The following is a 72,089-nucleotide window of genomic DNA, read 5'->3' on the forward strand; positions in this document are numbered from 1 at the left end:
TTGAGGTGTGCTGTAGGTGAGTGGTCCATGTTATGTTTGACACTTTAACAGTTTGGTTAATGCATCTCCCACTTAATCAGCTGCTAACTGCCATGTTACAAGTGGTGTTTGACAAATGACTGATTGGCTGGTACTTGATCTCTATCCATTTCTACAGAGCTTAGTACGTCTATCATTGACTCACTGTCTCATTGCAGATATGGGGAGAAGAATTGCCCTTTCACAATTGCAAGTTTCTGTGGTAAAGAAGACTGTAATGTACCTAGGAGGATTAGCACTGCTGTCGACAAAGCTACTTCTGACTATCATTCTGGGACATCTGATGAAGAGACCACCATAAAGGAACCCAGGACTATTCCTACAGTGAGCAATCCCAACAGCATTTATCAGGTACTCTATGCAGTCCGAACAGGTAACTTCTGCTTAATAGCATGTACTAATGCAAACCCTGCATAAGATTGAATAGACTTTTGTAGGGAACTGCCTACCTCCATATATGTGAAGTACACTGAGGCAAGTTTTTTGGTAATTGGGCTGCCCTTAGGCACAATATCATGTCGCTATTCAAGCTCTCCCTCCTGGTCCTTAGTCTGAAGCCTCCTGGCAGATGGCAATTGAGCAAGTAACCCCAACATCATGCACTCAAAATTCTGCCCACAGCCCCCATTTAGCAATGGTGCTTCCTGAAAAAAGGATCAAAGCAGGGGGGAGTGTCTGCTTGCTGTAGTGCCACTAAGCACATGTCACTTATGTCTAGTGGGAAATCTGCCACTGGAGGTACACAGCGTACTTGTAGGCTTTTCCAACCCTCGCCTCTTGTTCACTAGATTCAGACTTGTGTAGAACTAGCTGATTTTTTTTTAACCTTCTTCTTGATCAGGTCCATCCACCACAACTAGAGTTCTGCATCCTGTCCTTCTCAGGGCAGTTCTAGCATTTGCAGTAGCAAAAATTAGAACAATGATTATTCTATATCATTGTGGCCCATATCCTATCTTACTGCATAATAGCTGCTGCTTATCTTGACACTTGCAAAACTGCAACTGTAAAAAAAAATTACTCGATCGCTGTGTGGACAGCAGTTCTACTTGCACAGGACTCTGTTTAAAGTGGTTACCTGTACTAGCACTGAAACTAAACCCTCCCCCCCCCCCCCCCCCTCTCTTTTAATCTTTTTTTTTTTTCAGTGTTCAGACTACATTCAAACACTTCATTCTTGGCCCCAGTTCCCCCGCAGAAAGAACTACCCAAATGAAGGGCATCAGCCTTCAGGTTACTATCCTAAAGCCTCCAAATCCTACAGACAACCTATGACGTCTGGTCCTCGTGTTGACCGTTATCACTGGGTGAACACAAGACGCTGACCCAAGCGTCTAGCATTTTTTAGAAAAATCCACTGCCTCTTTTTTAAGCTTGTTTTTAGGAGAACACTTATTTATATTTTTATGTGTGTTTGTAACTGCAATGATGCACTGATTGGTTTTTATTTAAGGAAAAAAAAAAAGAATAAATTACATTTTTACACTGCATTGACCATTTATTGGGACACGACTGTCTTGAAATGGCTAAACCCTTAACCAATGTGTTAAAGGGTAATTACTCTGATCAACAATGGAAATCCCACATCTACGTTCCTGCCACTCTACCTGAATTGTAGGCATATTCCCTCTGCATCTGAAGTACATCAGGAAATCTGGTGCCCACAAGTAATATATAATTTAACTGATGGCAATTTGAAGGAGGTGGTAGACATGGCTGTCTGCTGTGTGGTTCTAGCTGCGGCATGGGCCGACACTAATCTGAATAAATGGATGGTATGGTCTAGACAGCCCTGCTGTAATTTATGACCAAAGTTGTGTTGCATAATTGGCTTTATATCTGTAAATGTAAGAATAAGAAGGGGAACTACTGATAATGACACCCTCCTCCCACAGCGTTCTATTAGATTCTCAGGTTTTATGGGGCTCAAACTATTCAGAGTACAAACCAGTGTTGTAGAAAGTGACACTGAACACTAGTGTACCATACAATCTGCTGTGAAAAGCATTAATTGCAAGAGGTGTTCTTGATTACATAAATATAATCATGTGCCTAAAGCAGCAGGTACTGATGTCGCAGACACTACAGGAACATAAGACTGGTATACACAACACACAATGGTCTGGCTTCATGTTTTACTCATGGCCTCCCATGGGTATATCTGATTTAAAGCAGCATTGTAACTGACCTCTGTCACTGTATAATGGCTCATTGTTTGCAAAGGCCTATAGTAATACAGTCTCCTACTCATGAAAGTCCAGTTTTAGCAAAGTGAAATGGTGCATCTAGGAGCTACTATAATAATCTGCCTGAAAGAAGGGGCTCATAAAACATGGGATTTAATCATTGACAACACCAGGTTTATGGTGCCATTGATTTTTCTTTAAAACGTCTTTAATTGTCTGATTTTTGTAGTTTTGCACCTCCCTGCTTTGGCTAATCTACTGTACATAAAAATTGGAATGCACCACTGGTTTGTTTGGGGTGTAGTATGAGTGGCTTGGGGCCAACATACTGGCGCCAGGATCCCGACCGCTGGCATACTGACAGCTGCGCGAGTGCTTATGAGCCCCTTGCAGGCTTGGTGGTGCGCCACGCTATTTATTTTCCCTCCAGGGGGGTCGTGGACCCCCCCCAAGAGGGAGAATGTGTCTGCATGCTGGTGGTCAGGGTTCCGGCTGGTGGCATACTGGGACTTAGGGGTCTATTTACTAAGCCTTGGATGGAGATAAAGTACCAGCCCATCAGCTCCTGTCATGTCACAGCCTGGGTTTGAAAAATGACAGTTAGGAGCTGGTTGGCTGGTATTTTATCTGCATCTACTTTATCTCCATCCAAGGCTTAGTAAATAGGCCTCTTAATTAGTACCTCAGTCAATTTGACTTAACATCTGTGCTCAGCCAAATATAATATTAAACTTGGACTGTTGGGGTGCCTTGGACTACGTTTGGGAACCTCTGGTCTACGTCATGAATGTCGACCATGTGATGGATATTCTTTACCCTGCCCAAAACAAACAGCACAAGGGCAGTAGCCTGAACTCTTGCAAGGACAGAACCTTCCACGTACCCCTTTACTGCCATCGGTCCCCCTGGACCACAAAGAACTCAGTTGGGTTCCAGGCTGACTAGATATGTGTACACTCAAACATCAAAAATAAATGTTTTATGTTTAAAAAAAATTTAAATACACAGTTCACTGTAATTTGACTGTAAAGAGAAAATAATTTTAATTTGATTTATGGCGTACATTAAAATTGCTGTCATGTCAAATTCCTAAGTGTAAGAAACACCCTATAGTCAGCAGCAGATCATAACAAGCATTTCTGTAGATTCAAGGTGTTTTATCTTTTTGTACCACTCCTAGTAGAGTATCACTGAATGGGACCCATGTAGCGTTACCTCATCATCGTGTATGTGTATACCTCAGGTATCTGTATTCAGCACCAGACGGAACACACACAAAGATTTTATGTATCACGCAAATGTCCACAGACATTTATAATATTGGTACTTTTGTTTATTCAGCAACCCCATAGACATTCATTCGGTATGGCTTATTTTCTGATGTGACAACATTGTATTTCCTAACCATTATAAGGTGAACCCTCATCATTTTACCTAAACTTAATTTGGTACTGGAGAATTGTGACTCCACAAATAAAGTAATTGAATTTAGGTCAAGCTAGTGCATTTCTACACAACACTGGTGTATATACAAGTGCATAACCCCCCTTCCCCTTTTCATTTGATTATTGTAGTGGGGCATTGGGTAACCCCACAGGTTTGTGCAGCTATTCATCCAGGCCCCCAAATAGTGAAGCACAAAGACTCCCCTGATTTATTTCTTCACTATTTATTAAATAATGCTAGGTCATAAATGATGATCTATTGTGACATGTAATGATGTATTTAATGATAAATAATTGCAATAGAGGGTGATTGGGGGGAAGTGAGGAATTCCATTACAGGGGGGGTTAACTACACAGCAGTGAGGAAATTAATTACGTGGGAAAGGGAGCGTAGGGAATTAAATTGAGGGTGGTGCTGAGTTTGTAATTCACCAATTAGCTGGGACATGTGTGCTCTACAAGACGGCATGAAAGACAAAATACATGCAGTAAAAAAAGAGGTATGTGTGGCATTACAAGGGAGAAGGTGCATGGAAGCGGAGCAGTGTTTCATATGTGCCACACCCATAGGCGTGCGCAGCTAATTTTATTAGGGGGTGCACCGCCAGACGGGCATGTCTAGCACTGCCTTTTGGGTGTATCTAACACCCCCCAGGAACATGTCAAGCACTATATTACATTCTCTCAGTAAAATCACATGGCTTAATCTAATTTCTCCCTAGTTCCTAATAATACTGTACAAGTAGATATAATACACACCAGTGAAATAAAATTAAACATTATGCTGTGACCACCAGCCGGTACTGACCGTCTGCTACGGCATAACCCTGAGTTCTATTGCTTATGCTTCCCCAACCTATGCATGACCCAGTGGCGGAACTAGGGAGTGGTGAGCCTAATTGCATATGCAATCCTCCTCACCCCACACACACCCCACCGCTTGCCTCCCCCCCTCTTCCAGTACCTACACCCTGATTTTGAGCAGGCCACTCTGAAAAGTACGGGAGATTTAAGGGGCCAGACATTTAAGTTTTAACATAACATAAGTTTAAAATTTACACATGTGCCCTCATAGCCACATTTGCCTCTGCCATTAGACCCCTCTGTAGGACACGAGCATTTGTCACATACATCCCCATGCTCTCCAGCTACTGACAGTAGTGCCCCTTATTCACGTTATGCCACACAGAATGAGTCAAAATGCATATTCTGCCTCACAGTATGAGCCAAAATTCACGTTATGTCACACAGTATGAGCCACATTCATGTTACATCATGTTCCGCCACACAGCATGTGCATAAGGTAACTTATTACAAATTCACCACTGGTGGTATAGGTATGACAGCAAGGACAAAAATATACTTTCAATGCTGATGTCACATCCATATTGTATTATTATCTTTGCACATTTTTCATGCGATCTCCAATACTGCATGTTTGATCACTGCAAAGAAAATTTATAGATTTGGCCATATGACTGTGGCTATGTCGATTCCAAACCCCCCCCCCCCCCTCCCACACACCTGTCACTTACGCTGACGTATGATGCTGCGCCGGTCCTCCTGCCGGGCACACAGTCCAGGATAAAAAGCTCCACCTGCTGCAACCTCTCCCAGAGACCCATTCTTCCCCAGCGAACCCCTCCCCAGCAACCCAGTCACCTGCTGGTGTGATGAATGATGCCGCCGGCACATATGACCTGGCTGGCTGCAGCAGAACTGTCTGCTCTGCTGCCTGCAGACACCTGCCCTGCACCCCCCACCCTTTTCCCTCCTTCCCCCTTGGGCAGCTGGTAGAGGCGACTGGCTGATGCTGTAGATATAGATGGAATTTTTTCAGTTACCAGCCCTGGTCCCTGCCCTCCCCCAGAGGAATGCTGCCTGTGGTGTGGCGGCACATGAAGACTGAGTCTGTGAGTGCTGCGGTAGGAAAGCGCAGGTGGGTGAGAGGAAAGCGTGGACAGACATCATCACGTCACATCGCAAGATAACTTCAGCCCCCCCCTGTGAGGCCGCCGACCAGTAAAGGGTACTCACTCAGCATCAGGGGCGGATTGGGATGGCAAACCAGCCTGGGAAATGTCTAGATGCATCCCTAATGGGGGCGGTGTCTTTTGAATGGGTGTAGTCTGTTGAGGGGGTGGGATAGTAACCTCGTCATAGAGCATGATCCTAAAACTTGGCCTTCCTTCCATCTTTTGCTGCAGTTGCGCTTGAAACACTTATGTTGCTGCTGCTACAAAGCCCTTCCCTGGTGTACATCCGTGGGAATGTGCAAGGGTGAAAACCCCCACTGTCATTGTCTATAGATGCAGAAATCATACTTTATGGGTTATTAGACGCAACTATCGGTTGCACCACTGACATTTGCATCAGCCCTATGCTAGAAAAGGTAAAAACTGGCATATCAGGGATAAACAAAATGGAGTTGTAGCACTTTCTCCTAACAGGCTTGTTTGCACATGATATGCCAGTTTTTACCTTTTCTGATGTACGTGTCACTTATACTAAGTAAACCATTAAGCTTTTAACATACTACTACAGTACTGTACCCGTGCCCACTATTTCGTTTGTTTTTGTGCCCCCCTCCCTACACTAAATGTCTCCCCAGTACACACAGTGCCCCACATATTACAGTCCAGTACACACAGCCCCCTCCCTCATATTACCCCCCAGTTAACAAAGCCACCCACATGTTACAGTTCAACATACACAGCCCCTCATTACCCTCTTGTCTTCACAGTGCTCCAATATTACCCCCCCAAGTATACACAGTGCCCTCATATTAAAATCCAGTATACACAGTTCTACCATATTATCCACCAGTAAACACAGCCCCTCCCCCATATTAAAATCCAGTGTATAGCTAGCACTCCATGGTACCTGCCTTTCTTGGATTTTCTTATAGAGAGCAGCTGCAGAGAGGAAGTCACGACAGCGTGGAGAAGGGGGGCAGGCAATCCAGTGACAGGCAACCGGCGAGGAGCAGAAAGAAGAGGGCTGGGCTGATACATGCAGCCCACTCTGAGCACCGTGATAGGCTGGCTGGTTCCTGGGGAGGGGCTAGCCACTGTGAATGTGAAGGTGCCGTAGCTGCAGTGCCGGCTGAGTAGCATCATCATCAGTTTCCTAGCGGCACAGCTGTTGACAGATCAGCTGTACCGTTGGTTATTCCGCCCGGCAATTAGCTTCTGAGCATGTACCGAAGCTGTGAATGCTGCCCGATAGGAGCTAAGCTCCGTTCGCGGCAGCACGTGTCTGAGTGGTGAGCCCGCGCGGCGGTGAGAGTGGGGGATGGCTGAACACTGCCCAGCTTGGCCGACCCTGCTCAGCATATAGTATTATCAGCAGGCGGCGGGTGCCGGGCGCAGCGGTGAGGGGAGGCACAGGAATTAGCTGCAAGCTGCCGCTGGGCTCCGATCACTGCTCAGCGATCACTGTGCTGCAGGCAGCAAGCATGGCATGTGGGGGGTGCCGGACATTAGAGGGTGCCTGTGCGCACCAGGCACCCCCCGTGCGCACGCCTATGGCCACACCCTTTCCATGACAGGTTGCACCACACTTCCATAATCAAGTATTTGGAAATTCCTGTAGGAGTCCTGCATGTTTCCTTGCCTGTTCTGTATTTTTTAAATGTTTTCATGTTTTATTGGTGTTTGTAATAAATTTAGATTATACACAGGTCTTTTTTTTTTTTTTTTACTTTTTCCTATTAGGTAGTAAGTAGCTCAGTGCTGTCCCAATCACAAAGGCCATGGCAGCCATGGTACATATTGGGCCTGATTCAGATGTTGCTGTCACTGCTGCTTACTGTACGTTGAAGCAGCAGTGATAGCACTTATTTAGTAATGCAGCAGGATGCGTCACACCTCTACTACATTACTGATCCCAACTGTGTTCTAGGATGCAATATCAGATCTTCCCGGGCACCATCAGGCGGCTTGTGGCTCCCATGGAGAGCCCAGGAAATCTCTGTGCAACAACTGAGATCCCTCTAAAAGATAACATACCTCCGCATCCCCAGATGACATCAGACTGTCAATCACTGGACCCATTCCCACATGTGGGCGCACCTCCACATCTGAATCAGGTCCCTTGTTATTAATGATTGTAAATGGTGCATGTTGGGGCTCTCTGTTGAGATATAAAATGGTGTGCTAACTGGCTAAACTAAGTAACAGAGCAGTGCACAAACACCCAGCAGTTATTTCTATTTAAAATGTGTTGCAAATCAGTAGTGTATTAAGGGGGGTACTCACGGAGCGATCGCTGCTTAAAGTCTAAGCAATCTGACTAGATTGCTTAGATTTTAAGCAGTGATCTCTCCGTGTGTACCCCCACAGCGATAGCGATGCGCAGCCCCGTGTATCGCTATCGCTAGATTGGCCTGCATGCAGGCTCAATTTAGCAGGTCACTCATTTCACCCGCTGGGTGAAATGAGCACCCCCGCCCCCGTCTCCCCCTGCACGCTCAGCACACATCGCGCTCTGCTGAGCGGTTCGCTCAGCACATATCTCTCCCCAAATAGGGCAGTGAATACGGCCCTTTTAGAGTAATAATAAAAACATCTATGCAAACAAGGCTGCAGCCAGTGCTCCCCAAAAATACAACCCATTGGGACAGATTAATTAAACCTGGAGAAGTGATAAAACAGTGAGAAGTGCAAGATGATGAAGCACCAGCCAATCAGCTCCAATATGTAAATTGACAGGAGCTGACTGGCTGGTGCGTTATCACCTTGCACTTATCACTGCTTTATCGCTTCTCCAGGCTTAATACATCTGCCCCATTATGAAAAAAAAAACTGGTGCAAGGTGAAATTGCCCTTGGGTCCTCCCACCAACCTTTGTTTGTATATTAAAAAATACATGCAAAGTTTAAAAAACCAAGCTCTTCAGCGACAGGGACTGCCAAACAAGCTGAAGTGCTTGGTTTGTTTGTGCCCCCTCAAAACAAATTACCAATGAACTTAAGGCTGCTAAAAGTGTTGTTAATCCTCTCTACAATTGGGAGATGTCATTACTTCTTCAGTGTATCACACTTAATTAGCTCATCAACCACTAGAAATGACCATTAAAATCTCTGTACTTTGATGTAATTAGTGGAAATTGTCTGCTTGTGAAATTCACTTTTATGAACATCAGCTTTTCTACATTTTTAGGAAGTAGCCTCCTAAGCTGATTGCTCACAAAGTTACTGACTGTGCTAAGCACTCTTTGCAAATACATAGTAGAGGGTGGGCAGCTTAAGTAAAGCAAAGCTACTTTGTACAAGGTGTTCCAAATTGCCTTTTTTCCCTCCTAGTATTCATAGGGACTGTCTGACATGCTAACTTGTACACCGTACAATCTATTGATGGTTACTGTATTAGATTGAATCATGATAGAGGTCTCACTCATTTTGGGCAATTCTTTTAGGCCTGACTAGATGTCATAGAGTTATTTCACACTGGTGCACTGAGTGGATTCATCCTCATCACAAGTGGGTCTCTTGGAAAAGGTTAGTTTTTTTCCTTGCAGCAGCCGCTGCACTAATACTGGGTTCCTGCTCCTGCTCTTTTATCAACTGATCCTTATCGACTCACAGTGCTTCTAGTAATGAATGGTGGCACGGCACCTACTGAATGTTTTTTTTTTTAATCACATTTCCTGAACCTGAACACAGACAAGTTTTAGTAATTTATTTTCTTTATTTTATTACAAGACAAAGCGACGCACTGTGCTTCTAGTAATGGTTGTACAGCACCTACTGAACTTTATTTTTTTTAACAAAGTGCCTGGCACTGAACACACACCAGTTTTATTATTGACATTTTTTTACAATATAATGCTCCTAAGGGCATTTTTTAAATGATACAGGGCAAGCACAGTGCTCCTATTTTTTTTTAAATGACAGTGCACACACAGTGCCCCTTTAAGAGCACAATGTTCCTAATGCCATTTTTAAATGACACACTGGGGGAAATGTACTATGCCTTGAAAAGTGATAAAGTGGAGAGAGATTAAGTATCAGCCAATTAGCACCTACCTGTAACTGTCATGTTACATGCTGTGATTAAAAAATGACAGGATCTGATTGGTTAGCAGTTTATCTCTCTCCACTTTATCCCTCTGCAAGGTTTAATACATCTACCCCACATTGCCCACATAGTGATCCTTTAAGAAGAATAGGAAGAACACAATGCTCCTAGTGGTGTATTTTAAATGACACAGTGCCCCTGCTTTTATTGGCTTTAAGTTACACAAACACACAAGAACAACATAGTACACTCCTCTGGCTGGCGTTTAGTGCTGCAGCCCACAGTCCAAAATGACACAGTACCATAATTTAGTACTCCTTCCTTCTAAGTTCCAACACAGTGCCCACACACCCTCTCCCTCGGATCTCCTGTGTGAAATGGTGCCTGAACACGAGGAGGGACTTTTACATGCAATCCAAAACATGCAAGATCCGGCTTCAGGTAGATGATGTTTTTCCTCTTTTTGAGATCTAAACCCGGTGGAAAGAACTGAGCACTGGCTCTTTATGCTTTGGAACTTCTTAGTTCGAGTGGGTTCGATTTCCAGGAAACCGAACCTGCTCATCTCTAATTAAATATATGCTAGCTGCCTCCCCACATACAAATTCATTTGTGTGTTCAATTGCCTGAAAATGTTCATACCTTGAGTCGGGTAGCACTGAGGCACTAGGTGGTTTGAGGCACTAGGTAGTTTGAGGCACAAGGCATTTGGTTATCTGGTTTCCTTATGGTGATGGATAATAGCCTGGTGCTACAAAGTTTATTTCCATCATCTTAGTTGTGAGTGACATGCCTTCTCTTATTTACTAATTGATGTTATTTATTAGCTTTGATCAATTGTTGGCTTCTCTACTTTGTTTTCTATCCAGTGCCCACCAATTTCATCGGAATTTGACCTTACCCGCTTAGTGCGGCAGAGGTCATCTTAGAAACTTTCTTCTCTGATGTTGAACTGAATTTGACCCAAAAAGAAATCCCCAATAGATTGCCTGTTTCTGCTGCGGGGTACACTGGGCTCCACAAGGATAGACATAGGGGGTGTAGAGTAGGATCTTGATCCGAGGCACCAACAGGCTGAAAAGCTTTGAATGCATAGCACCGCCTCCTCTATAACCCCACCTCCCTGCACAGGAGCTCAGTTTTGTAGTTGGTGCCGCAGATAGCAGGCACATAACAGAGGGGCTGCTCTGTGCAGCACTGAGAAGAGCTTTTTAGAAGAAAAGTGAAGACTTCAAGGGCAGCAGCGGTGTTATGTCTTTTGACATTCACTGCTGCAGCTCCATCTCTCTCCAGCGGCGCTGTACACTCCCGCGCCCTGGTTGCCAGGTAACTACAGCAGGAGGCTCCGGTTTTCTTCCATGGTCAGGCACACACGACGGGGGCTCTCCGGGATCACGTGGCCGTGCTTCGGGAGGTGGTGAGTGTGTCCCGCTTGCGGGACCCGTACTCTATCGCGATCCGGCGCGGTCAGTGGGAGGCAAGCCGCGTGCACTGGCAGTGGACACTGTGGCAGTACAGGCGATCCCACTGGATCACCAGGGCATGGGTCCAGGTCAGGTTTTCTCTTAAAACCATTTTAACAGTAGCCCACAGTACCTGGTGGTTTTGCCAGCAGGGGGATAAGGCTTAGACCTGGAGCCCCTCCCCCAGCCCCAGGGCACCATTTCCCGCAAATGTTCCCGCCCTGGAGCTGCATATTTGTTTCTTCCTCACTCCCTGTCAGTGTCTAGGCGTTATTTCTCTCAGCTACACTGTTCCTGGGACTGCTTGGGCAAATCATCCTGTGTACAGCCGCCTGGTTGTCAGCGCTGTGACTTTACATGACAATTAAGTATTCTACCTGCCTTTTAGACAGTGTTAGTTAAGAAAGAGTGCATTTAGGGTTTTCTAGTACAATTACCCTGTGATATACATCCAGTTCTTACTGTGCAGTGTTATATCTATTGACTATATAGCTATACAAGCTGGTCCAGTGCAGTATTATTGTTAGTAATAACTTCTGCATTGTACAACTGTGACTACAGTATATGTGTGTGCATTAGCTTGCTGAGTGGTTTCCATTTCGTGTCTCTCACTCAACTTGCTATCCCTATATTCTATAACCTGAGGGGGCTAGGTGCGTCAGGTTTTATATTTATATAGAATTTCACAAGATATACTTTAATACGTAATTTTCTCTGTGATTTTATTCACCATATCTCTCCTATATCTCTGCTTGTGCTGACTACACTGCGCAGGGGTTTGGGTAAGAGGTATTGTGCTGCTGCCAATTGTACTGTGTTACCTAATACTGCAAGTTATATCATGTCTGCTTCTGAAGGTAACGGTTCTGGGGCGGAACACACTGCTGGTGTTGCTGAAGCCACAGATCTATATGGGGAGAATATAGCAGCTGTGGGCTCTGGTTCTGGGGGCTCCTTGCCCCCCAGTGGGACTTTGGCAACGGAGGTCCATAATGACCCACCGTGGGCTGCTTTTTCCACGCTTCTGCATACGCTAGTTAATAAATTAACACCCCCTATGGGATCCCCTAGGCCGGTACATCCGTATGTTGTCCCTGCAGCTAACCCGCCGTGGGCGGACAATTTATCTGCTCAATTGAAGAAGTTGAACCAGTCCCTGACTACTAAAAAGTCTGACCCTCGCTCGCCTAAGACCAAGGGATCCTGTAAGCGAGCTCTTATCTCCTCACAATCCACTGCTGTCACTGACACCTCGTCTGATGGAGATGGCACTTACACTGACCCCACAGATTCTGACTCAGATACTGCTGATGTTGAGGGTAGTTCACATGTGGATGTTCCTGATCTTTTGGAGGCTATTAAGTTGATTTTACAGATTACGGATGATCCCGAGCCATCCGTCCCACCTAAGAAACCAGATAGGTTCAAGCGTCAGAAGGTGGTTAAACAAGTTTTACCTTACTCTGACCACCTAGTGGATATACGTCAGGAACCCTGGGAAAACCCGGGTAAGAAGTTTGTGCCTCAAAAGAAGATGCTGGCTCACTATCCCCTCGCACCAGAGCTGTCTAAAAATTGGGAAACGCCTCCTCCAGTAGACTCGCATGTGGCTAGGATGGTGGTTTCCTCAGCTCTACCTGTCACTATCATCACGTCTCTAAAAGAGCCTACGGATAAACGTGTGGAGGGTTGTCTAAAAGCGATTTACACCCTCACGGGTGCTGCACAAAGGCCCACTATTGCAGCAACATGGGCTGCGGAGGCTATTGAAGCATGGGCCTTGGAGTTAGAAGCTGAAATCTCTTCTGACCATGCTAGACAATTCTTGTCTTATATTGTCACAGCTTCTCGCTATATTAAAGAGGCGGCTTCTGATACCGGTATCCTAGCAGCCAAGGCCTCTACTACATCAGTCCTGGCTCGCCAGATTCTGTGGCTGAGATCCTGGTCTGTGGATCTGGACTCTCGAAAAACCCTGGAGGTACTCCCTTTCAAGGGAGATATTCTGTTTGGGGAGGACTTAAATAAGATTGTGGCTGACTTGGCCAAAACCGCATGTCTGCCAAGTACCGCTCCTTCTGTGTCGAAGGCTAAAGGTACTTCCTTTCGCCCCTTTCGTCCTTCAGGTAAAGCAAAAGGTCAGGCATACAACAAGCAGACCCGCACTTCCAAACCTGGTAAGCCCAAAAGAGCCTGGGCAGCCAGTCAGCCAGCTTCCAAGACCGATAAGCCTGCCGCATGACGGGGCGGGCCTCCCCCTGGGGGATCCCATGGTGGGGGGCCTGCTTCTAGGGTATACCCAGGAATGGTTGAAGACCACTACAGATGCCTGGGTACGGGAAGTCGTCACTCGAGGTTACGCCATAGCCTTCAAAAGCCGACCCCTTCAGCGATTTTGCCGAATAGACGTCCCGTTGGACCAGATAAAGGCAAACACTCTACATTCGGTGGTACAGACCCTCCTGGATACAGGAGTCGTAGTACAGGTGCCTCTTGTGCAGGGGGGCCAGGGGTACTATTCTCCACTGTTTCTAGTCCCGAAACCGAATGGGTCCTCCCGACCCATTCTCAACCTCAAGGCATTGAACAGGTTTGTGAAGGTCTCCAAGTTCCGTATGGAAACCCTTCGCTCTATAGTTCTGGCCTTGGAACCTGGGGACTACATGGTCTCCCTGGACATACAGGATGCTTACCTGCATATTCCTATAGCAGCGTCACATCAGCAATACCTGAGGTTTGCGATTGGCAATCTCCATTACCAGTTTCGGGCGTTACCTTTTGGTTTAACTATGGCTCCGCGAGTCTTCACCAAAGTTATGGCTGTGATGACGGTGGTACTCCGCCGTCAAGGGGTCAGGATACTGCCGTATCTGGATGACTTGTTAATCCCCAGAATTTCTCCTACGTAATCTAGATATGACTGTCCGGTTTCTACAGGCCCACGGGTGGCTGATCAACTGGAAGAAATCCTCCCTGGTCCCTGCTTAGAGCATGGTGCACCTGGGAGCGCTATTGGACACTCACAACCAGAGGTGGCTCTTGTCTCAGGAGAAAGTCCTGAAGCTTCAGGACAGGATTCGTTGCTTCCTTTCTCGTCCGCAAGTGTCGATACATTCGGCGATGCAGGTGCTGGGCCTCATGGTGTCAGCATTCGACATGGTGGAGTATGCTCAGTTCCATTCTCGCCCCCTCCAGAGGCTGATTCTAGCCAAGTGGGACGGCCTGCCTCACCAGATCAGGTCTCACATGATCTCATTGACTCCGGAGGTCCGGAGGTCCGTCTGTCGCTGCTCTGGTGGCTCCAGGACCGACAATTGTGCAGGGGCCGTCCCTTCTGGATATCCAACTGGGTCCTGTTGACGACAGATGCCAGTCTAAGCGGTTGGAGCGCGGTGCTGGAGCGACACTCCCTTCAGGGTCGGTGGACCAAGGAGGAATCCCTCCTCGCGATCAACATTCTGGAATTGCGGGCGGTCTTCAATGCGTTGAACCTGCGCAGCATTTACTTCAGAACCGACCTGTTCAAGTACAGTCGGACAACGCCACCACAGTGGCTTACATAAATCATCAAGGCGGCACTCGAAGCCGTTTGGCAATGAAGGAAGTCTCACGGATTCTACATTGGGTGGAACGCCATCTACCGGCCATATCGGCAGTATTCATTCCGGGTGTCCTGAATTGGGAAGCGGGCTTTCTCAGTCGTCAAGACGTGCATGCCGGCGAGTGGGGCCTCCATCCAGAAGTGTTTCAACTCCTAGTGGAAAAGGGGGGCCTTCCAGACGTAGATCTGATGGCGTCTCGAGCAAGGACAAGGGATCCTCAAGCAGCATTCGTGGATGCGCTGGCGGTGCCGTGGAGGTTTCGGCTGCCGTACGTGTTCCCTCCGGTGTCGTTTCTGCCCAGGGTAATTCGGAAGTTCAAGCAAGAAAAAGGAATTCTGCTTCTCATAGCTCCAGCGTGGCCCAGACGGCACTGGTTCTCAGACCTGCAGGGCCTATCGACAGAGCATCCAATTCTACTTCCACAACGCCCAGACCTCCTCGTTCAGGGCCCCTGTGTCTACCAGGACCTAGCCCGGCTGTCTTTGACGGCGTGGCTCTTGAAGCTTCCGTATTGAGGGCTAAGGCGTTTTTCTGAGGCGGTCATTCAAACTATGTTGCGGGCACGGAAACCGGCTTCTGCTCGGATTTACTATAGGGTCTGGCATTCTTACTTTGTTTGGTGCGCATCTAACGATTATGACGCTTCCAAGTTTTAGTACAGCCAAATTGTTGGCCTTTCTTCAGCAGGGCCTCGACTTAGGCCTGCGTCTGGCCTCCCTCAAGGTTCAAATATCTGCCTTGTCGGTGTGGTTTTAGAGAAAGATTGCGACCTTACCTGATGTGCATACTTTTACTCAGGGTGTGTTGCGTATCCAACCTCCTTATGTCCCGCCTGTGGCTCCTTGGGATTTGTCGGTGGTTTTGGAGGCGCTACAAGAGTCTCCGTTTGAACCTCTTGATTCAGCTGATCTTAAGTGACTTTCCCTTAAGGTGGTGTTTCTGCTGGCTATTGCTTCAGCTAGAAGAGTGTCGGATTTGGGTGCCTTGTCCTGTAGTTCCCCATATCTGATATTTCACCGTGACCGGGCGGTTCTTAGGACTCGTCCCGGATATTTACCTAAGATGGTTTCTTCGTTCCACCTTAACCAGGAGATTGTGGTTCCGGCACTTGTTTCTCCTGATCTGTCTCACAAAGAGCGGTCTTTGGATGTAGTATGGGCTCTCCGTATCTATGTGAAGAGAACTGTATCTGTTAGGAAATCTGATTCTCTCTTTGTGCTGTTTGGATTTCACAAACGGGGCTGGCCTGCTCACAAGCAAACTTTGGACAGATGGATTAGAATGGTGATTGCACATGCTTATGTGAGGGCTGGTCTATCAGCTCCTGCTCACATTACGGCCCATTCTACTCGGTCTGTTGGACCTTCTTGGGCAGCCCGCCGTGGTGCGACCCTTGAACAATTGTGCAAGGCGGCTACGTGGTCCTCAGTGAACACGTTCATAAGGTTCTATGCCTTCGATACTGCCGCTTCCCAGGATGCTTCCTTTGGACTCAGGGTTCTTGTGCCCGCTACAGTGCATCCCCTCCCATAAGGAACTGCTTTAGGACATCCCCTATGTCTATCCTTGTGAAGCCCAGTGTACCCTGCAGCAGGAAACGAGTTTTATGGTAAGAACTTACCTTTGTTAAAACTCTTTCTGCGAGGTACACTGGGCTCCACAAGGCGCCCACCCTGACGCACTTAGCTTCTTTGGGTTGGTATGGCATTAGCCGCTGACACTTCTCCTGACGTGAGAGTGTGGTGTATATGGCTACTGACCGTTGTCGTCTCTTTTCCTGCTACTGCATTGGACTGGTTAACTAAAAACTGAGCTCCTGTGCAGGGAGGCGGGGTTATAGAGGAGGTGGCGCTATGCATTCTGGGAACAGTCTAAGCTTTTCAGCCTGTTGGTGCCTCGGATCAAGATCCTACTCTACACCCCATGTCTATCCTTGTGGAGCCCAGTGTACCTCGCAGAAAGAGTTTTAACAAAGGTAAGTTCTTACCATAAAACTCGTTTTTCGGGTGCAGTGAACCCATAAACACTTATGTCCTGGAATTATCCCTGATTCTATGTGTTAATGTCCAAAAAACAGCTAAAATACCGGGCAAGAAAAAGGACTCTAATTGAATACCCCCCGGACTTTATAACCTGAGGCTACCACCCTTTTTCACACCCGTTAACGGGTGTATCTGAGTTTCCCATTGACCTCTTTCGTCTCTGGTGACTATACATCGACCACAGTATTGTCTGACAGCAGCCTCTCTCTTGCCACCTCCCATATATTAGTGCAAACATGGGGCCTTGTTTTCTGGTTGGGCTTTGTTACGAGGTATGGGTAAAAGAATGTGCAAAACAAAGTGTAAGAATTTTATTAATACAATGGTTGAGTTGCATTTTATTATAAGGACTATAGATTATACATTATACATTGTACACACCAGCAGTGTACATTTTTCATCAGTAGGACATACTGCTTTCATCCAAGTAATTAATTTTTATTTCCATATAATTATTATGGTGCTTGTTTGGTGTAAGCATCATTCTTTCCTTTCAGGTCACTTATCTGAGAGCGACGGCGGTAATACATTTTATACAGCATGAAACTTATAGCGAGAAGACCAAATCCTAGAATGACAGCAGTGATGATGCCAACAATGATTCCTGTCTGGGACTCTGCCAGGTGGCTTGTGTCTGTAGTCAGTGGGAAACAATGGGAAATCATTACTCAGTTATAGATAGGATGACATGGCCTTATGTCTATGAATCTAAAAGATATAAAACTCTTCCTGAAGAAATAGAATTATGTTATGAGTAGACTAGAGTAAGTTATGTATAATACCACACTGCAATGATGCATTGATGAGAAGATGCATACCCCTGAAATGTTTCTTGTTACCGCTTGCTGATTGCTTGCCGACTGTAGATGGTGGGTAGGTCAGGTGGTAAATGCGCTGCGGATAAGTGACCCCATAAAGATGCAGATCCCAACTCCATGCCCCCTGTACCCTTCCCACTGGATCTTCCCATCCAAGATCTCCCAAGATATTGCGAAGTATGATTTATGCTAATTTCATGTAAATAGAAAGACTGCGTAGGGAACATAATGTGACCATAGCAGCATAAACGCACCGTCTGGGCTTCCGCAGCGCCGCTCTATGCATCACCTTGGCTTGGAAGGGGTTAATGTTTTGTGGTGGGAGGAACGTAGAGAGAGGGTCCGAGGGGCTGATTGGCTGGATCATGTATAGGGGCTGGCATGTCATGCATATAGGCTGCTGACCGGGTACTTCCTGCCTCTCTTCCAGCTCTTCTCGTGAGGCCTGCAAGTACTGCTCCCATTTATTGTATTCCTATACCCTTATTCTCTCTCATACTTCTAAATATCCCTTTGTACTTATTTCACTCGCTCTCCTCTGTTCCTTGCCCTTCTCTATCCCCTCTACTCTTTTCCTATATTTCCCCTTCCTATCCTTTGTGCTCCCCTGTGCATCCTGAACCTCTCTATGGCCGCCAGAATCCGCCCCAGCCGCAACTCTTGCCTCCCCGCCCGGCTCCTGGACGCCTCTGATGTCCAGCCGGCACGGGGAGTGCCTGCTGCGGCTGCCAGTGAGGTTCGGGCCGCCCGCGGCCGGGCTCGGCCGCCCGCTCGCTCGTGCTCCCCCGCGAGTGCGCTCTCCGTCCCCGCTGCTAGCCGCGGCGGGGGACGGAGCACAGGGGGATAGAGGGCGCACGCGGTGGCTTGCCAGGGACGGTGCTCTGCCGTCCCTGAGCCCGTCGCTAGGAGCTACCCGCGGCAGCTCCGATCACGTGGGGCCGGGACGGAGCTACCGGCCCGCGGATCGGCGGCTTGCGGCCACCAGGTGGGGCAGCACCCAGCCACATGTGGGCTCCACTACTGGGGTTACTGGGCGGGCGGGGGGTCACGCGGCTGCCAGATACATGCAGTCTAGGCAGCGCGTGCGTGCTGATTTTCATCCTGCCAGCTGGGGGGCCCAGATGAGGCCTGACCCATCTGGCCGGCTCTCCCCTCTCGGCCGGTCAGGTCCGGCCTGCGCCCCCCCCTGACTGAGCGGGGCGTCGCCCCCGCTCTGCTGCTGCACATCTCCCGTTGCCTGTTGCGGATAGGGCAGGGCCGGTTAGAAGGGGGCGTTCTGCTCTGGTTCTGGGGGCTCCTTGCCCCCCAGTGGGACTGTGGCAACGGAGGTCCATAATGACCCACCGTGGGCTGCTTTTTCCACGCTTCTGCATACGCTAGTTAATAAATTAACACCCCCTATGGGATCCCCTAGGCCGGTACATCCGTATGTGGTCCCTGCAGCTAACCCGCCTGTGGTACATCCGTATGTGGTACCTGCAGCTAACCCGCAACCGTTCTTCCCCTCCCCGCGTCCTGTCATTGCCTGCCGACGTCGCTGCGGACGGCGTTCATTCCGACGTCGCGCTGCCTCCTTCCAGTAGTGACGACTCTCCGGTTTCTCGTCCTGCGGCCAATGCTCGGGATAGGAGGAGGTCGCGGCACTGGCGGTTTGCGCAAGGTTCCTCGCAGCAGGACAGCTGTACCGTGGTGCCCGACAGTGAGGGATCGTCCGGGTCCTTGCTTCCAACGGGGGGTTTATGAACCTCCCGTGGGGCGCATGACTCTGATTTTCCTATGCCTGCCACTGCGGCTGTACCCTTGGTGGACGCCACCGTTCTGTCCGCCATTTGTGCCGCTGTTGTGTCGGCGGTGGCGCCCTTGTTATCCTCCGTACCCGGGGGACTAGGGCGGCCCGCTGTTTCTTTGGCGGATAGCATTGCGCAATCTCTTACCCCGCTTCTGTCCCCTGGCGCGACGGTTCCCCCACCTGCCTCGCTCCCAGCGGCTGCGGGTCCTGTGGGGGAGCTGGGGAACGATGTCTCTTTTGTCTCCCCAGCCACGGAAGTCGTTTTTGGAATGGAGTCTGCCGGTGCATCCTCGAGTCGTTCGGTGGCCGTTGGGACGGACGGTGTTCCCTCTCGTGCAGGTGAGTCTTCATTGGACCCCGACTGGTCCAGGGGGAGCGCGGTAACACCCCATAGCGGCTCGGGAGCGGGTACTCACTCCAGCTCCTCTAGCGTAGGCAGCAGTGCGCGTAGGGTTTCTAGCAAGCGCAGCAGGCGCAGCCGCAGGCGTCGGGACACGGACTCTTCCCTTGCTTCCACGTCCTCGGAGGGTCTGTCCTCCGACGGCGGCTTGCACAGGGTTAAGCGTCGCAGACGGCGCGAGCGTCGGTATTCAAACTCGTCCACCTCCCAAGTCTCGGTGGAATCGGACACCGTGCACTGCGCTAATACGGCCGTGCAATGCGGTCTCAGGCCCCGGGTCCAGGACCGTATCCGTAAGGGCCAATATGTAAATATTTTCGCTCTTACTAGTGACGATCGCAAAGACTTACTTTCAGCTAAGAAAAAAGGGCAGGCCAGCGAGGACGCTTTGCGGTCCTACCCGAATTGGGTGCGATGTATGTTGATCTTTGCTGCTTGTTACCTGGAGACCCGCCCGGACGAACACATGAACGTTGTGCGGTATCAATTCCTCATACACGTGCTGTACCATAAGTACAAAGGGTCGGCCTGTCGTCGTTATGATGAGGATTTTCGGCGCAAACAACACGGGCGGCAGATCTACAACTTCGGTAAGAAAGATGTGGAATTGTGCTCGGAACTGACCCAGGGTTCGGCCGGCACTGAGGAAGTCGGCACAGCGAAGCGTTGGGCAAACCGACCTGCCTCTCGTTTGGCCGGCTTTCGCGGCGGTTCAGGGCGCGCAGGGCAAGGTAAATGCTTCGCTTTTAATAATGCCCAATGTGACTTAGGCGGCCGGTGTCGTTTTCGTCACTCCTGTATCAGATGTGGCGGGGGCCACGGGATTAAGTACTGTCCCAGTCCAGCGATCGGAGGGGCTTCCGGACCACAGACCCGACAGAGTCGTGCTCCCGCGGCCTCTGGCATTGGCCACAGCTCCCACCCCAATTAGACTTCAGGAGCTCATTCCATGGCTGCGATGGTACCCGCGGCCGGAAGACGCCCAATTCTTGCACTCGGGTTTCGCGTCGGGCTTCCCCTTGCCGATACATGGACGGGTGGGTCCCGGGGCGGGTACGAACCTGCGCTCGGCTCGGGAGTTTCCGGACGTGCTCCGCTAGAAGGTGGAGGCTGAAGTGGAGTTAGGAAGAATGATAGGCCCTTTCCGGGAACCCCCCTTGCCAGATTTGGTTTTGTCCCCTGTAGGCATAGTGCCCAAAAAGACCGCGGGAAAATTTCGACTGATCCAACATCTTTCCTGTCCTCTGGGGTCATCGGTTAACGATGCCATCCCTTATGAGCAGTGTAGGGTTGTTTACCTATCCTTTGATTTAGCTATAGACACCATCCGGTCTTTTGGGCCTGGGGCAGTGATGTGTAAATTGGACATCCAGTCAGCGTTCCGTCTCCTTCCGCTGCACCCGTCTGCCTTTCGGTTTATGGGTTTTAAGCTAGATGATGGCTACTACATCGATCGGTGCCACCCTATGGGCTGTTCTGTTTCTTGCGCCTACTTCGAAAGATTCAGTTCTTTCCTCCACTGGTGTCTCGAGCAATCGACGGGAGAACGGGGAATTTCGCACTACTTGGATGATTTTCTTTTTATCGGCCCATCAGACTCGGATCGCTGCGTCAATTTGCTGCAGGGGGCTCTGGCCCTCTTCGCACACTTTGGGGTTCCGGTGGCACCTGAAAAGACGGAGGGGCCCTCCGCCTCCTTGGTTTACCTCTGCATTCAGATCGATACCGTCGGCGGTCTGTGTAGGCTCCCTGCGGACAAGGTGTTGCGCTTACACGACGGCATCCTATATGCGCTGGCTGCGGGCAAGCTCACTCTCAAACAGGCTCAATCCTTATTGGGCCTGTTTAACTTTGCTTGCAAGGTGATCTCCATGGGCAGGGTTTTCAGTAGAAAATTGGAACGGGCCACCGTGGGGGTTAGACGCCCGCATCATTTTCTTAGGTTGTCCCTCGAAATCTTAAGAGATTTGCGTATTTGGGACGACTTTCTTGTTCGTTTCAACGGCATCTGTATTTGGCAGGAGGCAGCCGTGTCTAGCCCATCCCTTGAGCTTTTCACGAACGCCTCTGGCGCTTACGGGTTCGGAGCTTATTTCGCGGGCCGTTGGTGTGCGTGTCCTTGGCCTCGGGCCTGGCTTAGCAAGGGCCTCACGACGAACATGCTGTTGCTGGAAATGTTTCCCATTCTGGTCGTTCTGAAATTGTGGTGCGTTGCCCTGCGTAACAAACATGTTATCTTCTGGTGCGACAATTTGGGCGTGATTTTTGCTATAAACCGCCAAAAATCCACGTCCTTGCCGGTCCTGCGGGTCCTTGCGCAGATAGTCTTGCTATGTTTGGTGAACAACATTACGTTGCGAGCCAAGCATGTCCCTGCCGTGCGTAACGAAATTGCTGATGCCCTGTCTCGCGGCGATTGGCAGCGGTTTAGGCGCTTGGCTCCTGCAGCGCTAATCCAAGGGGAATCCTGTCCTGCTTATGTGTGGCAGGTCATCCACCCGTATTGGAGAAGTTAGCCCACAGGTCGTTGGCCCCTGCCACTTTTACGGCCTATCGGGCCGCCTGGGAGCGGTGGAGTCGCTTCCTCCTGGAAAGAGGCCCGAGTGGTAAGACCTCCACGATTTACTCTTAGAATACATCTGGATGTTGTACTCCGACGGGATTTCGCGGGCGTCTGTTAGCAGGATTCTGGCGGGTATATCATACTTTCTGCAGCTTCGGGGGGAAGCGGATTTTACAAGGTCCTTTTTCCTCCGGCGGGTGTTGAAAGGTTGGGCTCGGGCGGTCCCGCCCCTCCCGGATATTCACCTGGCGATCACGGGTGCTTTGCTGAGGCGGATTTTGGGATCCCTTAGGAATATTTGCTCCTCGGGATACGAAGTTCGCCTCTTCATGGCGGCCTTTACGATGGCCTTCCACGGTGCATTCAGGGTGGATGAGCTGGTGTCCATCTCTCAGACTTCTGCCTCGCCCATGCTGGCAGCCCACGTCGTCGTACACCCCGACGGTTTGTGGTGCAGGATTCAGCGCTCCAAGACTGACGTAGCCGGCAGGGGGCAGTGGGTTCGAATGGGTTGGACTCGTGCGCGGGGCATTTGTCCAGTTGCCGCGGCCCATGCTTATTCGTCCCTTCGGCCTCCAACGCCTCCCGGGTGGCTCGTCCATAGTGATGGTTCCCCGTTGACCAGATATCAATTCCGGTCGGTTTTGGGACGTTGGTTTTTGTACCTGGGTCTCTCTCCGGCCGACTATGGGACTCACTCTTTCCGCATCGGCGCTGCTTCAGCAGCTGCTGCGGCGGGTTGGTCCGAAGTCGAAGTCCGGGCACTGGGTAGGTGGAGGTCTGGTGCAGTCAGACGCTATATCAGACCTTTTCCTCCCAGTGCGCCCATTTGAGGACTAGCCACTCGTCGCAATTGCACTTTGCGATTGCGGGGGCCTTGAGGAATTTTTGTTTTATCGTTGGTTTTACCTACGGCTTTTGCCGGCTAACGAAGTTTTGTTTTTGCCTCAAGTCAAATTGGGTGGCCCAACCCCCCCCTTAGGGACGCAGTTAGGTTGCCCATTTAAGAAGGCTATCTTTTATTTCATTTATTAACCGTCGTCATACCCTTCTTTTACAGGACGGCGGTTAGATCCGCACTTTATATGGTTTGTCAGCCATTCATACATCTATTGGCTGTCCGTGTCGGCTCTGGCCTGCGACACAACCCGGTTTCCGGAGCTGCAGGCTGTGCGCTAGTTGGGGCGTAGAGGCCTCCGCTGGGACGGCCTGCGGGACTGGCTTCGGACGGCAGTTGGCCGATTTGGGTATCCGCTGTTTTTGGTCTTGCATCTGGGTGGCAACTATCTGGTGCACCGCACGGGGCTTGACATTCGCCTCGAGATCAGCCATCAGCTGTTGGAACTTATGGCTGACTGGCCGTTTTGCCTGATCCACTGGTCAGACATCGTCCCTCGGCGGTCTTGGCGTGGAGCCTTTAACCCCGGGGCGATTGACCTAGTTCGGAGGCGGGCCAATTCGGTTGTCGGTCGTGCTGTTCTCCAGCATGGCGGGCTGGTCGTGCCGCACGGTGGTATCTCCTTCCGGGATCCGTCACTGTACTGGTCTGACGGGGTGCATTTGTCGCCAGCTGGCATGCTGATCTTCTTGGAGGACATTATTCACGTTCTTCGGTCCCCTTAGGTAGTTTTTCTCTTTCGGTCTCTTTAGTTAGTTTTGTTCTGCTTTTTAGGTCCCTTTAGTTAGTTTTTCTGCTTTTTGGGTTCTTTTTGAGTTCGGTGGCGGTGGCAGGTTGGTAACCTGGCAGTTGGCCGGTTTCTGAACGGTTACTTAATTTTAATTATGAGTTCAAGGTTAGAAGTTTGGGTGTACTTTTAGGTAAATTTCATAGTTTTGAATTAGTTTACGGGCATCACTTTACCAAGTGGGGTCCATATAATTGGTATAAACATATGTGGATGGCGGGGCCGGTGGACCAATTTTTTACCCCGTAGGGGCGGAGCGTAACTCCGTCCCTACAACTGTTGGTGGGTAGGGGTAGTGGCAGAAGGTCGACCCCTGTCCTTGGATTTTTTGATTTTCAATGTCCGGGATGGAGGCAGGAGGCCGATCCTGGAACATCTGGGGCAGAAGGCTCCCTCACACATATGTTTTTATCGCTAGTTTTTTCTGTATTATGATGTTGATCACCCATGTTACGTTTATCATGTTTAACCGTTCTTCTCCCCGCCACCTTAGTTAGAGAGGGAAGTCTACATTTTAGTTTTAGTATTTAATAGTCCTTCCTCTCAGTTAGAAAATAAAAGCTGACCCCTTTCACGCCAATTACAGTTGTTGTGTCTTTATTTTATAAGATAAGTGTGCTTGAGTGGCGCGTGGATGCATCTGATGTGTGAGGTTTAAGTGAGAGCTTGCTCAATAAAAAAAACAAACCCTAAAGGAATTAGCAAATAAAGGGAATCTATTGATACAATTCACTTAGGTGGAAATATTACTACATCCCCAATGGTTTTTATTTTTTCAATCTCCTTAACAGAAAACAATGTAACTCTTTTTGTACTGCAGTTGTACTGTTTTCTGAATGCTAAATAGCCTGAATTTATTAATAAGTAAAACCACCTACAGATGTGCCCTCACTCACCTAGTGTTTTTGCACCATATGGCGTAAGGCGCTTGGCATGACTAATAGGCCCTACACACTGGCCGACATCAGTCAAAGATATGAACAATCTCGTTCATAAATGAATGAGATACCGTTCATATCTTTGAGTGTGGAGGTTCCAGCGATGAACGATGCGCGGCCCCGCACTCGTTCATCGCTGGTCCCCCGACGGCTGTACATGCAGACCAATATGGACAATCTCGTCCATATTTGCCTGCACTTCAATGCAGCCGGGAGACGGGGGGAGTGAAGAAACTTCACTCCCCCCGTCACTGCCCCTCTGCTGCCGGGTCGCCCGTCGACCGTATCCGCCGTCGGGCAGCTCGGTGGCGGAACGGCCAATGTGTAGGGCCCTTTAGAACTAGTGACATGACCAATTGTTGCATCTTTTATGCACCACAGGTGCTCACGAACATACTTCCAGTGTACTAGGAATTACCGCTTCTGTTGCAGTTGTCTCAGTGTAAATGTGCATGATACAGCGTTGTGGGATGAATGGCGCATCTCTGTTATATCGTCTCTGGTATCTTCTCTTTTTCCACTGATTTGCATCTTTTTGCACTGCTATTATCTGCAAGTTCACCTTTTATGTATTGGTTATGAGTAGCTGCACATTAATGATGCAATAGAGATGTAGATTTGCCAAACATAGTCATTTTTGATGACGTCAGTACTAAGTGAAGCAATTTGATGCAATTTGACAATAGGTGTACATGGATGCTTCAGTATTTACCTTCTCTCACCCTTCCCATTCACTTTCCTCAGTTCTATCCTTGATCCAGTGGCGTAACTACTGCCCCCGCAGCCCTCGCGGTGGCTTGGGGGCGAGGGGCTGCGGGGGCGCCACTGATTTAGCACAGATTGACATGCGGACGAGCGTCCGCATGTCAATCTGCTCCTACTAACCCTCCCCGCCGTGTTGGAGGGACACGGAGGGCACAGCGTGCGCCTCTCCTGTGTCCCTCCTTCATCATCTCCGGCGGCCGCGGGTCTAATAGAAGAAGTGCCGGTTCGTGAGCCAATCAGAGCTCACGAACGGCACTTCGTTTATTAGACCCGCGGCCGCCGGAGATGATGCAGGAGGGACACAGGAGAGGCGCGCGCTGTGCCCTCCGTGTCCCTCCAACACAAACCAGCGGGGGAGCAGCAGCGGCGGCGGGGGAGGGGGCATATATGGCACTGGGGGGGAATATCTGGCACTGGGGGCATATGTGGCACTGGGGGGGGGGGGAAATCTGGCACTGGGAGCATATCTGGCACTGGGGGGGGTAATATCTGGCACTGGGGGCATATGTGGCACTGGGGGGAATATCTGGCACTGGGGGCATATGTGGCACTGGGGGGGGGGAAATCTGGCACTGGGAGCATAGCTGGCACTGGGGGGGAATATCTGGCACTGGGGGCATATGTGGCACTGGGGGGGATATCTGGCACTGGGGGCATATGTGGCACTGAGGGGGAATATCTGGCACTGGGGGCATATGTGGCACTGGGGGGGTATATGTGTACCTGGCACATAGGGGGGGGCTATATTGTGCACTGGGGTCATGTGAGTACCTGGCACCGTGGGGTAATATCTGGCACTGGGGACATATGTGGCACTGGGAGCACAGCCCTAGCAACAAGCACTACCCCCTAGCAACGAGCATGACACCCAGTGCATGAAACCCCTGGCAACGAGCATGACACCCAGTGCATGAAACACCTGGCAACGAGCATGACACCCAGTGCATGAAACCCCTGGCAACGAGCATGACACCCTGAGCATGAAAACCCCTGGCAACGAGCAGGTAATTTAAAAGTAATTAGAAGCCTTACTGTAGGACTTAATGTGTAATGGGCATTACGGTGTGTGGCATAATGTATCACGGACATTGCGGTGCGTGTCATAATGTGTCACTGGCATTACGGTGTGTGGCATACTGTATCACGGGCATTGTGGTATGTGGTATAATGTCTCGGTCATTGCAGTGTGGCATAATGCATAACGGGCATTGCGGTGTGTAGCATAGGGTATAACGGGCATTGCGGTATGTGTCAGGCATTACGGTGTGTTGTATACTATATCACGGGCATTGTGGTATGTGGTATAATGTATCAGGGGCATTGCAGTGTGTAGCATAATGTATAACGGGCATTGCGATTCCTGTCATAATGTGTCAGGCATTACGGTGTGTTGTATACTATATCACGGGCATTGTGGTATGTGGTATAATGTATCAGGGGCATTGCAGTGTGTAGCATAATGTATAACGGGCATTGCGATTCCTGTCATAATGTGTCGGGGGTATTACGGTGTGTGCATATTGTGTCATGTGCATTATTGTGTGTGGCATAATGTCTAAGGGCCATTGCAGTATGTGGCATAATGTATACTGGGCATTACTATAAGGAGGAAAAATTACAAATAATGTAAGGGGCATGAATCAGGATTATTTTTCTTTCCAGTGGTGGCTAACGTCTGGGCGTGCAGGTTGGAAAACAAAAAACAGAGAGAGCGCAAACAGACTAAATTAATAGTATTTAATTAAAACTACACAAATAAAACAATATAATTGCAATTGATAAACATAAAACTAATTAATATAACATATCATATAAAATATGAACAAATGGGATCCTCCAGCTTGAAGTCCATTAAATGCAATATGAATTCCGAATTCTACGGTAAAATACACTCCTTTGATTCAGAGCACTAAATCCATCAATTTGTGTTTTAAAACCAAAGTGAATATTAATTCTGCAAATCATTCATTTCTCTAAAAAGTTATTAATTCCGGAAAGTCACTTTTTGTTAATTGACAAATGTGCCGCTTGCTCCAGCACTTTAAATTCCAAATGGGTAGCAGCTTTAAATACGTATTTATTTGTATTTATTCACTTTTTTGTATATGTGAATTTTATAAACAAATTATATGAACATACAATTTACATGTAGGAATGTATTGCTGTCTCCTCTATTAGATATTTATCTGCCATTTGTTTATTTGTTTAATTTCTGCTTATTTTATTTATTATTTATTATTATTATATTATATTATTTTATTTATATTTATTATATATTATATACATTTAAGTTGTAATAATTTAAGAATATATTAATTACTTTTGTGTCAACCGATTTAAAGGAAGTACGATTGATTTGTGTATATATATATTTGAGTATATGTACCATTAGATTTATACACACACACTCCTAGTAATTGATTCAAACAGGTGGATACTCAGATGATTGCACTTAGGATTTAATTAATCCCCGGTCCCTATAAGAGTGGAGACTGGGTGGTAACCGAATACTTTCTCCCTCTGAGGAAACGACCAGTTTACGTAGGTCGAGAAACGCGTCAGGGTCTTGTTGGACTTGGGATCCCGGCACTCTCCATTTATGCTGCTAAATCCATCATCTTCTACAATTTCTGCAGCCCACCAGTGGATTCATTCACATCACAGCCACCTGCATTGGTCCGCCTTGCCAAACGGGGACCGTGGCCGTCATACATTCCATCTGTGAGGTTGCGGTGCAGCCGTCTGATGTATGGTGTTTTCCAGCGTCGTGAAGCTGAATTCATCCGGGTGTGGTAAGCGGCTATTTCACTGAAAGATTTCCAAAGTGTGTTTTAGGGAGAGCGGTAGACAGAGCCGCTGTAAAACACACTGGAAGACGGCATTCCGTATTTAAAGCTGCTACCCATTTGGAATTTAAAGTGCTGGAGCAAGCGGCACATTTGTCAATTAACAAAAAGTGACTTTCCGGAATTAATAACTTTTTAGAGAAATGAATGATTTGCAGAATTAATATTCACTTTGGTTTTAAAACACAAATTGATGGATTTAGTGCTCTGAATCAAAGGAGTGTATTTTACCGTAGAATTCGGAATTCATATTGCATTTAATGGACTTCAAGCTGGAGGATCCCATTTGTTCATATTTTATATGATATGTTATATTAATTAGTTTTATGTTTATCAATTGCAATTATATTGTTTTATTTGTGTAGTTTTAATTAAATACTATTAATTTAGTCTGTTTGCGCTCTCTCTGTTTTTTGTTTTCCATTGATTTTGTAGGGTTGCTAATACCCTATATTTTTGAGAGCAGCGAACAGCACATCAGCTTAGGCTCATAGAGGCGCTTTTTTTCTTTTTTTTTTTTTTTTTTCTTTTCTTTTTTTTCTTTTCTTTTTTGGAGTGCAGGTTGGAAAACTGGGGTATAACGTAGTCTTTTCCTGCAATGCCACGCCCCTTTATGTGAAGCCACGCCCACCCCAACGAAGCCACACCCCCTATTTTGCAGAGCGCGCCTTCGGCGCGCGCACATTTATCCCTTTAATAGTGCCAATTATGGGGGATGGGGGGGGGGGGGGGGGGGGCGAAGACGCCACTGCCTTGATCCTCTTGTCCTTCTAAACATCTTTCCTTGGTACCTTTCTTTCCATTGACAATACCTTCCCACCGCCCCTGCCCAACAAACCTTCTGTCATAGTGCTCACTCTTTCACCCCCCTCATTAAGTTCCTTTCCCAATCTTACCATTTCTACCTCAGTTACATTTCCAGGATCAGACCCTTTCTCAACCTGGGAGTCACTAAAACTCTCATTCAGCCTTTATAATCTCTTTCCTTGATTGCTTCAACCTTCTCATAAGCCTTCTAATCTGCCTCTTGCTCGTATCTTCAAAACCTCCACCTACCTCATTTTATTCTCTCTGTGGTTGCCCCACTTAGCCAGTCCCTCTGCTGGCTCCCTGTCCTTTCTGGAATCAGGTTCAAACTACTCTCACTCACCTAAGAACTTTCAACCACTCTTCTTTCCTTATATCACCAGCCTCAGGTGCCCATACACTAGACGATATTATGAGCGATTTGACCATTTCCGATGGATCAAACTGCAAATCATCAACCTCTTGAAGGGTTAATTATCCTATTCCCCCCTGACAGGACACTAGCTTCTGAGGGAACAATTTGCAAGCCCCACCACGGCGAGCGTGCATTCCCGCAGCACGACGCCACCCCTAACAGAGCCAGAAGAGTGGTGAGTACTAAGCCGTCATCCCGGTTAGCGGGTCGCCGGCCATTATGGCAACATGAGGGTACGGAAATGCACGGCTTCTAACCGGGGCGGACTGCATCCCCGACTTAGTGCAAACGCTCCACTTCTGAGGGGGCGAACTGAGTCGCAGTACACTGTACACAGTACCCACACTGGCAAACACAGACTTAAAATGGTTATGACTCCATTTTAAGCACTAAATTACCTCAGCCAGTATAAAAAAGCAGGAAGACCGCACACCATTGAGGGGGTGGGGCTTCACTATGAGCAGATCCAGCAGCTCCCCAGCGCCATTTTTCCTCTGCAGTGGACACAGACACTGACTGACAGGGACGCGCAGCTCCTTCGGAGTGACTCCAGCTTACCTCAGCGGTACCAGGGGGCCTTAGCAGGGGGGAGCGATTATTAGTGTACTAAGTCCCCAATCTAGGTACTTAGTCTGCGACCTGGCTAAGCTTGGCATTAGCGTTATGGGCGCGGTGTGCTGGCTCCATAATACCTGTGTGTCTCCCTGGAAGGGCTCTTTGTGGGTTAATTGTGCTCTTAACCTTTTCCTGTGTGTGTGCTGTCACATTTACAATATGTCAAGCAAAGAGTGTGTTTCATGTACGGCAGAGTGTTCCTCTTCCCCAGGGGGCTCACTACAGTGTACTCAGTGCAGTGTACCTTCCCAGGCTAGCGGGGCAGAGCCAGCATGGCTGGATTCTATTAAAGGAATGATTTCCCATATTTCTACTAAATTGTCCTGCAATGAGAATGAGAAGCAATACTTAAGACAGTCTGTGGATGAGTTTATGAACAGAGTCTCAGTCCCCAAACCAGTGTCTCAGTCCCCTGCCATTTGTCCGCAAAAACGTACTCTGGCCCATATCCTGCAGTCTGACTCTGATGATGATGGGTCAGACATGGAGGAGGGGAGGTGGGTTCAGAGGGGGGGATGCTGCTCTGTCACAGGGAATACAGGCTCTTATAGAAGCTATCAGAGACATTCTGCAAATTCCTGATAAGGTGACAGAGGAGTGTGAGGAATCTTATTTTAATGTAAAAAAGAAGTCCTAAGTCACTTTTCCCATGTCAAAGGAACTGAATACCCTGTTTGAAGAACCGTGGGTTAATCCTGATAAGAATTTTCAAATTCCTAAAAGGTTACTCTCATCCTTTCCTTTTCCTCCAGAGATGCATCAGTATCCAGGCTGTCATGGAAAATAGTGTTGGCTGTCATGGAAAATAGTGTTGCCTGTCCCTGGTGCAGCCTCCCTGAAAGACACGGCTAATCGTAGAATTGAGACCACACTAAAATCCATGTATACGGCTGCTGGGGTGGCCCAGAGACCCACTATAGCATGTGCGTGGATTATCAAAGCCATTCCTAAATGGTCAGATAACCTAATTGAGGGGTTGGATTCCTTATCTAGGGGGGAGATTGTTTTACTCCTGCAACATATACAGGACTCTGCAAACTTTATGGTGGAAGCCATAAAAGAAGTAGGTTTGCTAAGTGCACGCACCACTGCTCTGACAGTGTCAGCTCGCAGGGGCTTATGGCTACGCCAGTGGACTGCGGGCGCGGACTCCAGGAAAGGTGTGGAAGGCCTAACATTCACAGGAGAGTCCTTATTTGGAGATGAACTAGACAAATTGATCTCCAAAGCTACTGTGGGTAAGTCCACGTATCTTCCTTCTGCAGCTCCCCCAGCCAGGAAGGCCTAATCAGGACCTAACCTACAATCCTTACGGGCTGCCAAGTTTAAGGGCAAAACCAGAGATTCTTCTACAGCCACCAGAGGAACTAGAGGTAAACCACGGAAAACAGCAGCTGCTGGTTCTCAGGAACAGAGCTCAAGCTCTGCTGCCTCAGAGCCTTTAGCATGACGGTGGACCGTGATGCCTGGAGGACTGGCGGGTGGGAGCCTGACTAAAATTTTTCAGTCACATCTGAACAGGTTCATGCCAGGATCCCTGGGTCATAGATCTTATTTCCCAGGGCTACAGACTGGAGTTTCAGGAGCTCCCACCTCACAGATTCCTCAAATCAGGCTTACCAGTTTCACAAGAGGCAAGTATAACCTTACAGGATGCCATTCAAAAACTGGTACAGACTCAGGTCATTTTCCAGTTCCACCTCATCTACAAAACAAGGGATATTATTCCAACTTGGTTGTAGTACTGAAACCGGACGGTTCGGTAAGGCCGATTCTGAATCTAAAATCGTCGAACCCATACTTACGAGTGTTCAAATTCATGATGGAGTCTCTAAGAGCGGTGATCTCAGGTCTGGATGAGGGGGAATTCCTAGTGTCTCTGGATATCAAGGATGCGTACCTTCACCTTGCGATCAGGCCGCCTCCCCAGGCTTATCTACAGTTTGCAATGCAGGACTGTCATTACCAGTTCCAGGCCCTGCCTTTTGGTCTCTCTACGGCACCGAGGGTGTTCACCAAGGTGATGGCAGAGATGATGTTTCTCCTTCACAAGTAGGGAGTGAACATAATTCCGTACCTGGACGATCTTCTGATAAAGGCACCGTCCAGGGAGAGGTTGTTGAACAGCATTGGCCTCACAACCAAACTACTCCTGGATCACGAGTGGATTCTAAATCTCCCGAAATCTCACTTAGAGCCAACTCGGAAGCTCCCATTTCTGGGAATGATACTGGACACAGAGTCACAGAAAGTTTTTCTTCCGTTGGAAAAGGCGTTGGTAATCCATTCAATGGTTCGGGATGTCCTGAAGCCAACCCGGACATCAGTGCATCTATGCATTTGCCTTCTGGGGAAAATGGTGGCCTCTAACGAGGCTCTTCAGTACGGAAGGTTTCATGCAAGACCCTTCCAGCTTGATCTGTTGGACAAATGGTCCGGATCGCATCTTCACATGCACCAAGGATCCGTCTGTCGCCAAAGGCCAGAATCTCCCTTCATGTGGTGGCTACAGACTTCTCACCTAATCGAGGGCCGATGGTTTGGGATTGAGAATTGGATTCTGCTAACCACAGATGCAAGCCTCAGAGGTTGTGGAGCAGTCACCCAGGGGGTGCAGTTTCAAGGAAGATGGTCAAGTCAGGAAGTCGTCCTTCCTATCAACATTCTGGAACTCAGGGCTATATACAACGCCATTCTGCAGGCCTCATATCTTCTTCAAAATCGGGCCATTCAGGTCCAGTCAGACAATGTGACGGCAGTGACGTACATAAACCAACAAGGCGGAATGAAAAGCAGAGTAGCAATGTCAGAGGTGTAAGGAATTCTCCTCTGGGCAGAAAAACACGCTGTGGAATTGTCGCCGGTTTTCATTCTGGGAGTAGACAACTGGGAAGCAGACTTCCTCAGCAGACACGACCTGCACCCGGGGGAGTGGGGCCTTCACCTGGAGGTGTTCAGGTGCTTGACACGTCGATGGGGATATCTGCAAATTGACATGATGGCCTCTCATCTCAACAAGAAGCTCAAGCGGTATTGTTCCAGGTCGAGAGACCCAAAGGCAGTGGCAGTGGGTCTGTCAGATGGTGTACGGGTCCATGGGTCTATCAGATGGTGTATGTGTTTCCTCCACTTCCTCTGATTCAAAGAATTCTCAAATAAGAATAAAAAGGGAAAAGGTTCAAGCAATTCTCATTGCTCCGTACTGGTCAAGAAGGGCCTGGTACGTGGACCTTCTGGAGATGCTCCTCGAAGATCCATGGCCTCAACCTCTTCACGAGGATCTTCTGCAACAGGGCCCGTTCGTCTATCAAGATTTACCATGGTTATGTTTGATGGCATGGAAGTTGAACAGCTGATTCTAGCCAGGAGAGGCATCCCTAACAAGGTCATCCCGACTATGATCCAAGCCAGGAAGGGGTAACGTCTAAACATTACCACTGTATTTGGAAGAAATACATCTCTTGGTGTGAGAGGAGAAAATATTCTTTGGTAGATTTTCATCTTGGACGTTTTCTGCTTTTTCTGCAGTCGGGTGTGGATGTAGGCCTACGTCTGGGCTCCATAAAAGTCCAGATTTCAGCCTTGTCCATTTTCTTTCAGAAACAATTGGATTCTCTCCCTGCGGTCCAGATGTTCTTGAAAGGTGTTCGCCACATCCAACCTCCCTTTGTGCCTCCCACGGCACCTTGGGATCTCAATTTGGTGCTGCAGTTCCTCCAATCGGACTGGTTTGAACCATTACAGGAGGTAGACGTAAAATATCTTATGTGGAAGACCGTCACACTCCAACGTGTGCCGGAGCTGGGGGCGTTGTCTTACAAGAGCTCCTATTTAATTTTCCATGAGGACAGAGCTGAACTCAGAAATCATCAGCAATTTTTTCCTAATGTGGTGACTGCGTTTCACATCAACCAACCTATTGTGGTTCCGGTTGTTACCAACACCTATGTTACTTCAAAGTCTTTGGATGTTGTGAGGGCTTTGAAGGTGTATATGAAGAGAACAGCTTGTCACAGGAAATCGGACTCACTGTGTGCTCTTTACGATTCCAATAGGATTGGGTGTCCTGCTTCAAAGCAGTCAATTGCACGCTGGATAAGGCTCACTATCCAGCATGCTTATTTCACGGCAGGTTTGCCGGTTCCTAAATCTGTACAGACCCACTCTACTAGGTCTGTGGGTTCTTATGGGGTGGCTGCCCGCGGTGTCTCGGCCTTACAGCTCGGCCGAGCAGCTACTTGGTCAGGTTCGAACACGTTTGCAAAGTTCTACAAGTTCGATACTTTGGCCTCTGAGGACCTTCAGTTTGGTCAATCAGTTGTGCTGGACTCTCAGCACTCTCCCACCCGGTTTTGGGAGCTTTGGTACTTCCCCATGGTACTAAATGGATCACCAGTATCCTCTAGGATGTAAGAGAAAATAGGATTTTAATAACTACCGGAAAATCCTTTTCTCGTAGTCTGTAGAGGATACTGGGCGCCCGGCCGGTGCTTCGTTCATCCTGCACTGTTACTTGGTTAAGTATTGTTGGTTGGTTCAGCTGTTGCTGTTCCTGTTTCAAGTTTGGTTAGCATGGCTTTCCTCTTGTTTGTGTGTGCTGGTTCGGAATCTCACCACTGTCCTTTTATATCCTCTCAAAGTATGGAGGTCATTCCGAGTTGATCGCACGGTAGCAGTTTTTTGCAGCTGTGCGATCAGATAGTCGCCGCCTATGGGGGAGTGTATTTTAGCATAGCAAGTGTGCGATCGCTTGTGCAGGGGAGCTGTGCAAAAAGTTTTTGTGCAGTTTCTGAGTAGCTCTGAACTTACTCAGCCACTGCGATCACTTCAGCTTGTCAGGTCCCGAAATTGATGTCAGACACCCGCCCTGCAAACGCCTGGACACGCCTGCGTTTTCCACGGCACTCTCAGAAAACGGTCAGTAGCCACCCAGAAACACCTTCTTGCTGTCAATCACCTTGCGATCGCCGCTGCAATTGCACTCTTCGTAAGATCCCACGCTGCCTGGCGTTTCCCATTGCCGGACAGCGACACGCCTGCGCATTGCGGTCGCGGCGCATGTGCAGTTCAGACCCAATCGCACCACTGCAAAAAACTGCAGCGTACGATTGGGTCGGAATGACCCCCCATGCCCGTCTCCTCCAGCACAGTTTCCTAGACTAAGTCTGGTAGGAGGGGCATAGAGGGAGGAGCCAGCCCACACTATCAAATTCTTAAAGTGCATAAGGGCTCCCAGTGGACCCATCTATACCCCATGGTACTAAATGGATCCCCAGTATCCTCTACGGACTACGAGAAAAGGATTTACCGGTAGGTAATTAAACTCCTATTATCTTATGTGTATTGTACTATATCGTTTGCCCAGGACTGCCGGGGAGCTGCTGGGGGAGTTCAAGAGAAATCGTTAACGAGAATGCATCATTTACAGGTCGTCTAGTGTACGGGCTCCTTAAGGGGCCCACTGCTGCCCAGACCAGCAATGAGTTTTCCCTTGGGCCCCTGCAGAACCATTTTGAGCAAAGTCATACAGTTGTCCTCAATGATGCTAGCAGGGTTGGTCCCACTGCCTGAGGAACCTCCCCCTTATCTCAGGGAGGCGGGTCTGGCCTTGTGTGTGTGCAGCCAAATCAGTTTGCCATCTGAGTCGGACTGATAGGGGAGTCTCCTGCCTTTCAGCACTGATGATCACAGCTGCGTACTGCTGCATTCTTCCTGAATTACAGCTGACCGTGAATTAAAGGCAGCTCACAGCTGGTGTAATTGGTGCTGTCAGAGCCTGCTTGACCGAGTGCCAAACTGAGGAAAGTACAGGGGGTGTGCCCCCCCCCCCCCCCTCACAGATAGGATAGTGGCTGCTGTGCTTCCACTGTTGTGTGCAGGTGTTGATATTGCAGAGTTATATAGGCACACCCCCGTGGATGACTCAAACTATGCACAGACCAGTTACTTAACCAGTGGTGTTGGCTTATTGTTAGAAAGCGGGTACAGCCATATCCACTGTCACATGTACTCTGGTGATAGCGCGGATCTGGACAGGATCATGGATTCATACAGCTCACCAGATGGTGACTGTATACTGGAAACAGTTAGCTGTGCAGGGATGCTGGAACAGCTTTATGGCAGGTATTAAGTTCTCTCATAGGAGCTAAATAGGAGATGCTGTCTCCCTCCATGTCGCTAAATAGACTTATACAGTAAAGAAATAAGAAATAAGATGACCCCTGCTTAGTCTCACTTGTGATATTGGTGGCCATCTTGGGATAGAGCATGCGGCCTCCCTGGAAGACAGGAAGACTATAGTATGTGCAGTGCACACTCTACTTTAAACACCCACCATCACCAAGGTACACCCCCCTGGTCTCCACACAGGACTGTGTGATTGTACTCTTGTCACTGCCTCTCCCTGTCACTCTGTGCCTCTCTCTGCCACCCACTGCTTCTCCCTGTCATCCTTTGCCTCTCCCTGTTACCCAATAACATGTGGCATATAATGAACTTGGGGTGGGTCAGAAGAGGAGGGCCCAAAATAAATTTTTGTACCTGGGCCCACCACTAACAAGTTTCATCACTGCATCCCTCTCACATTCCCTAATTTGTAAGTTCTGGCAAACAAAGCCTCCTCTACTATTATTTCCTCTACAAAATTATATTATTTGCTGGTTGTATTTATGTAATTATGTCATGGCACCTTCCTTTTTTACCTTTATGTGGCAACAGACGTTTTAATCTACTTGTTGCATACTGTATATATATTTTGGTTGGACTGTACTGTACATTGAAAGTATTTGGACATGCACCCAGCAATTTATTAATGTATGCAAGTCTAAACTTGCTTTTCACTGTCTAATGTACTTTTGTAAGTTTGTTATATGTTTTATCCCCTTTATATGGGGCTACATTACGCTTGTGGTGCCACCTAAATAAAAGAAAATACTGAATATTCAAAATACTTACCGCTACCACTTGATAGACTGGACACTTCTGAATCCTGACTTGCCTTGTCTGCAAAACAGTAAATAAGCAATGTCATGTATACATGGCATGGGTGTATCCATTATGTGAGCACACGGGCCACATGTAACACTGGGAATAGGGTGTAAGCCCAAACATCAGAATGTACATGTTAAACAAATAAGTGAAGACAGACAGTATCTGTAAATAACAAGCACCCCTCTATGGAAAGATACCACTATCTAAAGGCCTTAAATAAGTGATATTAGGACCATTTCACAAAGTTTAGCGCATATTTGCAATCTTGTACTCCGCTGCCCGGCAGGAAAAGGGTTAACACAATCAACAGTCAGTGTCTAAGAAAGGCTGTTAAAATTATTACATTTTTAACTGTAATATTAAAGTTAGGGCTTACACATTAATGTTAGTATTTAGAGAATGGCATGTTTTGTAATATAGGGGGACATTTACTAAGCAGTGATAAGAGCGGAGAAGTGAGCCAGTGGAGAAATTGCCCATCAACCAATCAGCAGCTCTGTATCATTTTATAGTATGCAAATTATAGATGTTACTTCAGTGCTGATTGGTTGCCATGGGCAACTTCTCCACTGGCTCACTTCTCCGCTTTTATCACTGCTTAGTAAATGTCTTCTATTCTTATACTTGTGTCTGTATTCTCACACTGTGGGATGACAATACCTGTATCTAGGTTTTCTAGTTACATTCCAATAGTACATACTGGACTTGAAGTGTCATTACATTAACATTACCTGAACCATATATACTGTAGTATTATGCATGTATCTAGCCTTTTTATTACAGATTGTATCATCTTAATATCTACAGTATTATGTCATTGTTATCTATGTTACTAAAGGGGTTGTAATCTTTTTAGCAACGGTCACTAATATAACAAGTTAGGTATTCCAGTCCATTCAGATCCCTATAATACAGTACAGCACATGTTATAAAGGACTGGACATACTGAGTTCTCCAACAGAGTGAGGATCAGCATATTCATTTTACTCCATGGGGATAATATAGTAAGGAGCATTATCTGTAAGTGGAAAACATTTCCACACAGTTTCTCCTGCTAATAGTGTAGAATACCTTGGCCAGGCTTGGACTGGCCTACAGGGGTACAGGGGAAAGCACCGGTGGGCCCCACTGCCTGGGGGCCCACCTCCTGCTCTAAGTATCAGGTTCCAGACTGCGCACTTGAATTATACATCATACATATGTTACCTTATACTGGACTATGGTGTATTTTCTACAGTTCATTGCTGTTATTAATCTGGTAGATTATCGTGCATGCAGCAGCTGAATTTATGGTATATATTTGTGAAGGGGCCCAGATGTTGCACACTCTAATGGTTAGTAATACCAATGAGGTGGCAGGCCACACCCCCTCTGTGGACTAGCCACACCCCTAAACATGGGCCCCTACCACTGCATTTCCCCGGTGGGTCCTACATGCCCCAGTCCGACACTGACCTTGGCTGATGTCTGTAAGGTAAAATCCAATGTATTAGACAATGCTAGTACTACTGTACATAACCTGCAGGCAAGTTATCTACACCAGTGGCACACATGAGTACTTTCAGATACATCAAGAGATTGTGAATCATATCAGTTCCTGACTCACTGGATTGTTTGAACATGAGATGGCTTTTGCAGACACCCAGCCATCACCCTACAGATCGGTTTCTGCCTGTGCTGGCCTCCTCAGTGCAGTTGTATTGGTCAGCAAGGTGAAGAGACACAGAAGCATCCTGATTTTTGCCAGTGGGTGGTTCTTTGACTCACACGGCTGCCATGTACAGTAATTGGCATTTTCAAGAGCATCCTTCACCTATTTCAAAGGTTTATATTCATGCCTTTCCTCAGTCTCAAAATTATGATAAGGCTTCTTTTATTGGAGGCCAAATATTGTTTTAGAAGTCATCACAATGCAAAACAGAAACATTTATATAATTGTTACAATTGCAACTGGCACACAACTGTACCAACTTTCAAGTGCATCTTTTGTCAGGCTCTATAAGCATGGTAGATAGGTGCAAAGTTATAATGGGGAGGGGGGGGGGGCAATACTATTACAAATTCCTTATTTATAAACATTTTCCAGTCATTCAGTTTTACTTTTTCAGTAATTCTAAGAAAAAAATATCAGTTATGTAAAAATAATGTATCAAATATAACCCTTACTTGTTATATAAATTGGTCCTCTTGAAACCATCACTGGGTCTGCAGCACTACCACCTCCATTAGCCTCCCTCTTTCTTCTTGAACTGGGGCATGTCTTAGAAAAAAAGGATATCAAATATAATACAAAGAATTATGCAAAATATATAAATTAATTTATTTAACACTGGTGATAACTTACAGGGCACTGATTGGGCTCACAAAGCCTTGTTATGCAGTGCAGATATATTGATGATGTTTTTTGCATACTTTGCTGCACAAAGCGGAAAGACTTGAAGCTGAATCTGGCAGCTTTTCCGACACCATTGGAAATAAGTGTAGTCTTGTTTTGAATGCTACATCTGAAGGGAAGAAGAGTGTACCTTAGTTATTTCATACCTGTGAACCACAATACACCAAACTACTTTAATAATAAAGCATTTAATCCATTTTTGGAGATAATGCTGTCAACAAGTGTTATTTTCACTATTAGACATGTTTTTGATTCTACAGTATAGTAGAACATAAATAGTTATATTGCACAAAAGTGGTAAGAAAATGTAAGCAGTTGAAACATATATCGCTGATGAGGGGTGAGATCAGCAACTAATATACAGTAGAAGAACTATGATTCACCACTGTAACTGTTTAGGGTAATATGCTATCCATGCAAGTAAGATAATGTGCCTGATTCTAAGGGAGACGTATCAAATTTATAGAGAGAGATAAAGTGGAGAAAGAGTACCAACCAATCAGCTACTAACTGCGTTTTACAAGATGTGTTTGAAAAAAATGGCAGCTAGAAGCTGATTGGTTGGTACTTTTTGTCTCTAAAGGTTTGATACAGCTCGCTCGCTGAGTGTCATGCAGATGCATTTAATTTATATTTTTAGACTGCACATGTGTAGAACATTGTATATGCTAATGGGCAGAGGCTATGAGAGCATTGGATAGATTTCATAATCCGAGGAGATAGAGAACTGAAAATATCCATTTTGTGGGAGTGTCATGGGAGTGTCTTGGGCATGTAGTCAGACTTCCATGCTAGTTTGAATCATGCGTACATAGGGGGTCATTCCGAGTTGATCGCTAGCTGAATTTTTTCACAGCGCAGCGATCAGGCTAAAAAATGGCAGTTCTGCGCATGCGTATGTGGTGCAATGCGCACACGTGACGTACGGGCACAACGAATGATGTAGTTTTGCACAGGGTCTAGCGATCCTTTTCAGTCGCACTGCTTGCCGCAGAGTGATTGACATGAAGTGGGCGTTTCTGGGTGGCAACTTACCGTTTTCAGGGAGTGTGCGGAAAAATGCAGGCGTGCCAGGAAAAACACAGGCGTGGCTGGGCGAACGCTGGGTGGGTTTGTGATGACAAATCCGGAACTGAATAGTCTGAAATGATCGCAAGCACTGAGTAGGTTTTGAGCTACTCTGAAACTACACAAAATTTTTGCAGGCGCTCTGCGATACAACCGTTCGCACTTCTGCTAAGCTAAAATACACTCCCAGGGGGCGGTGGCATAGCGTTTGCACAGCTGCTAAAACTAGCTAGCGAGTGATCAACTCGGAATGACCCCCATAGGGCCTAATTCAGATCTGATCGTAGCAGCAAATTTGTTAGCAGATGGGCAAAACCATGTACACTGCAGGGGGGCATATATATATATATATATGCAGAGAGAGTTAGATTTGGGTGTGTTATATTGTTTCTGTGCAGGGTAAATACTGGCTGCTTTATTTTTACACTGCAAATTAGATATCAGTTTTAACACACCCCACCCAAATCTAATTCTCTCTGCACATGTTATATCTGCCCCCCCTGCAGTGCACATGGTTTTGCCTATCTGCTAAGAAATTTGCTGCTACGATCAGGTCTGAATTAGACCCAGAGAAAGGAAGCCTGTTTGTAGGATCATGTACACCCTGAATGGGGTAGGTTTAAGCACCAATACTAATACTGAAGGACGTAAATTGTGGACGGTGTGACCATAGGCATGAAGACAGATGTACCGTATACTAGCATTTGCATAAGTAAATCTGGCTACTGCGGCTGTCCACGCCACTTTGCATCCAACTCAGAAATGGGCCTGATATATTTTAAAACCTCTTAAAGTGTTTATCTGTCCCATTCCTCACCACCCTAGCCCCCATATTAGTTACCTTAACCAGAGATTTATTTTCACCCAACATAATTTAGGATGACTCCAGTAATATAATCCAAATCCTCTTGCACCCAGCCACTTCTCAGGTACACCCGTCATGTACAAGCACTTACGGAAAGCCAATCAGTGTAGCTCTAAACCAAGCAGAGCAAATTATATATTTTTTCAAAAAGTATTGCTCAGATTTGTTTCTACTTAAAGATATGAGTAGTTAGCTCTGAAAAGTGCTTTGCACAAAAACAGTCACCCTGTGCCCTCAAGATACTGAATTACATGATCATGGAATTCAGCTAAAGGCTAAAGGTATTATTTCCTTTTACTTATAAGGTGCCAAATAGGTTACATGGCATCATACACTGGGGGGGTGGGAGCGTCAAGAACCGAGTAGTATATATACAGATGCAGAAGTAATCAGAATTTAATTAAGTACATAATTACACTGAACATATTGAACAATAAGGAGAGAGGATCCCACATTATGAAGGGGATACTTGGGGACACAACAAGAGGGAGAAGGGAGCAGAGTATAGGATTCAAGTAACAGATAAGCTTTAAAGGAACAGATAAGTTCGAGAGGGTAGAGAGGATACAGTAATCTGGGTGAGAACTGATGAGGGCTTGAATAAGAGTTTCAACAGCTTCCAGGGTGCAAAAAAGCCTAATACTAGAAATATAACAGAGGCAAAAGGTCACGTTTGGGAGAGGTACTGAATTTGGGGGGAGAAAGAGAGGGCAGAGTCAAGGAGGACACCAAGACAGGAGAGAGAGAGCCGTTGTCAATGTAGAGGGTGGCAAAAAGTGAGAACTCAATAGCATAGCAACCCCCTGATATTTAATAGTAGGGGTTACATTATCACACATGTTACCAATTGTAACAGGCAGAATTGCAGATATCATGGAAAATGGAAATTCTGTTATATTGCTATCTCCCATTGACACCAACTGTAATTTCAGTAACTCCCATAGCCACTACCTGTAATATCACTAACTCCCATAGCCACTACCTGTAATATTACTAACACCCATAGCCACTACCTGTAATATTACTAACACCCATAGCCACTACCTGTAATATCACTAACTCCCATAGCCACTACCTGTAATATCACTAACTCCCATAGCCACTACCTGTAATATCACTAACTCCCATAGCCACCACCTGTAATATTACTAACACCCATAGCCACTACCTGTAATATCACTAACACCCATAGCCACTACCTGTAATATCACTAACTCCCATAGCCACTACCTGTAATATCACTAACTCCCATAGCCACTACCTGTAATATTACTAACACCCATAGCCACTACCTGTAATATCACTAACTCCCATAGCCAGCCACTACCTGTAATATCACTAACTCCCAAAGCCACTACCTGTAATATTACTAACTCCCATAGCCACTACCTGTAATATTACTGCTAACTCCCATAGCCACTACCTGTAATATCACTAACTCCCATAGCCACTACCTGTAATATCACTAACTCCCATAGCCACTACCTGTAATATCACTAACTCCCATAGCCACTACCTGTAATATCTCTAACACCCATAGCCACTACCTGTAATATCACTAACACCCATAGCCACTACCTGTAATATTACTAACACCCATAGCCACTACCTGTAATATTACTAACACCCATAGCCACTACCTGTAATATTACTAACTCCCATAGCCAGCCACTACCTGTAATATCACTAACTCCCAAAGCCACTACCTGTAATATTACTAACTCCCATAGCCACTACCTGTAATATTACTAACACCCATAGCCACTACCTGTAATATTACTAACTCCCAGAGCCACTACCTGTAATATCACTAACTCCCATAGCCACTACCTGTAATATCACTAACTCCCATAGCCACTACCTGTAATATCACTAACTCCCATAGCCACTACCTGTAATATCTCTAACACCCATAGCCACTACCTGTAATATCACTAACACCCATAGCCACTACCTGTAATATTACTAACACCCATAGCCACTACCTGTAATATTACTAACACCCATAGCCACTACCTGTAATATTACTAACTCCCATAGCCACTACCTGTAATATCACTAACTCCCATAGCCACTACCTGTAATATCACTAACTCCCATAGCCACTACCTGTAATATCACTAACTCCCGTAGCCTCTACCTGTAATATCACTAACTCCCATAGCCACTACCTGTAATATCACTAACTCCCATAGCCACTACCTGTAATATCACTAACTCCCATAGCCACTACCTGTAATATCACTAACTCCCATAGCCACTACCTGTAATATCACTAACTCCCATAGCCACTACCTGTAATATTACTAACTCCCATAGCCACTACCTGTAATATCACTAACTCCCATAGCCACTACCTGTAATATCACTAACACCCATAGCCACCACCTGTAATATCACTAACTCCCATAGCCACCACCTGTAATATCACTAACTCCCATAGCCACTACCTGTAATATCACTAACACCCATAGCCACTACCTGTAATATCACTAACTCCCATAGCCAATACCTGTAATATTACTAACTCCCATAGCCACTACCTGTGATATTACTAACTCCCATAACTGCTACCTGTAATATCACTAACTCTCATAGCCACTACCTGTAATATCACTAACTCCCATAGCCACTATCTGTTTGTTATTGCATTACATGTCAGCAGAGATGAATGTTGGGAAATTACCCTGTAAAGAAGCTGTAACTGTCATTCGGCATCATTGAAACCAATGGGGATGGTGTAGCAAAACATTGATCCAGATATACATTGTAGCTGCAGGAAAAAAGCATATAATTACAATATGTAATTAGTGGCATAATGCAAATAAGGTTGCAAGTAGATTGTTTCTCAGCAAAGCTACCAGATTTATGTCTCTACACTTCATCCAATATGATACTGTTTTACTGATAATTTGCAGATTAAGGGGAACATGTACTAAGCAGTGATAAAAGTGGAGAAGTGAGCCAGTGGAGAAGTTGCCCAAGGCAACCAATCAGCATTGATGTAACATTTCTAATTTGCATACTTTAAAAGTAAACAGAGCAGCTGATTGGTTGCCATGGGTAACTTCTCCACTGGCTCCCTTCTCCACTTTTATCACTGCGTAGTACATGTACCTCTTAATCTATTACACTTATCAAGCCTTGGAGAGTGATAAATTGCACAGTGATAAAGTACCAACCAACCAGCTTCTGTCATGTTACAGACTGTGTTGATAGGAGCTGATTGGTTGGTACTTTATCACCATGCTATTTATCACTCTCCAAGGCTTGAGAAATCTGAGCCTAAATGCACATTTCTTATCCTGACCCATTACACTTGAGTGTAGCTGTAGCTGATTAAACTACATAGTTACAAATAACATTGGTAGAGTTTGGCAGCAGTGAACAGCAAAAGAAGTGATAACATTATTATGCCAGTACCCTTACATACCTCCCAACTGTCGCGATTCCAGCGGAACAGTCCCGTTATTCAGATACTTTACCGCTGTCCCTCCCGCGGGTGATCACTGTATAGATGCCGTACGGAGAGTAGAGGAGGGGAACGCTGCTTGGGGAGCGCTGGGCATGCCCCTAAAATAGCATTAAACGGGGTTGTAGCGTGATGTCCCGCTCCTTCTCCATTTAACCGAGGCTACGCCCATTTAACCACCCATTTAACCGAGGCTACGCCCCTTCCCGGCTGCACCTTTGGCGTGTCAAGTCCCGCACTGGAGTTTACATAAGTTGGGAGGTATGCTCCGAAGTTTTTACACAGATATTACTTTAGTCCTAAAGATGAGAAACATTCTAGTGGAGATTCCATGCAATATACAAGATGTGACCTCATACGCCCATTTGGCGTGACTTAGATGGGTAGCGATAAGCGGACATTTATACTTATTTCTAAGATTAGCATCTTATTTGCATCGTAGTTGTATCCAAAGTAGCTTACAGTGTACTAGGCCCTTAGGGTTAGTATTTTGGTCACACAGGAATTGGTACAAGGTGGCAGATTCAGCACAATGCTGCAGGGAAGGATGCATGGTGCAGATCACTTGTATCAGTCTTTTGCCTTTTTACCCAGGTTAGCACTAGAGTTGCACACAGCAGCTGCATGCACTGCCAGCGTCCAGGGTACTAGTGCATTGTACTTCCGTAGTAACCTAGTATCCCTGGTACACTGGGAGCGGCTTTGTGGGTACAGTGCACATAGGACACAATAGCTAGAGGACAAAATGCATTGCTGCCCATGGAGGACTATCTAAGTTGTGCCAAGCATCTAGTACCATGTAGCAAAGAAACACTGGGTGTATGAGGACACATCTGTATAAGACCCAGATCTCCTATTCAGACCTGCAGTTAAGAATGAATGGGATTTTAATTTAGTTAACTTGTGTCCTATTACTAGATAGGTAACTAGTAAGCTGCAGAAGTTCACTGTGATACCCCTTTCAGACTGACAAATATTTCCCGGGTTATTGCACATGAACGCGCATCAACCCGGGAAATTGCTCAGTGTGAAAGGGTCCAGGAACAATATGCCGGGACAACCAGGATTGAATCCGGGACCATCCCGGGAAGCTGTACAGTGTGAACGGGTATAACGGGTCAAGGCGACCCGGCACCCGTTCTCTGCATAGGAGGAGGCTGTGCTTGGAGATGATTATCTCCAAGCACAGCCTCTGGTAACATCAGCGGTGACGTCATCAACCCGGCAATATGCCAGGTCGGGCCACAAGTCTGAAGAGGTCTCAAGCCGGGTCGCACCTGGGAAGCACCCGTGTACACATTCCCGGGTGTGACCCGGCTCTTGTCAGTGTGAAAGGGGTATTAGTAGATTTCAATGAGTATATGACTTTCATTGATCTGTAATATATTACAGGTGAGTCTGAGCCCTTCCAAATGTTACTAAAGATATGAGTACTTTCTGGTTACACCCCTGTCTAATCTCCCTATCTTAACTGTGAAAAATTATTATTATTAATATTTTAATGGGTAACTAACAAATAATTTTTTATTTATAAACCACAGTTATCTAAATGAAGTGCACTCATACCTTGTTGCAGAGTTATTCATGCTGACTTGAACATATACTGTTTGCATCAAGCCATAAATGGTTCCATTAGATGTGATATCAGTGGTGAAGCCTTGATCCTTTGTATAAAATAGTTATTATTAGCAGTAATTGTATCTTTATAACACAAGTGAAGTCATTAATTAGAGAGAAAGAGAGAGAGAGAGAGAGAGCAGGGACGTACTGCGGCTCTTAAGCAGCCCGAGCAGTGTATTGTGCACACAAAAAGGGGGTTTAAGGGGTGTGCCACGAGTCAAGGGGGCCTGACTTCGTGACCCCCCCCCACCATGTCTCTGCATGCAGGTATAATTCTGCAGAGTACCGAGAGGCTGCGCTGCTCGGCCAGCCAGGTGTCTCTGCGTGTCCGGCCGGACTGTCCCATCAGACCATCGACCTATCTATTATTTGCCAGAAATACCAGATGGGCACTCAAGCCCTGACAGAGAGAGGCAGAGAGAGAGAGAGCGAGCAGCATGAACTAGTGTAAAAAACGTCTCTATAAACAGTGGGTTCCAATGTCATAGCTCATACAGTACTTGGTGTGTTCTAATGTTATCATTAGATCAGTATGAAAGACCGTGATCCTGGCCACCGGTATGCTGGCAACGGGGCGAGCTCTAGCAAGCCCCTTGTGGTCTCGCTGCACACGCCACGCTGCAGCACGGTGGCTCACTGCACCTGCCACAGGTTATATTCTCCCTCTATGCTTGTCGTGGACACCCATAGAGGGAGAAAAGCCTGTGGCACCGGGATTCCGGTGGCGGTATTTCACCGCTGGTTGGGATTCCAGTGTCGGCATTGTGACATCCGGGATCCCGACTAGCAGTATTGTAACTGCTTCCCGTTATGTGTCATTAGGAGAACCAGTGCACTATAAGGAGTAATGCACCCCTTTCTATAATCACTGTTGTATAGCCATGTGATGTTATATGGTCACTGAACTTGTAATGTCACATCATTTACAGTATGAAGCACATTATTCCATATAGTACTAGCATCATATCACAGCAGTATGTTATAAATGATGGTCTTGGCATTAAATCTTCTACTGTACATGTTATGGTATATTGCCTTGAGATTACTACTGTATGTATGGCATCATGCATGGGATACGAGTAATCAGATTACAAGCGACATCGGTGGAGCAGAAGACAAAGTTGATCAAAGTTCAGATGTGTTTATGGATGTTGTTGCAGTAAATCTGTGTGATTGTCATTGTACCATCATAATTGTATAGCCTTTTTTATATATAATGCAAAAAACAACACAGAAAAGCAGTAACAGGTAAGGCACAATACAAATGTCAGAGTTATTATGGTTAATATTCTAATTGTAGTTTTAAGATTTAAGGAGATTTGTACTCAAACGTACCATGAATATCTGCATATGTAAAGTACTGATAAAACTGCCATTGTTGCTGTTGATGGCCACTGCTCCAAATGACCTGCGGAGAAAGAGAAGAGGAACCAAACACATGTAGAAAGTGATGTAAGAACATTGGCCCTCATTCCGAGTTGATCGCTCGCTAGCTGCTTTTAGCAGCAGTGCAAACGCTAAGCCGCTGCCCTCTGGGAGTATATCTTAGCTTAGCAGAAGTGTGAACGAAAGGTTAGCAGTTCTGCTACTAAAAAATGTCATGCAGTTTCAGAGCAGCTCGACACTTACTCCTACCTTGCGATGACTGCAGAATGTTTAGTTCCTGGTTTGACGTCACAAACACGCACTGCGTTCGGCCAGCCACTCCCCCGTTTCCCCAGCCACTCCTGCGTTTTTATCAGGCACGCCTGTGTTTTTCAGCACACTCCCTGAAAACGCTAAGTTGCCGCCCAGACACACCCACTTCCTGTCATCACACTACGAACACTCGAGCGACTGAAAAGCGTCACTCGAGCTTGTGTAAAACTGCATAGTTTTGTGTGAAAGTACTTCGCGCGTGCGCGCTGCGTACTATACGCATGCGCAGAACAGCCGATTTTTAGTCTGATCGCTACGCTGCGAAAAATGGCAGCGAGCGATCAACTCGGAATGAGGGCCATTGTGAGCCTGATTCAGAGGTAGGAGATATCAGATGCAAGCGGCCGATGTGTTATGTCTGCGCATGCGTCTTGGTTGTACTATTCCTGCATCCCGATGGTTACAGCTCCTAGACGCAGAACAGAATCAGATGATGCTATGTGATATTTACTGGGTGTCCCTGTGAGGTAACAGGGTGTGGCTAGCCAGACGCGGGGCTGTCGCTGACAGTGCCTGCGTCTAACCACCAGGAACTGCTCACACCGGAGGAGGGAGTGTTGAGATGGAGAAACTGCACCTGTCGTATAATTGTTGCAAGTTTTGATGGTGCGACCGACAAGAAGGATTAGTGCCACAGGCTGCAGGCATCTCAGGAAGAAGACCATTGGCTGCAACATTATCATAAACCTGGAGTGTACAAAAACTGAATACAGCAGCTATAAGCTTTTTGATATACTTACGTTAGCAATTCAGTATTGTTCAATAGGTACTGTAGAGGGTACTGACAGGAGAAATTATAGTACAAGTTTGTGCTGTAGGAGATAACTCCCATTTCTGCCACGGGTGGAGAATCCACAAACCCGTAGATGGCGACTGTTTGGACTGTTGAGTACTCACTGAATGCACCACTGCCAGCTGCATTCAGAATCTGTGAAAGAGAGAACATTTCATTTGGTTGCATTGTGCATGAGTCATAGAAAACAGTCCTGATGTCTAATACAATCTTAGAGGTACTCAGGGTCAGACTGGCCCAAATGGGTCCCCGTTGGGTCCTACTGCCTGGGTGGTCCCTCCCTTTCGTTTAGAGATCAGGTTCCAGATTGTGCACTTCAGTTATACTTTATACATATACAGGGCTGTTTCTAGACAATAAGGCTCACAGTGCAAACATTAAAAAGAGGGTTCCGGAGCCAGCAATGGCAACCACGCATATGTGGTTGTAGCAAGGGCCATTATACTCGTGCGGTCACTGGCCCTGCTACTGGCCTGCACGCCCCTCCTCACCTGGGATGGCCCGGCGCCGTCCCATGGGGCCGGAGGTAGCGCTGGCTTCAGGCAGCAATGGGGACCGGGCCTAGTCCGGTATCCACCTGCCCAGCTGTTTTCAGGGTCCGGCGGTGGGCGTGGGGGGCGGCGGTGAATCACCATAACCACTCCACGTGGGTGATGGCGGTGGGCCTGCATCCTCCGGGACGCAGACCCCGCCAATCGCAGCGTGGCATTTTGAATTTGGCGCCAGCCGGGAGCCAATCACGGCTCGCGAACTGGTGGCCAATCAGGAGTGGCGGCGGCGAGCCAATCCCGGCTCGCCACGTCATAGCCCCGCCCCCTGGCACTGGCTGATACTAGCCAGCGCCGGGCACGAGGGCTCAGTTCGTCGGCGGGGAAGGAGCAGAAAAGAGCTCCTGAAGATTGAAGACGGAAGACGGCGCCGGAAGCCCTGGAGGGCGGCGGTAGTTGCAAAAGAGCTGAGTCCTGCCGCCACCCGCCGGGTGAAGTACAAATAGTCGACGCCCGTCAGTGAAGACGTCGGAAGCCCTGGGACAGCGGCAGGGGCGGATTGGGAACAAAAAGCGGCCCTGGAAAAATTTGTACTAGTGGCCCCACATGGGCAGCACCTGAGGTGTAAGGTCTAGCCATGGGCCATGGCAGTACACCCTCCCCCCAAGACTTTCCAGACAGTGGGCATGTCCAGCATCAAGGGGGAAGTTAAAAATAAATAAAATTAAATATTATGAGCACATTATATGATACGCCTTCAGAATTTAGGAATTTTGGTATCAGGTATTATAGTAGGGGAACCCATAGGAAACAGCGACCACAATATGGTCACATTCAATATCAGTTTCTATAAACAGCTCTATACTGGCTCAACTAGGACTTTAAACTTTAGCAAAGCAAATTTTGAAAAGATGAGGGTATTTTTCAGTGATATTGAATGGGAAGGTTTGTTTTTAGGAAAAAATACTACGGAGAAATGGGAGGTACTAAAATTCCTGCTAGCTAAAAATACACTCAAATGTATTCCTATGAGTAGCAAAAAAAGGAATAAAAATCATAAACCGATGTGGCTTAACAAAAAGATTAAGGAACTTATGGGCAAGAAAAGGCGAGCATTTAAAAAATACAAATCTGACGGGGAAGCAGAGTCATTTCAGCACTATAAGGAATGTAACAAAATTTGCAAAAAGGAAATAAGAGCGGCTAAAGTAGAAACTGAAAAACTAGTAGCAAAGGAAAGCAAAGCGAATCCCAAAAAAATCTTTAAATACATTAATAGCAAGAGATTAAAGAAGGAGAGTATAGGCCCTTTAAAAGACAAGTTGGGAGTCTTAAGCAAAAATGATAATGACATAGCGGACACACTAAATGAGTTTTTTTTCAACAGTATTCAGTCGTGAGGACCCAATTCAGGGACTAACGCACAATCTCAATAATGAGAATATCACACTGATAGGTACTTATTTAAGCGAGGAAGTAGTCTGTGACCGATTAAAACATTTAAAGATTAATAAATCAACAGGGCCCGATGGTATTCATCCAAGGGTTCTAATGGAGCTTCACTCTGAACTGGCAAAACCGCTATCTTTGATCTTTAAGGATTCAGTTATATCAGGTATGGTTCCCAAAGACTGGCGTATAGCGGAAGTAGTGCCTATATTCAAAAAGGGAAGTAAAGCTGAACCAGGTAATTATAGACCAGTTAGTCTTACATCTATAGTGGGGAAAGTATTGGAAGGTATTCTAAGAGATAGTATTCAGAAGTTCCTTGAAACCAATAAGGTCATTAAAAGGAATCAACATGGGTTTATGAAGGACAGATCTTGTCAAACCAACTTACTTGGCTTTTATGAAACAGTAAGCGCAAACCTAGATCAGGGTAAAGACGTGGATGTAATCTTTTTAGACTTTGCCAAAGCGTTCGATACTGTACCACACATGAGACTTATCTACAAGCTACAAGAATCAGGGCTAGGAAGCACAATATGCACTTGGGTCAAAAACTGGTTAGATAATAGGAAGCAGCGCGTTGTGGTTAATGGATCTTTTTCAACTTGGACTGAAGTGCTAAGTGGTGTGCCGCAAGGCTCAGTATTAGGACCGCTATTGTTCAATATTTTCATTAACGACCTAACAGAAGGTCTAGAGAGCATGGTGTCAATTTTTGCAGATGATACCAAATTGTGTAAGGCTATAAATACAGAGGAGGATGCCGAGTCTCTTCAGAACGACTTAGTTAAATTAGAAGCATGGGCAGCCAAATGGAGAATGCGCTTCAACACAGAAGAGTGTAAGGTAATGCACTGTGGTAACAAGAACATAAATTACACCTACCTACTAAATGGGGTAAAATTAGGGGATTCTGTACTGGAAAAGGACTTAGGTGTCCTCATAGATAGCAAGCTAAGCAGTAGTACCCAAAGTAGGATTGCAGCAAAGAAGGCTAATAAGATATTAGCATGCATAAAATGGGGTATTGATGCTAGGGACGAGAGTATTATACTCCCGTTACATAAATCACTAGTGAGGCCACACCTTGAATACTGTGTACAATTCTGGGCACCGTACTACAAAAAGGATATCCTTGAGCTTGAAAAGGTACAGAGGAGGGCGACCAAACTAATTAAGGGCATGGAGACGATGGAATACAAGGAAAGGCTTGAAAGACTAGGCATGTTTACATTGGAAAAGCGGAGACTAAGAGGGGATATGATCAATATCTACAAATATATAAGGGGACAATACACAGAGCTTGCGCGGGACCTGTTTTTGGTTAGATCAACACAGAGGACTCGTAGACACTCGCTCAGGTTAGAGGAGAGGAGATTCCGCACAATACGGCGTAAAGGCTTTTTCACGGTAAGGACAATACATGTTTGGAATTCCCTGCCCGAGGGAGTTGTAATGGCGGAATCTGTCAACACCTTTAAGAATGGGTTAGATAAATTCCTAATGGATAAGGATATCCAGGGGTATGGTGCATAGTCATGCATTATAGTTACTATAAATAGGGATAAAATGTAACGGCTGACAGCAGCATCAGTCAGAAATTTTAGTCAAATCATCATGCATAGGAGACCACAAATAGGTTGAACTCGATGGACAATTGTCTTTTTTCAACCTCAGATACTATGTTACTATGTATATCATTCTTTAGAAAGATATATTTTCTTGCTTATTACACCAACCGTATCCCAATCATTATTCACTCAATCTTATATGTCAGCCAAGCAGGCAGACAGAGCATACAGTAGATCATCTGCAATCACAGGCTAAGTGGCAAAGTATTATTCATTATGTCTATAAAAAGGACCACATGTCCTCAAACAAACAGGCCCTACGGGGGCGTCAGCCCACCGGGAATCTTCCCTGTAGACTCTATGGCCGATCCGCCTCTGGACAGCGGTGTGCAACGCAAAAGAACTTGCACTGGCCACCGCTGCCCAGGCGAAGGCTCCAGGAAGCCCGGAGGTGGTGGGAGCCATCCCGCCTCCGGCGAAGACAACGCGGTGGGCGTGGCCGGACCAGGCTTTGTCCAGCCGTGGCCCTTTGGACGGGTAAGTACAGGTGGTGCCCCCCCTTCCCCTAGACCACCAGGGATTCGGGCACTAGGCCCGCGGGGTAAAACAGGCGCTAGGCCTGAGACACCAAAGGCGGGCACTAGGCCCGGGGGCAAATAAAAAAGTACAGGTGGTGCCCCCCCTTCCCCTAGACCACCAGGGATTCGGGCACTAGGCCCGCAGGGCAAAATAGGCACTAGGCCTGAGACGCTATAGGCGGGCACTAGGCCCGTGGGTAATGCGGGCACTAGGCCCAAACGGAGGTGGCGTTAGGCCATCAGGCATAAAGAGTGGCCCCCAACGGCAGCAATAGGCCGGGGCACACAGGGCAAAGAAGCCCAAAGCTATTGCGTGTATGGTAAGTCGGCGCTAGGCCGTGGTATCTCTTGATCCGGCGATAGGCTGCCGATTGCGTAAGTCGGCACTACGTCGCAGATTGCTTAAGTCGGCGCTACGTCGCAGGTTGCATAAGTTGGCACTCGGCCGCAGGTTGCTTAAGTCGGCATTATGCCGCAGGTTGCATAAGTCGGCGCTAGGCCGCGGTTCGCATAAGTTGGCGCTACTCCGCATGTGTGATGAGTTCTCAGTTTTACCCACAGCCAGGCCCCCATGAAAAGTAGGCCGTCGGAAGTACGCGTTGGTGAGTACCACAAGGTCGAAACAGTATTACGGTATCGTGTAATAACCTCTGTATAAGTGTCTCTCCATCCTAAAGCGTAAGCAGCACCACGTCCCGTGGGCTGTGTTGTGTGTTCTCTTACAGGAGCAAGGAAGAAGGGCCAGTCGTCTGGCAGGAATCCGAGGGTACAGCTGGTGAGCAGAATTGTGTTTTGTGTGTGTTCTGTGGTGTATGTTGCCCCTTCCCCCACCTCCCCTTTGGGCGTTTTCATTCAGGGTCGCGCCTGGTGCTTTGCACCACTACGGGAGCACCCAGTCAGAGGCCACAAGTGCCAATGATGACCATTCACTGAAGCCAGTGTAGGTTACCCCTGCGTAGTGTGTCCCCCATTCTTTTCAGGTCGCCCCAGGAAGTTCTTGCCCGTGTGTGGACGTGTGCCAGTATCGTCGGAGTCGTCTCGACGGCCCGAAGGTGGAGGACGGGAGCCGGGAGGTACGCAGGCCTGGTAAGTGAGCGCGCCGTACTTCTTTTCCCAGGGCCCCACCCTCGTGCCTCTTACATGGTCAGCAGACAGCATATGTACAGGAGTCCTGGCACTGAAGTAAACACATCACACGGACGGGCTCCATTTATTGATAAATGAGCCCCTATACGTAGTATGATATACAAAGGTTATAGATCAGCCTTGTTATACCACCTACAGTATAAACACACCCAGCAGACATGCATTGATTGTAATAAATCTTCATACCCCATGTACTCACTTCAATGAAATTACCGCACACATTGCTGCTGGAGCCATCAAGATTCAGAGTAAATTTCAGGACTGGGAAAGCAGTGGAGTTATCCATCACACCAAAGCATGCTGTCTGGTTGTGTTTCCCATTCAGAGCAAGCTCCTGCGGGCTAAAACTGGCAAAATAAACCGGACAAACATTTATGGACAGCTGGATGGAACTTGACCCACAGGTAACAGCAATGTCGCTGTTATCTAGAAAAAAACAACAAAAACATACAATTAATGATAAAATCACAATGACCGGAGGACACAATGTGGATGATGTAGAGGATGCATATTATGAGTGTCCGATCTCTAGGTCAACCACACTTGGGTCGACAATGTCTAGGTCGACCACTATTGATCGACAGTAACTAGGTTGACAGGGTGTCGACCTTTTGACCTGTTGTCCTAGAACATGTCAACCTAGAAACCCTGTCGACCTAGAATCCCTGTCGACCTAGTTACTTTTGACCAATACTGGTCGACCTAAACACTGTCAACCTAAGTGTGGTCGACCTTCCATACCACACCCCATATTGTGTCCAAGACACAGGGGTAAATTATAAAAATATGCACTTTGTACACCTCGATTATACTCAGTATGTTTCCCAGCTATTGTGTTATAAGCGCCAGTTTTACGCCAGAGGAAAAACAGTAGTATGTGCATCCAGTTTTGTTAGTAGTAAATGCTACAGTTACAGCACACAATTTCTCCAAAAAATAGTACTAGGACTTGTCCACTGTAGTGGCTTCTATGCATGACAGGGTTAAACACAGAGGCAAATACTATAAATGTCCTAATTAAGTTACATTAAATACAAACATTTATATTCCTCCACATTGATAAAATCAAAAATTGTGCTTTTGTGTGGCAGAACAACTGTAAAGATCAAATAAATACTACTACTACTACTACTACTACTACTACTACTACTACTACTACTACTACTACTACTATTACTACTTCTACTACTACTACTTCTACTAATACAATCAGCCATTAAGAAGTTACTGCCAATGCCCATCAGTGCATATTTTGCACCAGGGTACAGGTTATACTTGACAGGTGCATACATGTCTTTGCTGTTCTCTGCATGGGACTCATTTGCTTGTACCTGACCGATACTCAGCCAGCAATTGCATGTCTTTTTCTTTACATTCGGAAATGCAAAATGCGAATGAAGCTACATATGGATGGAAGTTTAAGAAATCCTTTTTGCATACACAGTACTAAAATAAAGCACAATGTGCACTAAAAATAGATGCTGATCGCCAACTCTATATCAGCCACAACAGTCGCAGATACTATTGCTTAGTCTCACCTGGTAGTCGGCCATATGCAGGTGAGCATACTTGTCCAGTAGAGGGCTGTGAAGATATAACTATCAGCAGAAGAAATGCTAAATTCATTTTCAAATTCTGAAATAAAAGTATACCAAAGTACATATACAGATCAGAGTGTGTGTATAAACTGAAACACTATGGAAAACACACAACATGTTATTTTATTGCCTTTTTCGTTCTCTAAGCTTAAATTACTTATTTGTGTTTTGCGATATGCAAGTTTTTCCATTTGCAATTGTGTATATATATATATATATATACACACACACACACACACACACACACACACACACACACACACACACACACACACACACACATATATATATATATATAATACACAGGTTGAGTATCCCTTATCCAAAATTCTAAATCCCATATTTTTGGGTCCCCTACTGAGACAGTAACATACATATTATATACTAGTGTGTGTGTGTGTGTGTGTGTGTGTGTGTGTGTCATTATCTCAGTAGGGGAACCAAAAATGTGTGATTTTGAATTTTGGATAAGGGATTACCTCAACCTGTATATATACAGTATATATATATATGTAAAGATATTGTGTATATTTTGTACTGTTTGTACAGTATGCTTTAGTGACGTATTCTTCATTTAACCACAAATGTAGCAAACTTTAAATGACATTTAACGCATTCCATTCATCTCTGTTTCTGTACATATGGTTTCAAACCAATAATATTTGAAATGGATTTTATGGAAAATTATTCCTAGAAAGTGATTATGTACATACCCTGAATGGTGACAGATGTTCCTCCTCAGCGCTGTTTTTGGCAAGAAGCTGTATGTAAGGTCTACAAAACATTTATAGTAGGTGTTGGGAGGAAGTTTTGGAACACTGAACTAATATCTAACTAGCGGGCAAGATTTGTGTTTCAGTATCAACTGAAATTTCATATCTTTTTTTCCCGGACACAAAGGATGATAGCGGAGACGGATCATATTTCTAGAAAGAAAAACAGTATGTTTCACAGCTAAGAGACAAAATTATAAACTATATGTTACCCTATTTCTCATAATTGTGATGATCATTATAACCTTGTGTAATATAAAAATATTTTAAATCAATTGTTAGATAATCACGGTCTCATTTCAGCTACTTTCAGCATGAAATACATATTTTTGTATTTAGCTATCTCCTTATGAACCGTTGTCCATTTAAATGGACATTATTCTAAACATGAAGGCCCAGATTTATCAAGCCTTGGAGAGTGATAAATTGCACAGTGATAAAGTACCAACCAATCAGCTGCTAACTGCCATGTTGCAGGCTGTGTTTGAAAAATGACAGTTAGGAGCTGATTGGTTGGTACTTTATCACCGTGCAATTTATCACTCTCCAAGGCTTGATAAATCTGGTCCTTATTGCATAGACTGGATTGTGATGATGGTTGCCATTCAAATCTAAATGTGTACGAAAATACTGTGAACATTTTCCTGCTGATGGCAGCACCATCTTGTAACAGTCAATGTGACTTTGAAAGATGGTCTTCACCCAGAAAGATCAGGTGAGTATCCCACATTACAAGTAAAACAACGTACTTACTCAATCACATTTTGGCAAAATCGTTATGCGAACAATAATTGGAGTTGGATACTTCCCTTAATACTTCACCAATGCATACAGTTTTCAAGCAGGTTCCATATGTAAAGGAAACAAGAAATGGCATATAGTGTAGTATATTTGTATAGGGATGTTTAATATTTAAAAAGGTTCTAATAATGTCTCATGTAACATCAATTCATTTTTTTTTTAAAGTATAAATAACATACATGTAATCAATGTGATCTTTCTATTATAAAAATAACCCAATGCCGGGTTTTGGTATGGGTGGAGGATTACCAGAAAGTAGTGTAAAACGGGCACATCAGATGTAAATGTGGGATACCGGGCTCCGGAACCTTGCTCCCTCGTCCACGTCACACTCCCGTCTGATTCACCTTCTCCCCAAAGATAGTAACAAAACACTCCACTCTCCTGCTGCAACGCGTTTCGGGGCAATCCCTTCCTCAGGCAGTGAGGGTGGAGTGTAATTAGCTTCCTTTTATGCTCCCTCTGGTTAACATTTCCGGGTCAAGGGTCACAAACAATCAAAAGGAAATTTACATAAAATACCAAATACAATTAAAATATGCACTTTGGAGTGATTTAAACATTCTAAAAAATAAAATACTGAACAATAAAATGTTGTAAAGCAAAAAGTTATGGCTAAATGATCATGATCCCGCAATTTTTTATTTCCATACTTGGCCGAAAGTCGTCATTCGGCAACTTCCGGTCGCGGCTTCCCTGAATCTTATTTAGTGTGTTATGTGCACCTTGTTTTGTTAGAGGAGGACCTTTTTTTCTTCTGTATAGAATGTGCCTGCAGACAGTCTGCATGGGCACAGTGACCACGTCCGTACATACAAAGAGCCGGCGCGACTCCCCTGTGGAATGCATCCTGGAACGCACTGGCGGACTTCCGGTCACTTCCGGTGACGTATTTCCGCTCTCGGCCGCTGCTGCAATCGTAATGTTATGTCCCAATTGTTTCTCAAAAACGGCTTCCAGTTCATATTGTCTAGTCAATGCTTTATACACAGTCCCTCCAGTTCACTTAATTAAATAAATAGTAATAATTCGATCATGGAGCGCATCCTAGAACGCATTCCAGATTTCTTTTGTACCCTTCCGGTGATGCGTTTCCGGTTAGAATTCTATTATTCTTATAAAAAGAAAAAAACAAAAAACAAAAAACAATTAAGTGACAGGAATATAATTTATACTACTGAGTGTTATGCTTTATAGTCTATAAAGGGTGCACTTAATTGTTTTTTTTATTTTTTTATAAGAATAATAGAATTCTAACCGGAAACGCATCACCGGAAGTACAAAAGAAATCTGGAATGCGTTCTAGGATTCATTTAGCCATAACTTTTTGCTTTACAACATTTTATTGTTCAGTATTTTATTTTTTAGAATGTTTAAATCACTCCAAAGTGCATATTTTAATTGTATTTGGTATTTTATGTAAATTTCCTTTTGATTGTTTGTGACCCTTGACCAGGAAATGTTAACCATAGGGAGCATAAAAGGAAGCTTATTACACTCCACCCTCACTGCCTGAGGAAGGGATTGCCCCGAAACTCGTTGCAGCAGGAGAGTGGAGTGTTTTGTTACTAGCTTTGGGGAGAAGGTGAATCAGACGGGAGTGTGATGTGGATGAGGGAGCAAGGTTCCGGAGCCCGGTATCCCACATTTACATCTGATGTGCCCGTTTTACACTACTTTCTGGTAATCCTCCACCCATACCAAAACCCGGCATTGGGTTATTTTTATAATAGAAAGATCACATTGATTACATGTATGTTACTTATACTTAAAAAAAAATAAAAATGAATTGATGTTACATGAGACATTATTAGAACCTTTTTAAATATTAAACATCCCTATACAAATATACTACACTATATGCCATTTCTTGTTTCCTTTACATATGGAACCTGCTTGAAAACTGTACGTATTGGTGAAGTATTAAGGGAAGTATCCAACATTTCCGCTGATAAAGGGAATTTTATTGGTTTTTCACTATTGGAATCACTGAGAGTATTAGTATTATTCTCACATTCAGGATATTGCTCATTAGCGCACCCTATTGTACCTACTATTGCATGTTCACATTAAACCTAGGTATAGAAGAATACCGTTGGTTCAAAAACAGTGCTGCTTGAATAGATCCTATCTGGCGCCACATTAGCTCTATAGGCCTACCCATACTACGACAATAATTGGAGTTGCTAGAGTATCAAAACATCAAATTAGAACAAATTGCAATGTTTTGGTGTTCGAGCTACAACCAGGCCCGGCGCTACCCGCTCAATGAAGGGATGCAGTGCAGGGAGGCACTGGGACGGAGAGGAGCTCTCCCTGCTCTGCATCCCTTCCCAGCTGCTGCACCGCCCTGTCCCTCCTGCTGCTGCTGCCAGCTGCTGTGCCTGTCACTGTATGACAGGTAGCAGCGCCGGCAGCATGAAAAGCCTACTCCCCTCACCTGTCTTACAGCAGGTGTGTACAGATCCGAAGAGGGGGCGGGGCTACACTCAATGGAGGGGGCGTAGGTACAGGGACCAGGCTGCTGAACAGAGGGAGAGTAATTACAGTGGCGGCCAACCAGACTTAGGTAAGAGAAGGGTGAGAGATAAATGTATGTATGTGTGTGTGTGTGTATGGTGGGGGTGTGTATGTGTGTGTGTGAGGTGTGTCTGTGTGCGTGCGTATTATGGACGCTACTACTGGGAGGCCATGACATGTAAGGATGCTACTACTACTACAGGGGAGCATTACATGTAAGGACGTTACTACTACTACAGGAGGGCAATACATGTAAGGACGCTACTACTACTACTACAGGAGGGCATTACATGTAAGGACGCTGCTACTACTACTACAGGAGGGCATTACATGTAAGGACGCTATTACTACTACAGGGGGGCATTACGTACAATGATGCTACTACTAAGGGAGAGGGCATTATGTATAAGGACGCTACTACTACTACAGGGGGGCATTACATGTAAGGATGCTACTACTACTACTACCACAGGAGGGCATTACATGTAAGGACGCTGCTACTACTACTACTACAGGAGGGCATTACATGTAAGGACGCTACTACTACTACTACAGGGGGGCATTACGTACAATGATGCTACTACTAAGGGAGAGGGCATTATGTATAAGGACGCTACTACTAGGGGGCATTATGTATAAGGACGCTACTACTAGGGGGCATTACGTATAAGGAAGCTACTACTACTGGGGGAGCATTACATGTAAGGACACTACTACTACTACTGGGGGGCCATGACGCTACTACTACTGGGGGGAGCATTACATGTAAGGACGCTACTACTACTGGGGGGCCATGACGCTACTACTACTGGGAAGACATTACATGTAAGGACGCTACTACTACTGGGGGGGCATTACGTATAAGGACGCTACTACTGTGGAAGTGGGCATTATGTATAAGGACGCTACTACTGGGGGGCATTACGTGTAAGGACGCTACCAGTACTGGGGGGGGGGCATTATGTATAACGATGCTACTTCTACTGGGGGAGGCATTACGTATAAGGACACTACTACTGGGGAGAGCATTACATATAAGAATGCTACGACTACTGGGGGGGCATTATGTATAGAGATGCTACTACTACTGGGGGCGGGCATTATGCATAAGGACGGTACTACTACTGGGGGCGCATTACGTATAAGGAAGCCACTACTACTTGGGGTCATTACGTATAAGGATGCTACTACTACTGGGGGGGGCATTATGTATAAGGACGCTTTTACTACTGGGGTGCACTACGTATACGGATGCTACTACTACTGGGGGTGCATTACATATAAGGACGCTACTACTGTAGTGGGGCATTACGTATTAGATAAATAAGATTGTGCTACTGTGTGGCGTAATTTTAAATGGGGGTACTATTGTATGGCCATGCCCCTTCCTTGTGAGACCACAACCCTTTTACCGGCACGCGCGGAAGGCGCGAGCTGACCCTTTGTGTAATACAGGACGGCGCAAATTTATAGTTTGCAGGGGGGGCACTGAACACCCTAGCACCGGCCCTGGCTACAACGCTAGCAAATCGTTGTCCATTAAGATGGACATTGGGTCCAAATGACCAGACCATATTTTTGGGGAGTTACTTAGGGCCTCATTCGTCAACTTTACCAGTGTCATCACTGGGATACACCAGAAACGTACAATGGGTCATAAAGTGTTAATATCAATCAAATGTTCTTTAAAGCTGCATAGTAATAATAATAATAATAATAATATAATTGTATAGCACTAAAAGGACTAAATCACTTACCTGGCATAGTTGCATCGTCCCTCAGCGCCCTATTGTATACTTGGTGGCTGCTCAGAAGAGTATTTTTTGGAAAACCAATTGCCAGTTAAATGGCAAAAGCAGTTTACATTTTCATGAAAGTAACGAATGACATAAAAGGCACCCATTTTGGACTCACTACAAAAGTTACTGTGGGTGAATACGACATGTGAACTACAAATCAGAATCTTCTATTGCATAGCTTGCAATCTATAGATTGTAATCTATAGATTGTAAGCTTGCGAGCAGGGCCTTCCTACCTCTATGACTGTTTGTTATCACCCAGTTTGTTATTGTTATTTGAAATTGTAAAGCGCAACGGAATTTGCTGTGCTATATAAGAAACTGTTAATAATAATAAATAAATAAATAAATAGCTTGTTCCTCTCATTCATAAAAGCACCAAGAAGTACCAAAGTACCAAAGGCTACAAATAGTGGGATAAACAATACACAAAGATGTGATTACACTCTGGGTAGATACAAAAAATAAAAATACAGTTTACAAGCTACAAGATAACACAGAATCATAAATTCCATGGATTTCTCGTCTCCTGTGAAAGTACCAGGCGAGGCAGCCGTCTTGGGTGCACTACAAAGGTTATAATGGGTGGGATGAGCAATACATGGAGATGTGATTACAATTCTTGTGTGATCTATGAAATACCCATAGGATGATAAATTCTACAGAATTCTTATGGGATGCAGTAAGAGCCGGTGATCAATGGAAAAGAAAGATGCCAGTATGTAGAATCGTACACTACTACTATGCGGCTGCACCTCCCCTAATCATCTGCTTGCCCTTTACCTGGCGCAAAATATCCAACCGAGACCTGACAGATCATTGCGTATGCTCAACTCAGCAAAGACTCTAAGTCCATCTGATAGCCACCACACATCTTCAGAACCCTTCACCTGTGTACATATGCTTCCCAGTTACAGTCATTTAGCCACAAGGTGCCCTTGTGCCAGAGTTGTGTATGACTCGGCATCGCCTGTAGCTGCTCATAGGCCCTCATTCTGAGTTGATCGCTTGCTAGCTACTTTTTGCAGCCGTGCAGATGCATAGTCGCCACCCACGGGGGAGTGTATTTTCACTTTGTATGTGCAGCGGAGCGGTACAAAAACATTTTGTGCAAAACAAAACTAGCCCTGAAGTTACTTATCCTGTGCGATTTTCCTAGCGACGGAGGTCTCGGAATTGACGTCAGATACCAGCCCTGCAAACGCCTGGACACGCCTGCATTTTTCCTACCACTCCCAGAAAACGGTCAGTTGACACCCATAAACGCCCTCTTCCTGTCAATCTTCTTGCGATTGGCTGTGCAAATGCATTCTTCATTAAATCCATCGCCCAGCAACGATCCGCTTTGTACCCGTACGACGCGTGTGCACATTGCGGTTCATAAGCATGCGCAGTTTTGCCATTTTTTAACCTGATTGCTGCGCTGCGATCAACTCGGAATGACCCCCATAGTTGCTTCTGCTCAGTGCAGTGATAAAAATCACAACACAAATTTTGTATTCTACTCTAAATCAAAAATAAAGTTGGACACGTATTGGACTTAATTTGTGCTCAAATAAAAGAAATAATATAAACAGTATTATGTATGCTGAGTATACAGGTCTGCTCCAGCAGCATAAGCTCTCAGTTTACAGCAGACACAAAACACACACAGTTATTCTCTTATTCTTAACCAATTGCTTTGGTTGTGAAATACACATTTGTACATTAGGTTTCAATAAAAACCAACAATGGCTGTCGAGCCCTACAAAAGAGAAAAGGAATATTGCCAGGGCTGTGTCACGATCCATGCAGTTTCTCCTCCATGCCTGGGGTGGCGCTCTCTGCTCTGGTGCTCAGCACTCTGCTCTGTATCTGCAGCTTGATTATCAGCTGTTACCACAGCTGTGAGCAGCACCTGAACTCACTACTTAGGCCAGCCACACAGGCTCCCTGTTGCCAGTTCATCGTGTCAAGGTTGTCTCAGTTCCTGGTCCTGGTTATGCTGGTCTCTACTGCTAAATTATCCATAGAACTGCCAGGTTCTACCACAGTGCTATCCTGTGATCCAGCTACAGTGCAATCCTGTTTTCCTGCTACAGTGCATACTCTACCACAGTGCTATCTTGTGATCCAGCTACAGTGCAATCCTGTTTTCCTGCTACAGTGCATACTCTACCACAGTGCTATCCTGTTATCCTGCTACAGTGCATACTCTACCACAGTGCTATCCTGTGATCCAGCTACAGTGCAATCCTGTTATCCTGCTACAGTGCATACTCTACCACAGTGCTATCTTGTGATCCTGCTACAGTGCAATCCTGTTATCCTGCTACAGTGCATACTCTACCACAGCGCTATCCTGTGATCCAGCTACAGTGCAATCCTGTTATCCTGCTACAGTGCATACTCTACCACAGCGCTATCCTGTGATCCAGCTACAGTGCAATCCTGTTATCCTGCTACAGTGCATACTCTACCACAGCACTATCCTGTGATCCAGCTACAGTGCAATCCTGTTATCCTGCTACAGTGCATACTCTACCACAGTGCTATCCGGTGATCCAGCTACAGTGCAATCCTGTTATCCTGCTACAGTGCATACTCTACCATAGTGCTATCCTGTGATCCCGCTACAGTAAAATCCTGTTATCCTGCTACAGTGCATACTCTACCACAGTGCTATCCTGTGATCCTGCTACAGTAAAATCCTGTTATCCTGCTACAGTGCATACTCTACCACAGTGCTATCCTGTGATCTAGCTACAGTGCATTCCTGTTATCCTCCTACAGTGCATACTCTACCACAGTGCTATCCTGTGATCCAGCTACAGTGCAATCCTGTTATCCTGCTACAGTGCATACTCTACCACAGTGCTATCCTGTGATCCAGCTACAGTGCAATCCTGTTATCCTGCTACAGTGCATACTCTACCACAGTGCTATCCTGTGATCCAGCCACAACGCAATCCTGTTATCCTGCTACAGTGCATACTCTACCACAGTGCTATCATGTGATCAAGCTACAGCGCAATCCTGTTATCCTGCTACAGTGCATATTCTACCACAGTGCTATCCTGTGATCCAGCTACAGTGCAATCCTGTTATCCTGCTACAGTGCATACTCTACCACAGTGCTATCCTGTGATCCAGCTACAGTGCAATCCTGTTATCCTGCTACAGTGCATACTCTACCACAGTGCTATCCTGTGATCCAGCTACAGTGCAATCCTGTTATCCTGCTACAGTGCCTACTCTACCACAGTGCTATCCTGTGATCCAGCTACAGTGCAATCCTGTTATCCTGCTACAGTGCATACTCTACCACAGTGCTATCCTGTGATCCAGCAACAGTGCAATCCTGTTATCCTGCTACAGTGCATACTCTACCACAGTGCTATCTTGTGATCCTGCTACAGTACAATCCTGTTATCCTGCTACAGTGCATACTCTACCATGGTGCTATCCTGTGATCCTGCTACAGTGCAATCCTGTTATCCTGGTATGTTGCACACTCTACCACAGTGCTATCCTGTGATCCAGCTACAGTGCAATCCTGTTATCCTGCTACAGTGCATACTCTACCACAGTGCTATCCTGTGATCCTGCTACAGTGCAATCGTGTTATCCTGGTATGTTACATACTCTACCACAGTGCAATCCTGCAACCCTGCAGTCCCTGTTCAAGTGCATCCTGCTATGGTGCAATATCCGCTACTGAACAATCCTATTGCAAAGTGCCTTCACAGTCCACAGTGTCTCTAGTATTTCCACAGTCTACACCGTTTTCATGTACTCACAGTCTCCTGGCATCCCGTATATTCACAGTCTCCTGGCATCCCATGTCCCCTCAGTTCTCCCTTTCATTTTGTGTTCTCTAATTATTCCTGGTTTATATTTATTGTTTACAGTTGTACACTGCTTTAATAAACTTGCTATTGTACCGTGAACATCAGTCCCTGCTAATATGTTCTCACAATGGGAAATCCAAACGGATTCTGACTGTATGAACTGGCCAAAAACAAACAGCAGGGGAGATAATTGCAGTCTGCCTGAGTGAGTTTTCTCACAGCTCGTTAACCCCTCAGCTCCCGAAACATCACCTTCTTTAGATTCCTTACTACTGGGGATTTTAAAGGAAAAGTTAGACCAGGTACAGACTTTAGTATCCAGTATTCTATGCATTCTACCTGAATTCCTGGGGAGACTGGTGGACCCCAGTAAAATAGCTCCAGAAAAGGAGTTTTCTTCTGACCCATGGACTAGGCATGCTAGGGGCACCTCTCCTCCACAGACAAGAGGCAGGTTCCAAAGTTTCCCTCGACCTAGCCTCTCAGAAACAGAGCGCCAGCATCGCAGAGACAATAAACTTTGCCTGTATTGTGGGGGTCAAGGACATTTTATTCTAACTTGTCCCATTTGAAAACCAAGAAATGGGGGCAGAGTGCATCTCCAATCTTTAAATACCATCTGTCACAAAACTGGTCTTCCACCTAAAGTTTCCAAGCCTGTTGCCCCAGGAGGAGTTTCCGAGCCTGTCGCCCCAGGAGGGGGTTCTTCAGAGTATCCATCCCCAAGAGGGGGTTCTTCAGAATGTCCAGCCCCAAGAGGGGGTTCTTCAGAATGTCCAGCCCCAAGAGGGGGTTCTTCAGAATGTCCAGCCCCAAGAGGGGGTTCTTCAGAATGTCCAGCCCCAAGAGGGGGTTCAAAGCGTCCAGCCCCAGTGAGGGGTTCAGAGCGTCCAGCCCCAGGAGGGGGTTCTTCAGAGCGTCCAGCCCCAGTGAGGGGTTCAGAGCGTCCAGCCACAGTGAGGGGTTCGGAGCGTCCAGCCCCAGGAGGGGGTTCTTCAGAGCGTCCAGCCCCAGGAGGGGGTTCTTCAGAGCGTCCAGCCCCAGTGAGGGGTTCAGAGCGTCCAGCCCCAGGAGGGGGTTCTTCAGTGTGTCCAGCCCCAGGAGGGGGTTCTTCAGAGTGTCCAGCCCCAGGAGGGGGTTCTTCAGAGTGTCCAGCCCCAGGAGGGGGTTCTTCAGAGTGTCCAGCCCCAGGAGGGGGTTCTTCAGAGTGTCCAGCCCCAGTGAGGGGTTCAGAAAGTCTTCAGAGCGCTGCCCAGCCAGAGAGTCTTCAGAGTGCTGCCCAGCCAGAGAGTCTTCAGAGCGCTGCCCAGCCAGAGAGTCTTCAGAGCGCTGTCCAGCCAGAGAGTCTACAGAGTGCTGCCCAGCCAGAGAGTCTACAGAGTGCTGCCCAGCCAGAGAGTCTACAGAGTGCTGCCCAGCCAGAGAGTCTACAGAGTGCTGCCCAGCCAGAGAGTCTACAGAGTGCTGCCCAGCCAGAGAGTCTACAGAGTGCTGCCCAGCCAGAGAGTCTGCAGAGTGCTGCCCAGCCAGAGAGTCTACAGAGTGCTGCCCAGCCAGAGAGTCTACAGAGTGCTGCCCAGCCAGAGAGTCTACAGAGCGCTGCCCAGCCAGAGAGTCTTCAGAGCGCTGCCCAGCCAGAGAGTCTTCAGAGCGCTGCCCAGCCAGAGAGTCTTCAGAGCGCTGCCCAGCCAGAGAGTCTTCAGAGCGCTGCCCAGCCAGAGAGTCTTCAGAGCGCTGCCCAGCCAGAGAGTCTTCAGAGCGCTGCCCAGCCAGAGAGTCTTCAGAGCGCTGCCCAGCCAGAGAGTCTTCAGAGCGCTGCCCAGCCAGAGAGTCTTCAGAGTGCTGCCCAGCCCCGTGAAGAGGGGGCTCTTGCCTCAGCCCAGCCCCGTGAAGAGGGGGCTCTTGCCTCAGCCCAGCCCCGCGAAGAGGGGTGCTCTTGCCTCAGCCCAGCCCCGTGAAGAGGGGGCTCTTGCCTCAGCCCAGCCCTGTGAAGAGGGGGCTTTTGCCTCAGCCCAGCCCCGTGAAGAGGGGGCTCTTGCCTCAGCCCAGCCCCGTGAAGAGGGGGCTCTTGCCTCAGCCCAGCCCCGTGAAGAGGGGACTCCTGCCTTAGCCCAGCCCCGTGAAGAGGGGGCTCCTGCCTTAGCCCAGCCCTGTGAAGAGGGGGCTCCTGCCTTAGCCCAGCCCTGTGAAGAGGGGGCTCCTGCCTTAGCCCAGCCCTGTGAAGAGGGGGCTCCTGCCTTAGCCCAGCCCTGTGAAGAGCGGGCTCCTGCCTTAGCCCAGCCCTGTGAAGAGGGGGTTCCTGCCTTAGCCCAGCCCCGTGAAGAGGGGACTCCTGCTTTAGCCCAGCCCAGTGAAGAAAGGGCTCCTGCCTTAGTTCAGCCCCAGAAGGGGGCTCTGAGCATTATGCCAATCTCCGAAGAAGAATCTAGCACTTCCGTTACTCACAACACAGGCCATATATCTAGGCACGTAAGCACTGCTGTAGTCCTGGGTTCCAATCCTACTACTAACTTGTTGGCTCGTGATTTGGGTACAACTCAGTCTCACAGGACTTCCAGGAAGGACCACATCCAGAAAGTGCCATCCAAATCTCTAGTCAACGTTCGGTTAGGATCATCATGTATTCCTGACCAGTCTCCTGAAAGTCTGTCCCCACCTCAGTGTCCTGATGCTCCATTTTTTATTCCATCTCCAGTGTTTCCAGAAAATCAAGCTTCCACTTCACAGAATTCATCCAACGCTCCATCTTTGGATTACTTTGATGGAGATTTAACGCAATACTTCGCACTAGTTAACCGATATCTTTCCATGATGGAGACAGATCTTTCCCTCGGAATTACTCCCTCCAACATAGTTAAATTTTTATTCCTGACCTTCAGAGGAGAAGCCTTGGAATGGGCTAGTCCACTAATTGAAACCAATGACCCAGTTCTTCTCAATCTTGTGGCCTTCAGTGAGGTGGTAATTAAGAAATTCAATTCATGGTCTTATCAGTCTTCAGTCTCAATTGAGGTTCCTGCCCAGCCGGGGCCATCTAAGGTTCCTATCTATCTTGGTTCATCCGAGAATCCTGTTGCCAGCTTATACCCCTTTTCCACTAGCTGTTTTTACCCGTGTTTTTGCACGGGGGCGCGCATCGACACAGATTTTTAGTAGGTGGAAACGGGTCAACACGGGTTGAGTGACCCGGGAATCCAACCCGGCTATTTACCTGGGTAGAACACGGTAATGACACGGATAGCGGTGCAGTGGAAACGGTCATTACACGTATTTTCAGACCCGAGTAACGCTCTGAGACGCTGATTGGCTGCTTCTGGGGCACTGGAAGATGATGTCATCCCTGGGAGACATGCTGGGCACATGCAGGCACCGCAGCAGCAAACAACACTACGCTGGGCACATGCAGGCATTGAGGCAGCTTGCAAACAAAACACTCTGAAGTCGCGCTGGGTACATACAGATATTTTTATTGCAGCAGCTTCCAAACAAACAGACAATATACAGCAGCAGAAGCTCCAGCACAGCAACATGGCTAGCCATACCTGGTCAGACACAGAGATCAAAGAGCTGCTTAATATTCGGGGAGAGGAAGAAATAAGAAGGCAGGTGACTGGAACAGTTAAGGATGCTATCGTCTACAAGAACATATCCCTTATGCTGGCAGAAAGGGGCATCCAAAAAACCCAGCAACAAGTCGTTAACAAATTGAAGGCACTACGCAGACAATTCACCAAAGTACACGACCATAACCGCAAGAAAAGTGGTGCTGGGCGTATTGAATGGCCACATTATGACCTATGCTATAGTGTCTTCGGCAAAACTGCGATAACAAATCCCATAGCACTATCGTCATCCAGCTCTGCCAGTCGCCAGATGTCAGTCGACGAGGACTGTGACGAAACACAGCACAGCCTTCCCAGCTCACAATGCAGCCCATCATCCCCGCTGCTTATATCGGACAGCAGTTTCGAAGACTCGACCATCAATGATGATTCCATCAGTGCCACTATTGAGGACGTACCACAGTCTCAGGCGGAGACGTCGCAACCCCCCAAGACCACGACTTTGCGCTCAAATAGTAAGTATTACCATTACAAATACAGTTGCAGCAGTCCCTATATGTAAAGGCATGGTAATGTTGCAGAGTATAGCTAGTGTGCAGGTGGGAGAAGGCCACAAACACGTATATGCTACCACTGCTATTTTTTTATAGAATCATGGTAATGTTGCAGAGTATAGCTAGTGTGCAGGTGGGAGAAGGCCACAAACACGTATATGCTACCACTGCTATTTTTATATTGTTGCTTACATTCTGTTTCATCTCCTTCACAGTCTACAACGTTCCACAGCGGAAAAAGAAACTGAACAAAACAGAACAAACGGTCAAAGCAATGAAGTCCATTATCGTGGATCACCTGCGTGAGGCAGATAGTGAGCTCAATGCCCAGGAAGATGCACGGCTTGAGAGATTTCTTGCGTCAGAAAAAGAAATGGATCAAACTTTTATGAGTCAGTTAATGACCATGCATGATAGGCAGATGACATTTTTTGAACGCACGTTTGCACGTACCATAGGGAATACCACACAAACACAACAGCAAGACACAGCCTACCCACAGCACCCATATGGTCCATACAACTATGAGCCTCCCTCAAATCCCCCAACACAAGTCCCGCAATCCTCAGAATTTCGGGTATATAGACAACTGCCTTAGAGCAGCGGGTTATAAAACAATGGCCCTCATTCCGAGTTGTTCGCTCGCAAGGCGATTTTAGCAGAGTTACACACGCTAAGCCGCCGCCTACTGGGAGTGAATCTTAGCTTCTTAAAATTGCGAACGATGTATTCGCAATATTGCGATTACAAACTACTTAGCAGTTTCAGAGTAGCTTCAGACTTACTCGGCATCTGCGATCAGTTCAGTGCTTGTCGTTCCTGGTTTGACGTCACAAACACACCCAGCGTTCGCCCAGACACTCCTCCGTTTCTCCAGCCACTCCTGCGTTTTTCCCGGAAACGGTAGCGTTTTCATCCACACGCCCATAAAACGCCGTGTTTCCGCCCAGTAACACCCATTTCCTGTCAATCACATTACGTTCGCCGGAGCGAAGAAAAAGCCGTGAGTAAAAAAACTATCTTCATAGCAAAATTACTTGGCGCAGTCGCAGTGCGAACATTGCGCATGCGTACTAAGCAGAAAAACGCTGCGATGCGAAGAAAATTACCGAGCGAACTACTCGGAATGAGGGCCAATGTTTGTGTTTTAAGGTTCTGTTTGCACTGTATCCTCAACCCTGATACATACAAATGCAAACATTATTTTGATTTTACAGAGTGCCCTGTTGGCACTTTAAACTTTTATATTGTTACCTTTAGAAAATGGGCAGTGGGATCCAGATATTGGGGCTACCTTTTTATATTGTTACCTCAGGAAATGTGCGGCAGTGTGATCCAAATATTGGGGGTAACCCGATACCTGCCAAACCAAACATTAGGGTTTTTTTTTTACAGAGTGCCCTGTTTGCACTTTACTCTTTTACCTCAGGGCAGGTGTCTTCACCATGTGGCCCTCTAGCTGTTGTGGAAACACATAGCAACACATGCTGTTACATGTTGTTCCACAACAGCTGGAGGGACACATGTTGAAGACCCCTTGCGTTATGTGGAAGTTTACAGTGACATGTTTGCACTTAAATATTTTATATTGTTACCTCAGAAAATGTGTGCCAACTGATTAAAAGAAAAAATATAATAACAATTTTTATAACTGAAAAACGAAATAAACAAAAATTGTTTGCACACAAAAACTTGTCTGTCTTCTCTACTGCAACATTGTTTGAAGATTAGCTGCAATGGTGGCCCTTATGCACTCGCTGGCAGCGTCATGCCCCCCCACCAAGCCTGGTGCATCATGTACAGCAACCCCCGCCCCATGATCATGTATATTCCACTCGGGGAGAAAGTTTTCCTTTTGAATCTCACATATGTTATGGAGAATGCAGCAGGCCGCTACTATATCTGGCATTATTTTCAAGTCCACATCATTCCTCTTCATGAGGCAGCGCGAGCGTCCTTTTAAACGCCCAAACGCATTCTCCACTGCCATACGGGCCGAACTTAGGGCATGGGTATATGATGTCTGTTCGAGGGATAAGTGAACATGCTGGGTGTAGCCCTTCATTAGCCAGCGCTGTAA

The 72,089-nt window shown here is 46.6% G+C and overlaps 2 protein-coding genes and 1 long non-coding RNA gene across 4 annotated transcripts in view; 1 reads left to right on the forward strand and 2 right to left on the reverse strand.

Annotated features, from left to right (window-relative positions):
• Positions 1-1,527, forward strand: part of BTG4 (BTG anti-proliferation factor 4) — a 14,404-nt gene extending 12,877 nt beyond the window's left edge. For both annotated transcript variants that reach the window (XM_063943261.1, XM_063943262.1), the window contains 3 exons: positions 1-16; positions 198-390; positions 1,188-1,527. The exon at positions 1-16 is cut by the window's left edge and continues 122 nt beyond it. In XM_063943261.1, the coding sequence (XP_063799331.1) occupies positions 1-16; positions 198-390; positions 1,188-1,364 (386 nt within the window). In that variant the 3' untranslated portion in view covers positions 1,365-1,527. The remainder of the gene's footprint in view (positions 17-197; positions 391-1,187) is intronic.
• A 15,700-nt stretch (positions 1,528-17,227) lies between these two features.
• LOC134965508 (uncharacterized) lies at positions 17,228-39,682 on the reverse strand. The gene is made up of 3 exons (XR_010188406.1): positions 39,595-39,682; positions 37,393-37,440; positions 17,228-17,431 (listed from the first exon to the last, which is right to left on the reverse strand). It is a non-coding gene; the product is annotated as an uncharacterized LOC134965508 (long non-coding RNA).
• Positions 39,683-39,751: 69 nt separating this feature from the next.
• Positions 39,752-56,197, reverse strand: LOC134965293 (zona pellucida-like domain-containing protein 1). The gene is made up of 7 exons (XM_063941772.1): positions 56,110-56,197; positions 54,771-54,997; positions 49,287-49,474; positions 48,184-48,256; positions 46,795-46,892; positions 44,443-44,529; positions 39,752-39,932 (listed from the first exon to the last, which is right to left on the reverse strand). The coding sequence occupies exons 1-7, from the start codon at positions 56,195-56,197 to the stop codon at positions 39,752-39,754; spliced, it is 942 nt and encodes a 313-aa protein (XP_063797842.1).
• Positions 56,198-72,089: the final 15,892 nt, after the last annotated feature.

This window comes from Pseudophryne corroboree, chromosome 10, assembly GCF_028390025.1.
Source record: "Pseudophryne corroboree isolate aPseCor3 chromosome 10, aPseCor3.hap2, whole genome shotgun sequence".
Classification (NCBI taxonomy): Eukaryota; Metazoa; Chordata; class Amphibia; order Anura; family Myobatrachidae; genus Pseudophryne; species Pseudophryne corroboree.

What these genes read in the sequence shown, in the direction of transcription:
- LOC134965293 (XM_063941772.1), bottom strand. Translation starts at nt 56,197, where the DNA reads ATGAATTTAGCATTTCTTCTGCTGATAGTTATATCTTCACAGCCCTCT. An exon ending in TGCATATGGCCGACTACCAG is followed by an intron (nt 54,998 to 56,109) that starts GTGAGACTAAGC and finishes GTTTTTTTCTAG; the next exon opens with ATAACAGCGACATTGCTGTT. An exon ending in TACATATGCAGATATTCATG is followed by an intron (nt 46,893 to 48,183) that starts GTACGTTTGAGT and finishes TTTTATACAAAG; the next exon opens with GATCAAGGCTTCACCACTGA.